Source organism: Jaculus jaculus, chromosome 2 (genome assembly GCF_020740685.1).
Source record: "Jaculus jaculus isolate mJacJac1 chromosome 2, mJacJac1.mat.Y.cur, whole genome shotgun sequence".
NCBI lineage: Eukaryota > Metazoa > Chordata > Mammalia > Rodentia > Dipodidae > Jaculus > Jaculus jaculus.
The window spans coordinates 53,824,326-53,896,414 of record NC_059103.1 but is presented as its reverse complement, the minus strand read 5'-3'; the positions used below and the strand labels follow the sequence as shown (position 1 = coordinate 53,896,414).

Sequence of the window (72,089 nt, the reverse complement as noted above, 5' to 3'; positions counted from 1 at the left end):
GGGAAACTAGATGTCATTTTTAGCTTCATCTATACTATACTAAGTCTAGAAATGCTAGATTCTTAATCAGATTATGCCCTTGAACTGCTTCAGGCTCCTGTTGGCTCCAAGAAACTGGGATGCCCTGGTGGGCCAGGAGGATGGCTTTCTTCTTTTGAACATTCTTTCTGTGATGCCTTTGGGGTAAGAACTTCACTTATCTGATTTAAACAGTTTAACAAAGCTGTGGATGGATCTTAGTCAATAGAGTGCTTGCCCAGAATGCAGAGGCACCCTGGATTTGCTCCCAGGTACTGCACAAGCTGGGTATGATAGCACATTCAGAGGACCAGAATTTCAAGGTCATCCTCAGTTGCATAGGGAGTCCTGAGGCCAGTCTGGTCTACATGTGATCATGTTTAATTGAGTTCAACAATTGGATACCATCAGTCCCAATTTATAGAATAGGTCAGTGGCTCAGCAGACAAAATTAGCTGCTAAGAAAGCAAGGCTTTGAAGAACCATGATTCCAGTCCAGACCTGCCTGAATCCAGTGACAGGACTTGCTATGTTCGTGGTATTCCTTTGATATCATTTTTTTTTTTTTCCTGAGTTGAACACACTATGGACCCTTAATAAGAAGTGAGGGCATTTAAAAAAAACCAAGGAGACTGTGGTGGTTTGATTCAGGTGTCCCCCATAAACTTATGTGTTCTGAATGCTAAGTCCCCAGCTGGTGGCAATTTATGAATTGGAGCCTCCTGGAGGTCATGTATTATTGGGATGGGCTTATGGCTGCTATATCCAGCTTCCCCTTGCCAGTGTGTGGCATACTCTTCTGTTGCTGTTGTCCACATGATGTTGGCCAGGAGGTGATATCCACCCTCTACTGATACCATTATTTTCATTGTCAGCCTGGAGTTTCCCCTCCAGTCTATAAATTAAAATAAACGCTTTCCTTTCACAAGCTGCTCTTGGTCAGGTGATTTCTGCCAGCAATATGAAGCTGACTGCAACAGAGACTAAGAAAGACAAATCAGATGAGAGCGACAAATGTACAATTAGCTTATGAATCATCTTCAATAAGACATTGACATTCTGGTGAATTTATAAGTGCAAAAAAGACTTTCAGGTCAAACTTTCTTCATCTCCTGATTGGGTCTGAGTATTTTTAAGTTAAAATACTCAATATAAAATACTCCATATGTAAAAAGGCTTGTTTCTACAGGCCAAATAAGACTCTGAGACATGAAAGTCTAGCATTCAACACCTGAAAGGTGCCACTGCACTTATGTTAATCTGTTTTCCAGTACTATTACAAAATACCTGAGGCCAAATCCTTCCAAAGAAAATATTTTGCACTCAGGTTTTTATCATGTTTATTTTTTAGTAAAGAATATGTTTTGTATGGACACATCATGTGTTGATACCATTATTTCCCTCTTCTCTGTCCCCAATCCACTGTTAGCTCACAGTTTTGAAGGCTGAAAGGCCATAGTGCTGGTTCTGGTGAGGCCTCCCTAACCTTATACACATCATGGCAGGAGTATAATGTGCGTGTGTGTGTGTGTGTGAGAGAGAGAGAGAGAGAAAAAGAGAGAGAGAGAGAGAGAGAGAGAGAGAACATAACAATACAGGAACTCAGTAAGCTTAGTGCCATTTCCTGCTTTTAGTCAAGGGATAAAAAAGCATTCACGGGCTGGAGAGATGGCTTAGCGGTTAAGCATTTGCCTGTGAAGCCTAAGGGCCCCGGTTCGAGGCTCGATTCCCCAGGACCCACATTATCCAGATGCACAAGGGGGTGTAGGCGTCTGGAGTTCGTTTGCAGTGGCTGGAGGCCCTGGAGTGCCCATTCTCTCTCTCTCTCTATCTGCTTTTCTCTCTCTCTCTCTGTCACTCTCAAATAAAAAAAGCACTCACTTTAGGGGTTCTGACTGCCTAGCTGATTTCTGTCTCTTATCAGTAGGCTCCTGTCCTCAAGGTGCTCTTATTCTAGTAACAGAAGACAGACCACAGGCCAACAATAAAGATCACATATGGCAGGCAGCAAGAAGAAAAAACCCACCAGAGGCAGGAGACCAAAAGAGCTGCTTAGAAGGGAGGATTCAAGAGAACATCCCTGCAGTTGACGTTCTGGAAAGATTTATGGTGAAACCACATGTACATTGTCCAGTGAGAACCAGAACTGTGTTCAGCCCTAGGACCTAGACTAGTGTGGTACCTGGGAGGCCTGAGGAAATTCTCACATAGAAGAGCTGAAGGTCTGCTGAGGTTCATTAACCTGGGAAGTAGAGGGACCACAGCTATGAACATATTCCACAGCATCCATCTCTGAGGTTGGTCTCAGCCCAGACCAGCCCTGTGGATTATTGCTGAGCCCCGTGGGATGAGTTTCATGATGAGGAACAAGCTGGCAGCTCTGCTCAACATCACAGGGCACAGCCCTGTGGGAGGGAGGACAACCTTGTCTCCTAGAGTCCCAGCTGTAGGCCACACATGGCCAGAGTCACATAAATACAGGTGTCATGCAGACTTGGCAGCCTTCCTGGAGCTTGGTGACCTCCACTGCAGTGTCCACCAAGGAGTACAGCGTCAGTGATGGCAGCTGGCACCTGGAAAGGCCACTCCTTAAGCACCTATCAGATAGCTCCTGGGGCATCATGGACTGACTGGGGCTTGTAGATCTATGTGTGGGTAGAGCCAGAGAAATAGGGTAGTATTCTTTATAGCCCAAGCTGGAGAGTTCTAAGGAAGTACAGAATGTCTTCGTTGGCCATCAAGATGAGAACCAAAGTGGGTAATAGCAAGTTGTCATCCCAGAGTCCAGGTGGTGTTTAGGGAGTCTGGGACCATGCTGGAATGAGGCCAGGCTTTGCTTTTGGACAAAGGACTTCCCTCCAGCAGTGAGTGTGGCTGATGAAAGTGCCTATCCTGCCAACAATGAGTAATAAGCAGAAAGATTAGGACCTGGGAATTTGCATTTAATAGGTAATAAAATGATTATGAGGAATGTAGTAAAAATAGTATTAACTGTACAGAGGGAAGGCTAGTATCACATGACCAGGGGGTCCTCATTTCTACTCACAGAAGCCTGACATGGAGCTACCAGCCTTAGCATTGAACAATCATCTTTAAACTAGACTGGGACCCACATGCATCTATGTACCCGTGATGTGTGTGATAGCTAACCCATCATGTAATTCTACAGGGTCAGAAGGCAATTTTCAAAGAGGGCTTGTACTTCACCCTCAGAGGAGGGAGGCTCTTTCAGACCTACTGGACCACCTATACCTTATTTCTTATGCACCATCCCTTTCCACTTGAATCAGGTCAAGCCAACAGAGAATTTTTAAGGCTGGCGCAGTCAGTGGGGGGGGGGGGGCGGCATTTGGTGAAAGGTAAAACTAAACCGTCACTACTCATCCTTTCCAGCCAATGAGCCTTTCTTTGGAGGCCAGGAAGATCTCAATATGAAGGCTGGAAGGAGCCCTACAAGAGCCCAGCTACCTGGTGACACAGATCCACTCAGCTCTACCTGACACATGCCTGGTGTCTTCCCAGCACTTACTCTTTCCATGAGAAACTGAGCAGTCAGAAAGCCAATTTTTATTAAGATAAAACTTCTCCTAAGTTGTAAACACTGGCAATTTTTAAAGTAAAAAGCACAATATGAATCAGACAGGATACATATGTTTACAGATTGCATTATTACTTTCCACATTGTTATGACAGAATACCTGGCAAAAGCAACTTAAGGAAGAAAAGGTTTGTTTTGGCTCACAGCTCAAGGGTATAGTCCATCATGGTAGGGAAGTGTTCAGCTAGCTATATCATTTTATTCAGCAAGAGAACCCCACCCATAGAATTGTGCTGCCCACACTTAGGGTTAGTCTCTCTACCTCAAGCAATCAAATCTAGAAGCACTCTCACAGGCATGTCCAGAGGTGTGTCTCCTGGGTGATTTTAGATCCTGTCAAGTTGACATTAATATTAGCCATCATATAGGCTGATGATTTTACTGTGGGCCCAGCAGTATGAGGCATCTGGAAAAATGGTTAAGGCATTTTTATAGAACACTGTGTATTCTACAGAACTTTCCTTGGTGTTCCCAGAATTTGCATGAATATTTCCATGGTAGAGTTAGAACCCCTCTAAGCCAGGTATTGCCTTGGGCCAGTGATGACACTTGATTTCCATCTTGAACCCAAAGAACAGTGCACAGAGCAGGCTGAACACAGGGAGATGGACTTACATGTACTTACGTACCTAACCTTGGAGAGTTCTCTGTTGGCCATGAGGTAGAGCTTCTTCCAGATTATTATTGGTTATAGAGTAGACATCGTCAGTCCTTGTAGGTGCAAGGGCCCTGTCACCTCACCTTTGGTTACTACCAAAGATGTCCATTATCATCTCAAAGGGGTTCTCCCCAAATAGTTCTTCTGCATCCATGTGACCCCATTTGGCCTGGGCCCACTTACCTCCTCGTCTAGCTGCATGGCTTTTTCTATGTCTTTGCTATGGATTGAATGTGTCCCAAGATTTCATGTATTGGGAATGTAATCATCCTCTCCAGATGTTGATTGCATTTAAAATGAGCCTTTGGCAAGTGGTAATTAAGATTAGATGAAATCATGAGGGTGGGGCCCCTTTAACAGCATTAGTGGCTTTATAAGAGGGGAAGAGACACTGAGTTTACCTTCAGTGATGGTTTTCAGACTACGCTGGGAATTGTACTCTTCCATGAAATTAGCCTGTTTCTCTCTCTCTCTCTTTCTCTTCCCCTCTCATGTGTACATGTACACATGGTGTAGATGTGTACAGGCACATGTGTTCCCAGGCATGTGGAAGGCAGAGGACAACCTCTAGTATCATCCTCAGGAATGCTATCCACTCTTTTGGAGATGGGGTCTCTCACTGGTCTGGAACTCTCCAAGTAGGCTAGACTAGCTGCCCACTGAGCCTGAGAGATCCACCTATTTACCCCTCCTGAGCACTGGGATTACAAGTGTGCACCACCATATCTGGCACTTTTACATGGGTTCTGAGGATTCAACTTCTAATGACTGAAAGACAAATACTTTACCAAGGGAACCATTTTCCCAGGCCATTGTTGTCTCTTTTTTTAAACAAGGAATAATTTTAATATGAAATTACAACTCAATCCAGAATACTTTTTTGTTTTTTGAAATAGAGTCCAGACTGTCCTATTCCAGAGTGGCCTTGAATTTGTGGCAATCTACCTGTCTCAGCCTACTGAATGCTGGGATTATAGGCTCCCATAGAAAGGGAGAAAAACAAGGATGCATGTTTGATAAGTAGCTAGACTGTCCTAAAAATTAACCTATGTTAATATTAATTTTTTATGATAATATTAAATTAGTGAAAATAAAAATTTGAAGAATGAAGTACATAAATTACAAGTAGGTAAAGTATAGATACACCATAATAAACATTTTAGAACCTGATTCCACTTAGAACTGTAAATGCTTAGAACCCAAGGGAGCATGTGTTAAAGACTCAGTTCCCAGCTGGGTGCTATTGGAAGGTTGTGGAAACTCAAAAAGTTATGGTCTAGTGGAAGGTTTTAGGTTTAAGGTATTAGAACCTGGTCTCTCCTTCCTTTCTCCCCCTTCTCCCAATACAACTATTCAGGATGTGCACTTTTACCCCAAGTTTCTCCATGACATGCTGCTAGGCACAAGCCCAAATTAATGGTACCAACTCAATTGACTGTGAATGGAAACTTTCAAATTGTAAGCTCAGATACTATTTCTCTTCTTTTTTTTTTTAATTTAATTTATTAGTTTTCTTTTCAGTGAATACAGGCAGTTTGGTACCATTATTTAGGCTCATCTGTGATCTACCCCCTCCCATTAGACCCTCCTTGTTAATGAAAATGGGTTGTGCATTGTGGAGTTAGCCCCCAGTTATTAGTATGATAAATGTCTCTGCAAATCATGACCCAACATGTAACTCTGACATTCTTTCCGCCCCCTCTTCAGTAAGATTTCTCTGAGCCATGTTGGGTTCATTTTTGGTCTGCTTCAGTGCTGAGGTGTTGGGGGCCTCTGAGGCTTTGGCTCTCTGATTTGGTAGGAGTTGATTTTTCTCTGCGTTGATCTCCTTCCCCTTTGTGCTGGTATCCGGTTCACAGGAAAACATCACCCTTGCTTATTTCGCCAGTTGTCCTTAGCTTCAGTTGGGCCCCTTTTGAGGTATGTTGGGGCAGCTCTCTTCTTAGGATCTGTATCTATCTGGAAAAGAGAAGCAGATTCTCCAACGGAGAGTAAGTTAGCACCTGGAAAATTGAGATAACACTTACTTTTTTGATAGACAGTTTGATAGGTGGAGGCCCTCTTATACCCCGTGATTGATGGTAGCTTGATATTGTAGAGTGGGCTTGTGTTTGGGTATGGTTCTGACTTGTTTCCCAGCTCCAGCTATGGGTCTAGTACCACTGAGTGGATCAGTTAGCCAAATCAAGAGCAATTGATTCCTCACCATGGCTGTGTACCACTATTGCACTTGTGTGGGCATCACATCCGGTTATTTGTTGCTAATTAGGTTAAACAATGTGTTGCTTGGACAGATCTTGGTCATTTCCCCCAGTCGCCTATGTAGCACCTTCTGGCACTAGACACGCTGACTGTCTGGGGACTGACTCTCTCCTGGCTTCCAGCCATGTCATTCCATTTTACGCGTCAGCTGTGTATGGAGTCTTCAGCAATAGGGTCTTATCACTGGCCTTTGGTGGGTCATCAAGTACTCTGACAGAAGTCTGTCATTGTTTTGGGAAACCTTGTAGGTTTCTCTGATCAAAAGCTCATTGTGGATGGTAGGCCCAAGCTGGAAGTGGGGATTACAGGTCAGTGTCCACTAAGAAATTGAGGAAAAAGATAACTAATATACAAGAGTTAGAGAGGAGAGAGATAGAGGGGAGAGGGGGAAAGGGAGGGAGGGAAGATGTAGGAGATTTAGGTCAGTCTTGATCCTACCCTCTCCAGTGTCTTGTGGTTCAGGTGTTTCCTGTAAGGGTCTAGTGAAGGTTCATCCATTTGGTCTGTCTTTTTTTTTTTTTTAAGGCTATTTACTCAGGAATTTTGTTACAGTAATGAAAAACTAGCTAACATAGAATCTTATTCTTGGTCACTAAAGAGTCACTTAAACATGGTAGTATTCTACATAGTGAGAAAGAATACTATTTTTTTTCAGTCAGATTATTCTCCCCTAGTAGCCCTTTGGAGTATCAGTATGAATCATCCATGCATAGGGCCTCCTCTAACCCATCCGCTTTTCACATGAACCAACCCCTAGTACATCACACACCCTCAACCTTCTGATGAAGCACTGTAGACATGGGCCTGTGACAGTTTATGTTGTCAGCTTGACAGGACCTAGAATCACCCGTGTGGGATATAGAATTAGTTGGCCTCTGTGCTAATCTGTGATTAGGTTAACTAAGATGAACTGTGGACAGCACCATTCCATTGGCTGGAGTCCTGGACTATAGACCAAGTGGTCATCATTCTCTCCTTCCTCACTGAGCTGACTGTGACCAGCTCGGTTTCAAGCTCCTGTCCTATGGTGGACCCCATGATGATCTGAAACCTAGAATTGTGACCTTAAACAAACCCTTCCTCCCTTAAATTCATTTTTGGCAAATATTTTGACCCAGCAATGGGAAAGGTAACTAATACAGGGCCCTGACTCTACCACCCTGAGATGAGGAGGTCCTTACCCACAATGCCCCAATCCAGCAATGAAAGAATGAGAGATAGGAGTGTATTGCCACAAGCCCCCACCTTATCCCCTTTCCTATGAAGTTCTCTCTCTGTTCTTATGTACGTAAACAAAAAGGCTGGAAATGTTAGATTTCAAAAGAAATGCCTTCTTCTCTCCTCTCTCCTCCTTTTCCTTTCTTCTCCCCTCCCTCCTCTCTTTTCCCACTCTCTTCTCTCCCACTTCTCTTCTCCACCCCCTCCTCACTATTTTACTGTCTGGGATTTGGGAATTGCCTGCTGCCATGGTAATTGAGTAAGCCCTACTGCACCTTGGCTCAGAGGGGAGAATGCCAGTCACCACCTTAGTCACATCCCATGCAAGGTCCCTCCCAGGCAATGGGGCATCCCACCTTCCCTCCTCAAAACCTATCCCCTCCTCTTACCCAGAGTTCCAGAGCCTCTTTCTCTTTTGCTTTGGAAGCTGCTGTTCTCTCTTGGTGTTAAAGTAAACTCTTAGGCCCAAGAAACAGTCTTCAGTCCTCTACACCCTGAAACAGACATGTATGATTACATAAAACCTGGATAAGGTAGTTTTGAAGCTTAAGAATTTTAAAGCAGTGGTTGCCTAACATACATGGGGCCTTGGGTTCAATCCCAACAATTGCATAAATGGGTGAACTGGGTGTGGTGGTGCATGCCTGGAATCCTAAAATTCAGGAAGTGAAGGCAGGAGGACCAGAAATTCAAGGGTATGTTTAGCTACATATGAGTTCAAGGCCAGCCTGGGCTACATGACACCTACTTCTGTTGTATCAATACTGGATGGCTCAAATACATGTCTCATAGACTAGGTAACAAGCTTTTAGTTTCTTTCAAAGGAGACTCAAACAATTAAGAGATAATCCAGCAGAGGGGTAGAACACCATAGGCCCATTTAAAATGAATTAGCTGTATGATGCAAGTATTATGGGAGTGTTTCATTATGGGAGTGTTTCCATACCAATCCTGATGTTTATGATAACTTTGTGAGAGCATCAGTATCCAGAAGTTCATGTTGTCCTCCTGCAAATCAGTCCCACAGTTGCTATTGTTACTGAATGGGATGTGGAAAGTATGTCTCCCCCTGCCTCCTCATTTGTCAGGGCCTTGCAGACAAGGCTAGCACTTCACAGAAGGTCCCAGAATACAAATAGCAGCCACACTGATGTGTAACTATCTGGGAACTATTGTACTTGCTGCTAATATTGGCCATTTGTGGAAACTGAAATAACAATGAAATGCATGGGAGGAGAAGGTAGGATAACATTCTTTATGTAAAACTGAGCTGTGAATATGCAGCTTGCAAAGACAAAGTGTTTTCTCCAAATGTTTCCAATTATAAGAGAAAGATGAAGTTGTTTTTATAGTTTTTGGGCCTCTTTTATTTCAAGTTCATTGTTTTTGTGAAAATATGGGAGACAGAGATGCAAATAATTGTTTTCTTTACAATTATCTGCTATGAAACTCTGAGTTTCTTTTCTGTTTTTGTTGGGTATAATTTATCATTTCTTAAGCTGTGTCAGAAATGATTGCAGCGAGACCTGTGGTGGAAAATTTCCTACGGTAAATGAAATAGTAATTGAACTGGTCGTTGCTTGGGTCATGGCATACTGTAAGAGACCACTTTTTCTGGATCACCAGCAACATAAACAAAGGGTTTATCATAAAATAAATAAATCTAATGTACAGTTTTCCATTTAACTGCATCAGAAGACATTTGGCATACATGGCCACATGTTCATTCAGTTTAGACTCAATAATGCTGCATTGGCATGACAAGGTCAATTGGTATTGCTAAAGTCAATATTGTTGGCCAGAAGAAACTAGGCAGTTTTCACAAGTTTTACATATCATGAGCTCTAGCCTCCAAACAGTCATAGTCCTGGTTCAAGACCTCCCATATAAATTATTTGATAGGACTCTGGGAACAATGGGGGACAGGAAAGTTTGGGGGAATGTGGTAGTCTGAATGGATGCCATTGAATTGATTCAAGAATTTTATCCTAGCTTGTAAGTTGGTGTCACTGGGTGGATCCTAGAGTCCATCTCTAAGGTGTGGGGGTATATTTGGAATTTCATTCTAAAGATAATGCAAAGTGTTTGAGGTTTGCCTGGAGTTACTGAATCGTCCTTGCATGTGGTACTGATGATGGCTGGTGGCTTTTGTCTGTGTGAACTTGTGAAGGTGGGCCAGCTTCTTCTGTTGTTATGGAACTTCCCTTGGATCTGTAAGCTTCAAATAAATTACTTTCTTCCATAACTGTGCCTGGTTTCATAACTGTGCCCCAGCAATACAAAGTTGAATGCTATAGGGAACTTAGGAGAGAAGGAATGACTCAGAGGGCCGGTTAAGTTAATGGTGACTTGAGAATACATGGATGAAAATATGGGTTTGAAAAGGTCAAAGAAACATGAGTATAATGTAATTCCAGATTGGATTCCCATCTACATACATTTTTCTATATTTCTTAGACTTCCATGATTATGACACAAAATTAAAAGTTTAAAAATGTGCATGCAATGAAACTTAAGTCTCCCTTTTCCCCCATTATTCATCACATCTTCCTTTCCTCCAGGGTACTGTGGTTACCAGTTTATGCCAGTTATCAATTATATTGGGTAAGTGTCTTCTGTGTGTGCCCATGTACACACAGTAGCAAACTGCTTTCACTTAACTATATAATCATCTATCTTTTGCATCATAATACATTTAGCCTACCTCATTCTTTTTATTTATTTATTTATTTTTATTTTTGAGGTAGGGTCTCACTTTAGCCCAGGCTGACCTGGAATTCACTATGGAGTCTCAGGGTGGCCTCGAACTCATGGAGATCCTCCTACCTCTGCCTCCCAAGGGCTGGGATTAAAGGCGTGTGCCATCACACCTGGCTTCTACCTCATTCTTTTTGATGACTGGAGTATACTGCATTATCGAATCAATCCTCTACCATTGAATATTTAGATCGTCTCGGTAGTTTCCTATTATATATGATACAGTTGCAGAGGTCTCTGAACACAGTTTATTCCAGGAGTACACAAACATATACCAAGTAGTTATAGGGTCAAAGGTTTGTTAGTTTGTAACCTTTAAATTTTTTTTTGCCAAATTGTCCTCCCAAGTGGTTTACCAATTCCCGCAGGGATGTATCAGAATGACTCCCCACAACTCCCTAGCACAGAACATTGTCAAACATTTGAATGGTCTCTTTTATTCAGATATTAATGGTAAGTCAGAGTCACACGATTTTAACAGCTTCTTTTGCTTTTAGGGACTAGGACAGACCAAACAACCATCTATTCATCCACATAACAAACAGGCATTGAGTCCTTATTAATTCATTCAGGAACACCTTCTATGTACCAGGCACGGTGCCAGGTCTGGGGATACAGTGGGGTACAATGGTCCCAGATTTTATTGACAAAGAGACAGAGAGAAAGAGAATAAACAAGGACATACACGGACTCCACAGGAAAAGCACAGGGTCTGTGTCAACCAGAGAAACAGAAAGCTGCTCTGGCCTAGATGGCCACAGACACTTCCCTGAGAAATTCTGCCTGGTCTGAAGAATGGAAAGGAGTCATGGAGCGTAAGTGTGTGTGTGTTTGCACTGAGAATGTTCAAGAAAATGAATAAAGAACATATCACCTCCGAGTGTGTAGAAGAGAGTCAGGCTGTGGAAGAAAAGAGGGACAGAGAATGCAAGCAAACTGGACACAAGGCATTATGGGAGATGTCTCCCACCCTCAGGGGATTTACTGTGAAAAGGAGTGGAGAATGCCCATTCATAAGTGGGCTGAGTGAAGAATTGGCTGATAAATGAACAGCTAACATACAAGAGAAATTGACGAGCGAACGTTCATGTCTTTGGCCATGTTGTATAACTGTGTGTTTGATTTTTTTATTTCCTGTGTTTTTGATAAAAATAAGTGTTGTCATACTTCACTCTTGACTCTAACATGTCAATTGCTGTTACCTCGGCCCTTCTTTCTACCATTTCATTGAAAAGAAGACCTGAGGCTGGGGAAATGGCTTAGCGGTTAAGTCATTTGCCTGTGAAGCCTAAGGATCTCGGTTTGATTCCCCAGGACCCACATAAGCCAGATGCACAAGGGGGCGTATGTGACTGGAGTTTGTTTGCAGTAGCTAGAGGTCCTGGTGTGCCCATTCTTTCTCTCTATCTGCCTCTTCCCCCCTCTCTCTCTCTCTGTGTCTTTCTCTCTCAAATAAAGAAATAAATTATGTATATATGTAAATATATTACATATTATTCTCTCTCAAATAAATATAATATAATATAATATAGGATAATATATTATATATATAATACTATATATTCTCATGTGTATAATGAGTGCAGGTCAAGAAAGTGAGGGGGCTACCATATCCCAGGTGGCTTGCTAACCTGCTTGGGTATGTGAGGTAGAGTTGGTGGTGAGAGGTCCAAATGGTTTAGAGTATGTAGGCACAGACTGATTTGAAACAGTCACCAGCACCATACAGCAAGAATGAACAAACTCATTAGCACATTCCAAAAAGTTAAAGGGGCTTCACAAGCGTGATACCCAAGTTTGGGTCCCCAGTGCCTATGTAAAACACCAGGCATGTGCCTATAGTCCTGAGCTAGGGAGGCAGAGGCAGTGGGATCCCTGGTGATTGCTTACTAACATCACTAGCCAAATAGGTGAGTTCTGGGTTAAGTGAGAGATTCTGTTTCAAAAATAATGTGGAGAAGGGAGAGAAGAAATCTGACATTGACCTCTGGTCTCCAAAGGCATGTACACATGCATGCTCACACACAAACAAGCAGGCACATACACTACACACATATGTAAAAACAGTACAAACATGACTCTTACACAAACACACAATTATGTACTGCCCACACAATATGCAACCCACTAATGGATGACGGAACAAGTAAGATGGTAGAACTGATTCAAAAGAGAATTTGAAGAACAGTTGGTCTCCCAAACCAAGGAATGCTACAATAAAAACTTGTTAGCAGGTATAAAACTGTTCTATATTCTCCAGTATACTATAATATTTAGAAATATTTAGGGATATCTTCATTTACTTGATGTTAAATTGACTTTCTATGAGATGAAATGCATTTGCAGTCAGTTGAAGGATTACTATCTGATTGCCTGCAAACAAAAATGACTTTGAAAAAAGATAATAATAATAAAAAAATGACTTTGTCTCCCTATTGGTGTTCTCCAAGCTAGCCTAAACTGCCTTTACAAAGTTTGCCTAGAATCACTGCTCAGAGAAAACATCCCATAATTCCTCCTCCTTTTAAAAAGACTGTGTGCTGTGTATTCTTTCTAGAGGCCAGAGCACTCATTTTCTGCCAGGAACTTTCTGACTGTGTGATCATCCCAAGGATGGTGTTTAGAGGCCAGCATTCAGTCACTGCATGGAGATTGAAGAGCAGGATTGAAGATCCTGGCCGCCTATGTCATTACCAGCTAGAAATTAGCACCTAAAGCAAGTTAAACTGCAACCTGTAATTAGATGTTCCCACAGCCCCAATTAGAAAGATCACTGCTCTTTGAACCACATTTTATTATCTTTATTTCCTCTACAAACCCCCTGACTTTAATAAGTTTCCATCCACTGAAAGTAAAGCCTTCTTCATATAGCCTTGAAAGTCTGTAGTAGTGTAATGTAGCATTCAGTTAACCTGCTTTCTTAAAAAAAAAAAAAAATAACAACACAACAACCAAAACTGTGTGTGTGCGTGTGTGCCCATGGTGCTTGTGTGGCGGTCAGAGGATAGACTCCAGTGTCAGTCCTTCTTTGAGGCAGGGTCTCTTGTTGTTCATTGCTGTGTATGTCATGCTGACTGGCCCATGAGCTTCTGGGGATTCTCCTGTCTCCACCTCCCATCTTGCTGCAGGCACACTAGGATTACTGACACTTGTACAACTGCATCCAGCTTTATGTGTGTTCTGACCATCTGGACTCAGGTGTCACACTTGAGCAACAATGACTTTTATCCACTGAGATATCTCCCCAGCACCCCATACTTTTGGCTATTGACTTTTGTCATACACTGTAAGAGTGAAACCTAGAGTGAGTCTGGAACTATGAAAGAAAGCAGTATTTAAAGATGCTGTTTGCAGAATAGGAGGTTCAAAGCCAAGGTGAAGGGTGGGGAAGAATTCCATTCCAACAGGACATCTAAATCTGAGCAGAACCCAAGAACCAGAGTCCATGAGTTCATCCATCAAGAAGCAAAAATGTAGAACCATTGTGAATATTTTGGAATTAAGACTTTAGTGCTTTATATAATTGTGGGCAGAGCTAGGAACATGAAGCCTGAACATGAAAAGTCAAGGGTTGAAGGAGGAAATTCACCCAGCAGTTTGGGTACCCAGTGAATAAGTCAGAGTTTGCTGGAGGTCCTGCCTCGAGGCTCTGGAGCTCCTGCCATGAGAGTGGGTGGTGAGTGGGTAGCATTTTCAGACACTCACAGAATACTCCCGTTCTGGAATGTAGTATTTGAATCCCTGCAGCAGTATATGCAAACACCTTACCCTCCAGTTTAAACCTCATCAACTTTTCTAACACAAGATGGCCACTAGGGTTCTCATCTGCCAGGTGCTTGGAACCATGGAGAACTCAACTGACTGAAGGTTAGGGAGTGTTGATTCAGGATTGTGATCAAACTTCCATTATCCTGCTATATAGTTCTTTTTTAACCTTTTGGGTTTACCACTAGGGGTCACTAGAGAGAGGAGACTGGCTGTCTATTCTACATGATTGCAGAAGCTTTGGGCTTGGGATAACACCCTAAACCAGAGCTTCTAACTCCTACAGGCACGTGGTCTACCTAGACTCTGACCTTGTAGGGTGCGTGTACTGGACAGTCTACATTACTAATAAGCTCCCAGGAGGCATTCACACTGCTGGGACAGAGGGTAGGTGACGCACTGGGAATTGTTCTATTTGGAAGAGTTTAAGGTCTCAAGATAGACTGTCTCAGCTCAGCTCTCCTGCAGCAGTTCAGCCTGCTACCTCTATTTCTACCTATGCTTCACGTCTCCCCTTCTCTTTTCACTCCCCCCCTGCTCCCTTTCCTCTCCTCTGCTCACTTCCCTTCCCTCTTCCCTTTCCTCCTTCTCTTTACTCTCTCTGCTTTCCTTCATCTTGTTCCTCCTTCTGTCGGCTCCATGTTGAGCCTTCTCTAAGGCTCCTTTGGCTGCCTTGCTCTTGGAGCTTTTCCTCATGAATCCTGGCTGGTGGCATTGGTACATACTGATGGGATAAACATGGAAGAATCAGAATCATAGCAAGTGTCTTCCTCTCTCTTTGCAAAGATTACATTTTTAGTTTTTTGTTTATTTAATTAATTAATTAATTTATTTATTTGAGAGAGAGAAAGAGGCAGATAGAAAGGGAGAGAGAATGAGTGCACTATGGCCTCCAGCCACTGCAAATGAACTCCAGAGGCAAATGCCACCTTGTGCATCTGTCTTACATGGATCTTGGAGAATGGAGCCTTGAACTGGGGTCCTTAGGCCTCACAGGCAAGCACATAACCACTAAGCCATCTCTCCATCCCCAAAGATTACGTTTTACATGAGCACATGAAGCTGGCTCTGCATAACTGATTCCAGCTAGGCTTGCTCAATGGATGGACTGATGGTCTGGTGTTGGCGGCTGTTTGACTTTCTCAAACGCAGCCAGAAAGCCACTTCAGCCAGTAGGAAATTGATTTCTTTCTTTTTTATTTTTTCAAAGTTGAGGGAAAAAGACAACTGCCCACATAGAATTCAGAGATGTTCATTTTCCACACTGATGCAGAAATAAAAGTGAGCCATTAGCAAGTCCTTTTTGTGTGAGAGGCTGGAGAATAAAACTCCATGTAGATAACACACATGAAGAGTTCCACCTAGTTCTCCTAATTGTAATTCAGAAAAATTGTAAAACATAGAACTTTCTTTTAAAAAATCACAAATACTGTCACATGGTGTTATGGTGGTGATATGGCAAAATGATCTACCAGGGTTTTGAGTGTGTGTGTGTGTGTGTGTGTGTGTGCATGCGTTCTATAAGTACATATTATTTCCCTATGACTATAAAATACTGCTGTAAAACCTAGTGCTTGTGCTGGGGAGATGGCTCTGGATAAAGCACATACCACGCAAGTGTGAGCACCTGAGTGTAGATTCCCAGAGCCCACATGAAGCCAGCTATGGTATTCTGTAATCCCAGTGCAAATGGCCAGAAGGGAGGTGACAGGAAGTTTGCTGGCCAGATAGTCTGGGGAACATAGCACTGAATGGCAAGAAAGCCTGCCTCAACCAAAGGCGGAAGGCAAGGACCAACACTCAAAGCTGTTCTCTGAACACCACGTGTGTGCCATGGCATACATGTACCCATATTCACATACATAAGTGTGCATGTATGTATACACACACACGTGCGCGCGTGCGTGGACAAAATCTGCTGTTTTCACCTAGCTCTATACACTAAACAGTGTCTCATTTGAGTATTTTCTTTTCTTTTTCAAGGTAGGGTCTCACTGTAGCCCAGGCTGACCCAGAATTCACTATGTAGTCTCAGGGTGGCCTCAAAATCATAGTAATCCTCCTACCTTTGCCTCCCGAGTGCTGGGATTAAAGGCATGCGCCACCACGCCTGGCTTCATTTGAGTATTTTTTATGCCATAACTTAGTGGTGTCTTGCTAGTCTGTCATATATATTCCACAAAACACTAAATTAATCCCCTATTGTAGGCTATTTAGGTCACTCCTAGTTTTCCACATTAATTTTAAAAAAAAGTTGGGGCTGCAGAGATGGCTTAGTGGTTAAAGCACTTGCCTGTAAAGCCAAAGGATCTAGCTTCAATTCTCTAGGACCCAGGCCAGACAGATGCACATGGTGGCACATGCATCTGGAGTTTGTTTGCAGTGGCTGTAGGCCCTAATGGGCCCATTCTTTCCCTCCCTCTCTCTCTCTCTGTGTCTATCTCAAATAAATAAATAAAAATTAAAAAGTTTTTAAAAGCTTGTATGATAAAGCTTAGACAGATGAATTTACCCACACTTTTCACTGTTTGGCTTGGGAAAGCTCCAACGAGTAGAATTGCTAGGCCACAGGTTTTGGAAACACCCAGTAGGGGACGTTAGGGGGAAAGCCGTGTGATTATTTGAAGGCAAGAAAAGCACGTGAGTGATTGTTAAGACAGTTGCAGCTTGGATGGGTGAGAATGGGGTCGCGGTCACAGTGCGCCAGTCCAAGGCCCTCAGGAAGACTGTGTAATCTCTGAGCCTATGTGAACACCAGTTCCTATGCCAAGAAGTTGTTTTTCTGCACGAGGGACAGAATACATGGAAAGCTTGACCCAGTCAACATTTAATAAACATCATGATCAAGTTTTTCATTTTCTGATATGCTCAGCAGTGAGCCCAGGGCCCTTGCAAAAAAAACAAAAACAAAAACAAAAAAACCTGGCTTCCGTATTTCCCTCAGAGCCACCTGCTGAAGTGGAGGGGGGACACAGGGTTGGGGGGACTGCTGCTTCTTTTCAGTCACCAGTGGAAGCTTTAAGCATCATTAGGATTGTGGGGCTGAATACTTCCTCAGGGTCATAAGGTTCCTATTTCAGGTGTGTGTGAAAGGGAGAAAACATTTGTTGCTCATTTGCACCGGCCTGTCGGGTGGGCGGGCTGGGGAGGAAATGAAGTTCGGTGGTGTGGAGGTGATGAGGCCTGACTGCAGAAACCCGAGGAGAGGAGCAGTTACGGGGATGGAGCTCCTCCTGCCCTCCCTGAATGGCGACTGTGCAAGAGGCGTGAGGCGGACGCAGACGGAGCGCCCGGCGCGGTGGACCAGGGCTCCCAGAACTCACACCGTGGCGTGCCGTAGAAAGGGAACAGCGGGATTTTCCACGTCAGTCAGCGCCAGCGCTTCCATGCAGGGGGACCAGGCTAAGAGCCCGCAGCTGGCAGGGACACCATCCCATGCAGCTTGTTTCTTCAGTGAAGAACCGTTTCCACATCGGTGGGACCAGTATGGACTGAGACTAGAGAAGAGTAAAACAGGCCTCAGAACAGGTAGCTAAGGGACACGTGTGTGGAGCCAGGCTGGAAAGAGGAAAGCTCTCCCCTCCAGTGTTTCTCTTTCTTTTTTTTTTTTTTTTAATTTTTTATTTATTTATTTGAGAGTGACAGACACAGAGAGAAAGACAGATAGAGGGACAGAGAGAGAATGGGCGCGCCAGGGCTTCCAGCCGCTGCTAACGAACTCCAGACGCGTGCGCCCCCTTGTGCATCTGGCTAACGTGGGTCCTGGGGAACCGAGCCTCGAACCAGGGTCCTTAAGCTTCACAGGCAAGTGCTTAACCGCTAAGCCATCTCTCCAGGCCCAGTGTTTCTCTTTCTTGGCAGAGGACAGGTTGGGAGGCCAAAGGCAGCAAGTGCAGGAGGGTCCACACAGGTCAGAGTCCAAAGCGGCAGAGCCCGTGGCTGGGTGCTTAGGAAGGACCACAGCTGGAGGAAGCTCATGTGGGAGAGCAAAGGGCTGTTGGAGAACATTCTATTCTCTCGTAAGTCAGACAGTGGCAAAAATAGCTGAGAAAGATGTGTCCCTGTCACATAAACCTAACATTTTTTACCAAGTGTTCTCGAGTTCAAAATTTTCAACTTGCCAGGCTTTGTTTCTCTGCCGCTGCTTCTCCAGTTACAGTCCCAAATGAGCTGCAGTTAGTTTAGAACTGAGTACCTGAGGCTGTATTCCAATAAAGCTTTATTTGTCAAACAAATACAGGAAGCCTGATGGATTTGGTCAAGGGTCAGAGCTCACTTCTGATGTAAACTCTAGTCCTACTTTTGTTGGGACTGGAAATTAAGTCTTTGCATGAGCATGTGGAGCAGCATACAAGTGCGGAGGCTCCAGGTTGACATCGGGGGTTCTTCCTCAATCTCCATCTTTTTCCCTGAGAAAAGTTTTTTTTTGGGGGGGTGGGGGGTTCAAGGCAGGGTTTCACTGCAGCTCAGGCTGACCTGGAATTCACTATGTAGTCTCAGGGTGGCCTCAAACTCCTGGTGATCCTCCTACCTCTGTCTCCCGAGTGCTGGGATTAAAGGGGTACACCACCATGCCTGGCTGAGACAAGTTTTCTCACTGAACCTGGTGCTCACCAATTAGGATAGACCAGCTAGTCAGTGAGCACCAGGGATCTGCTGTCTCTGCCCCCCAGAGCTGGAATTATCAGCATGTGTCCCCATGGCTGGCATTTGATGTGGCTCCTGGGAATCAGACTCCAGACCTTCATGCTTTAGCAGTAATCCCTTGACCAACTGAACTATCCGTACAGCCTAAATTTTAATTTTTTTCCTAAATTTTTCTTCTAGAGTCTCGTGTTCACTTTAGACGGACTGTAAACATTCCTTATCTGTCCAACATGCACTTTGCCTTGGACAACCACATCACACCTCTGCACATGGCTTTCTTCTCCTGGGCTCTCACTATGGTCACATACAGTCTACATAAGGTGTTGCCAACAAATTCACCAGTACACATCACGAAAACGTTTAGAGTATCTCTATATGGGACGGTTTATGAGAGATACAATTGATGAATTCTGAAAAGTTGACTCAATCCATTTCATGGCTTTATTTACAAGCAGGGTATAGCAAGACACAGAGAGAAATTATTTGTGGGAGGCTGTCAACAGACACTGGGCTATACAAGTAATTACACTGAAGACCTAGAGGTTTGCCTAAGAGAAGACAAGACATACCATGTGCGCAGTCATCCACATTCCTTGAAGATGGAAATTCACTCATTGATTCTGTAAATATATCCATTCAACACAGCAATACCACCAGTGATAGTACTAGTAGAATGGAAATAGCTCTCTCACACAAAGAGAAGACTGCAGTTTGACAATCCAAGGCAGGTACAGGAGTTATTTGGCCCCTGGGGGCTCAGACTCCTTTCTTTCTCTGATAGCATTCTAAGCCAGAGGCCTTTACATGCCCCCACCCACATGTGCACCACACACACATACTCAGGCCAAAAAAAAAAAAAATTCGGTACTCTCACTAAAGTATAGAAGACGGTAGATACTGGGAAGATTCATGAGGGGAGACATATTGATCTAATAACACCAAAATGTGTAAGTTGAGTCTATGGCTACACCACTCTGAAAATGCTTCATCTCATAAGATCTCAGAAGCTAAGCAGGATTGGACCTGGTTAGTACTTGGATGGGAGAAATGTACAAGTTGACTACTATCCTTTATCCAAAAAGCCTGTGGCCACGAGTTTTAGATTTCAGATTTTTTTCACATGTATGTACATAATGAGATATCTTGGGGGTAGGACCCAAATCTACACATGCAATTCATGGTTCATGTATACCTTATAGATACAGACTAAAGGTAATTTTCTACAATTATTTTTTAGTGAAACTATAACTTGATCGTGACTATCGCTTGAAGTTGAGTGTGGAATTTTCCACTCGTTGGGGTGGGGTCAGGATGGGACAAAGTGTCTTTAAGAAATGCTGTCCTGGCCTGGGGAGATGGCTTAGCAATTAAGGCATTAGCCTGCAAAGCCAATAGACCCAGGTTTGATTCCCTAGGACCCACATAAACCAGATGCACAAGGTGGCGCATGCATCTGGAGTTTATTTGCAGTGGCTGGAAGCCCTGGCATACCCATTCTCTCTCTCTTGCTCTCTCTCTTGCACTCTCAACTAAATAAAGATTTTTTTAAAGAAATTCTATCCTTAGGAATGGCTGTCATTGAGCTCTTGATGGATGAGTAGGGGCTCCAAAGAAATAGGGGAGAATATTGTTAGCAGAAGGCAAAGCATGAGCTTGGGAAGATGGGGTTCTGCTGTGGTCCAACACTGTTGTCTGGATAAGCACAAGGGCCAGGGGTGGGGAAGGTGGGAAGGGACCAAATCGTCAGTTTAGGACTCATGTTAAAATTATGAATTTTGGGGCTGGAGAGATGGTTCAGCAAGAAAGATCACATGTTGCAAGCAAGCCTCAGGGCCCGAGAAGGCCCCAAACTGCCCCAGATTGGTTCCCCAGGAACCATGTAAACAGCTGGGCATGGTCATGCATATCCAGTGGGAAGCAGAGACTAGAGAATCACAGAGGTTCATGAAAACTGCAGCTCTGGTTTCAGAGGTGACATTCCATCTCGGGAAACACAGATGAGTAGTAGAGGAAGGACACCTTAAGTTCTCCTCTGGCATCCACACTCCAGCCAGCACATCAGCACACACACACACCACACACACACACACACACACACACACACACACACACACACACAATGAGAACATTATTTTAATAAACATTTGGTAAAGGACATGGAGGAGGAAGGGATCAAGGTAGAGGAATGCACCTTAGGTAAGATAGTCAACACTAAGCGTACCACTAGCTGGGAAAGGCTACTCTCAGGAAACAGGTCATCCTTGGACTCCTCTTCCTTCTATGAGAGATAAGGGCTTTGATGGCTGTGAGATTTTCACCCTGGTCATGTGAAAGCTGCAGTCACCAGGAGATAAGAAGGTGGGTTTCTCACACCACATTTTCCTAGTGTTATTATTTCATCAAATCCTCAAGGATATCATCCGTCAGTTGACAACCACTTCAGTTGCCCAAGACAATAAGGGCAAATCTTGCACTGAGTGGAGTAAAGGCCCTGACCATGTCCACCTACGTGGTATATGACTTTGGGACTCACCCTGTTGGGTTTATTTAAGATTCCCTTTAGAATGTAATGAGCCACTGAGCTTGGGAACTCCCAGCATGAAAAAAGGTTAAACTCATCAAAGCTTCCTGAGTTCTTCCTTGGCCTGTTTCTCTGAATCGCCCATCCACCCAACCCTGATCCCTACAAGTTGGCTTGTGCCTTTGAGATTACTGTTAGACTCAGTGAAAATTACAAGCTAAAGACAGAAACAAACTGTCACTTCCTTGTAAATCAAACAACACTGACTGTGCAGAGCACAAGTTCAAAGGTCAGCACTGACATTACAGAAATGTTTTCCTTGCTATATATTTTAATTATGCAAGTAGAACTGGAAATGAATAACAAACACACTGTCCTTAAGAGTTTTGTTTTCAGAATGTTCTAGATGGATGAAATGAGCAGCGCCATCATCTTTACTGCAAGCCTTGCCAAAAAATTGCTATTGGGGGCACATGCGCTGCTGAGCATGAAGAGCAGCAAAATGTGCAGACAGAACAACTGCACAGTCCAGGTCTGACATTCATGTCCCTTCGTCACCTCTGCTCAGCCTGCCGAGCTAGCTTTTACTTCTGAGCATACCCAGGTGAAACATCACATTCTTCTGCCGCCATGGAAATGTTACAGTGGCAATGACAGAATTCCTGGGGCCTGGTTATCAGTGGTTCCGTAGGGGTGCAGACACCATGATAACCCAAGCTACTTTGTTCTCTGAAAGGCTGTCCTCTGTAGCATTTTCTGGATGCCTTTTCTTCCATGAAAGCATTTAAGTCCGGATAAGTGCCTTAGAAGTCACCAGGGCTCCACAAATTAAAGGGAATGACTTTAAAACCCACAGCTCTTTTACCTACTTCTTAAAAATGAAAAATAAAAGCTGACATCTGGGAAGTAAGAAACTTCCTGTGGAACCCAAGTAACTGACTTTTATTTTTCTCATCATGAAAGGGACGGATCTCCATTGGTGGCCTTTCTTATTTACACCACACACATGGCGATGGCTCCGCCATCCAGTTCCGTAGTATAAACAGAGAGGATGGTCTTTTTCTGGGGAAGTTAATGAAATGAAAAACAAAGCTGGTCTGTATACCCACTCATTCCAAATGAATAAAAGAACTACAGTGTTCAGAGACTTGAGTAAAATAGTTGCATTCAAATTAATTTTGCCCCCTTCCCCACTCCTCTTCTCTACTGTCCAACACTCTCTCCCCCCACTCTTTTTTTCAAAAGGAAAAAAAGAGCCATTTAATCACCTTATAAGGACAGAGAGCATTCAGGGACCAGAGCAAGAATCATGAGGCCCAGATCTTATTCTTGGCTGGGACCAGGGCACGCTGGGCCATCTCAGAGCTGCCCTTGAGCTGTGTGTTTCTGTTGGTACAGCTGTGTCAAGAGGACACAGATGTATGTGTGTGGTGCCATGTGCGTGAATAGGGGACCAACTTTGCCATTGGTGGCTTATATCCATTTGAAATTGCTGTTTGTAGTATGGGAATATGGAGGTGACCTATGGTCTTAGATCCATAACTAGCAAATAGACATATGTACATACAAACCATCCTAGGGAGGTCCCTGATGTCTTCAATTCACTGTGCCATGGTAGCTACAACACCCAACATCTAACTTTATAAACACCAAAGCTCATTACAATGCTGGACATTTCATTACGAGTGAATGTGTGATTTTCCTTTGAAAAATTCATATGATGTTGTTTCCTGTAGAATATTTGAAAAATAAAGAAAAAAAAAGGAGGGCTTGGGCAGTGGCTCAGTGAGTAAAGTGTTTGCTATGAAAGCATGAGGATCGAGTTCAGGTCTTCAGTACCCATGTAGAATGCCAGGTGTATTGGTGTGCACCTGTAATCACAGCGCCGGGAAAGTAGAGATTGCCGATTGCGGTAGTGCGTGCAGGTGGGAAATTGCTGAAGATGCGGAGGCAGGAGGATCAGGAGTTTGAGGAAAGTAGAGACAGGAAGTCTCTCAAACCAGCTGGCTAGATGTCTATCTGAATTAGTGAGCTCTGGGTTCAGTGAGAGACCCTACCTCAAAGTATTGATAGTATTGATGGGGATTAGGAGCAAGGTAGTCATCTTTTATAGGTAGTTACCTATAGACACAGGCTTAAAAGACCATCAGTGTCAGCCTACCCTGGCAAGTTTAGATTTCCAATCTGGACCTAGACATGATTCATCAAGATGGCCACAAGGATAGCTTCTTGGTTCTTCCTCCTTCCAGGAACTTTTTTGGGGTTCTTTACCTCCTCCAGCAGACCCATTCTGGATTTGTGTTCTTCTCCCTGATCCACGAAACAAGTACAGTCCTCCATATTTACAGTTAAATAATATATATAATAAATAATATGATAATTTACTTCAACCTGCAGAAGGCCCTCTCTCTTTTATTATCTGAAAACTCTTACTGCTAAGCCGGTTCACTTTTCTGAATTCTAACTTAAAAAATGTAACTTTTCCCTTTATTCCCTTTCTTTCTCTTCTTTGTATGCTGGCTAAAAACTTAATACACATGCTTGTCCTGACTCTGTGGGGTTTTTCCACCTCTTCAGAAAAATCTCCTTTGGGCTGGAGAAATGGCTTAGTGGTTAAGGTGCTTGCCTACGAAGCCTAAGGGTCCAAGTTCGATTCCCCAGCCTGAAGTAAGCCAGATGCACATGATGGCACATATGTCTGGAGTTCATTTGTGGTGTGCCCATTCTTTCTCTCTCTCTCTCTCTCTCTCTCTCTTTTAAATAAATAAATAAATAAAAAGAAATCTCTAAAAAAAATTCTCCTTTGCCTTACTCATCATTCATGTGCTTAATTTTTCCTGATTAGAACTCAATAGTGTGAAATTCTACAACAGTGTGACAAGCAAAATTAACTCTGGCCTTCATGGGCACTGCACACACACACACACAGACACACACACACACACACACACACACACACACACACACCCCACACGGTTTCACATGTGGCTGGCTCCCAAAGAATCCCTTGAAAATCAATTTGGCTTATTACTTCGCCACACAGGCATTTCTGGTGTGTGGAGACTCTTCTGCACAGTCTATCTTTTATTTATTATTTTTCTGCTTACCTTCTCCTGCTTCTATCATGCCTCCTCCATTGTCCTACCAGAGTAAACAGCACTGTCCACCTTCTCTTTCCACACTCCTCTGCTTGCCTCAGGGTGAGGCCCAAGGCCCTGTGTGCTCTGTGGGGACCATTTCTAATCTGGCTCCACTCATCTTTCCAGCCTCAAATTTATCTTCCTCACTCCTCAGCACTTATCTCTTCCTACCTTTCTCACAGCAGCACCAGGTCTGTGCACACACTACTCTTTCCCCTTGAACATACTTCCTTCCCCCCTCCTTTCTTTTCTTCCGTGAAAACACCTATACAATGGCTAAGCTTGACTGTGGAGAACTTTAAGTTCTCCTTTAAGACATAATTGAAACACTATACTATATAGCTAGGCTGTTCCCACTCTTCCTGGAGGCAGAGTAAATCATACCTTCTCAAAGCTACCCTTTCCCTTTTGTAAGTCTTTCTTTCAGGAAATTATCTGCTCCTATGCCCAGCTCTTTCCCTCAAGTACAAACTCTTCATGGGCAGGAATAAAGTATTAGTCATCTTTATGAGACAAGTTCATAGACGAGATTAAGGCCAGTAGGCCCTCAATGAGAATAGAAATCTATGTATTGTATGGATTCAGCCTTGGCAAATACCCAGGTTGAGCATCCTGAATCCCAAATTGAAGATGCTCTTAAATCTGAGATGTTTGAAGGCTGACATGAAGCCAACAAACAGAAAATCCCACATCACGAAACTGTTTACGCATATAGGATTTTTGAAGTTATTGGTTAAAATTAACTTCAGGTATATATGAAGTATAAGCGAATACAGTGTTAAGACTTAAGTCCCGGACTGGGGAGAGGGCTCAGAGGGTAATAATGCTTGCTCTGCAAACATGAAGACATTAGTTAAATCCATACACACCTATGGCCATAACCCAAGCATTGAAGGGGCGAGGTGGCATTGGGAAGAGTAACAAATTAAGGATTTAGTGAACTCAAGGTCACCTGCAGGGTAGAGGAAAGAGGGTAGAGAGGTGGCTCAGTAGATAAGAGGGCTGAGCCAGCATGAGAACCCGAGTCTGACCCCAGCACCTTTATAAAGAGCTGTGACTGTGCAGGCCAGCGCTGAGGGACCACAGACAGGAGGGTTACTGGGGTTCACTGGTCAGCTAGTCTAACCAAAAAGATGGCTGCTCCAGGTTCAGTGAGAAACTCTGTCTCCAGGAAATAAGGTGGAAAAGCAATAAAGGACACCTGACATCTGGCCTCTATATGTATGTGTACAAGAAACACACATCTACACACACATGTGCATAAATATACATATATACCACACCTACAATAGACACACACCAAGAAAACAAAACAGAACAAAAAAAGACTTGGGTCCCATCCCCAATAAATCTGATTATCTGTATGTGCAGATGTTCTGAAATTTAAAAAAAAAAAATACAAAACACTTCTGGTCTCAAACATTTTGACCTATGTGTTTTCTTTTTAGATTCAGGAGACATCTAGTAATTGAAATCACCTATAACATATGGTCTCTCTGCATTTTGGGGTGGATATTAATGTGAACTAACCTTTAGAACTGTTGCAAGGACAAAGGCTCCATGGATATGAGGCAGTCCTCTTAGAATTGATTGCTCTTTTGAGTCCTCTTTTAGGCTAGATGAAGAAGGTCTGCCCACAATGGCACATAGTCCATTACACTGCATCTTTGCTCACAGTTTACTTACCCTGCCCATTGGATTCCTCTGACAACTCTGCAAGTTGGCTATTATTAATTTCATTTTGCAAGTTTGGAAACTGAAAATGGGCTAGCTTGTAAATCCACACACCTGGCAAAAAGCTTAGGCAAAGGTGACCTCAAGTGGTCTGGTGTGATGCCTCCAGGTCCCCCTCCCCACTGCCTTTGAATGGGCAGAGAGAGCTATCAAGCAATCTGGTTTACCAAGCAATCAATTCTAAGAAATATCCGGTGTCAGTCACTGTTCTGTGTACTAATTCATTTAATCCCCACAAGGACCCTGTGAGGGAGATGCAATTATCACCCTCATTTTACAGATGAGAAAACAGAGCTGGTGAGGGTAGGAGTTTGCCCAGAGGCCACATAGCTAAGAAGTAGCAAACCTGGAATGGAGGCCCAGACAGTCTGGCTCCAAAGACCACGCTCCTAACGACCCTGCTCGGCAGCCTCCCAGGAATCCAGGGATGGGGATTGCTGTTCAGACAGGACCTGGAGCTGCGGGAGCATAAGGAATGTGGGGTTCTCAGGGGCCACTCCCAGGACCAACTGAAATGCCCATCTGATTCTTGAGGGACACTGTAAGCAGATAGCATCTCTAAGTCAGGGCAGTGCTACCATCGATGAGAAAAGCCACCTTGCCTTTCCCAGGCACCTAGTTGGATCTCCCTGTACTTAAGGTTCCGGCTCCCCTCTTAGAAGTCATTCTATTGCCCATGCCACACGGCTCTCTTCTACCTTGAAGCTTCTGCTGATCCTGGCTCCTACTTTCTTCATGACCTCAAATTGCCCCAGGCCTGTGGCCTCCCGTGCATAGAGACAGAAAACTCTTGACCCACTCCACTTCAGCCTCAGCTACTACTTGTTTTATTCTTTTTCATTTTTCTGATTGTGTCTTTGAAAGGAAGGTGTGAGACAAACTGTTTCTTGGGTCCAAGATCTTATTTAATGCTAGGTAAGAGGATGGTGGATTCCAGGCACCAGGGAAGAGGTTCCAGGACAGTTGGGGGAGGAGAGGGGCCTTAGTGGGGTGTGTGGGATGTGACTTGAGGGGGTTGCTGGGAGGAGACAGCATTCCCTTCTATAGCCCTAGGGCTGTGACTTGGTCAATGGCCATCACAGTAAGGGTTCCAAAATCCTAGATATGGTCACTAGGGGTTCTGCACGTCCCATGTCTCAGCTGTGGAGAAGGGAAAGAGAGGAACAGCTTTCTTGCAATCTTAATAGCCCACAGGCTTGGTTCATCTTTTTTTAGTGAGTCACTGCATAAGTGCTTGGCCACCCTGTGAGCTTATTATGATGGGTGACAAAAGGGTTGGATGGAAGCCAGGTATTGTGGCACATACTTTTAATCCCAGCACTTGGGAGGCAGAGGTAGGTGGATCGCAATGAGTTCAAGACCACCCTGAAACTACCTAGTGAATTCCAGGTCAGCCTGGGTTAGAGTGAGACCCCACCTTGAAAAACATAACAAACAAACAAAAAAGGGTTGGATGGAGCAAAAACACATGGAAAGGAAATAGACACTTAGGTGGTCCTGTTTGAAAGAGATGTGAAAACAACAGTGACCAGGAGCAGTGAGGGAACGTGACCACAGGATAGAAAACTGTCTCTTCTTTCCCCCACAACCTGCTCTCTATACTCAAGAAAGTCACTTTATGACCAGTTGCAGAAGGACCCTCATAGCTGTGCATCGCCAGACTATAGCGGATTTAATCAGGTCCCCGCAGAAAGCCGAAGGCATGCACAAGCAGGGGAGCAGCAAGAACTAAGTGAGGGAGCTATTTGCACAGCTGCAGGCAGGATGGAGGGAAGCTGGCGAGGGGTGATGATACACCTTGAGGCCAACAACACCAGAGAGCCAAGACTGTCCTCAGGCCTAAAGGGCAGCGTTGGAGAGTGGCCCCCCGGAGCATAGGAAGTGGTAGCCGTCATTAAAGGGGAGTCTTACGAGACTGTCCCAGCAGCATGTGGCTTCCTGGAAAGGAGCAGAGCCTCCCCACCTGTGACTTGAAAGGATGGAGCCAGCCAGAAAGATGAGCATCCATCTCCCTTTTCCCTAGCCTCCGATCTCCTCCCAGTGCCTCGCTGTCTCACTGAAACTGGAGCCAGAGGCCAGGACACCTCAAGGGAAGCATCCTGAAGAGTGGTCATGGCATGGATGGTTGGGGGACCCAGAAGCGTAAGCTGAAGATGTTCAGCAGCCTAATTTATCTCCTCCACAAGGCACTTCTGCCTAAGGTGTCCACACTCATCATGTATACCCAAGAACCAGGCTAGCGACCAGGGAAGTGGGGAAGTGGGCAGGAGTACTTGCTGTGCAAGCATGAGAACTTGAAGTTGCTGCCCAGCACCCACATACAAAGCCAGATGGGATCATGCAAAGGCATATATCACTAGCACTGAGTGGAGACAGGAAGATCATGATCATGGGACACACCAAAAACAAACAAACAAACAAAAACAAAAACAAAACACCACCACAAGCTATGGGCTCCAGGCACAGTGAGAAAACCCATCTCCAGGAAACAAGGGTGGAGAGCAATGGAGGAGGACACTTGACCTCCTCCTCTGGCCTCCATACACATCTGCACATCTACATGCATACACCATGCACATCATATACACACTAAATTGAAAGTATAATAAACATATTTCTTTTCTTTTTTTGTTTTTGCAATAGAGTGAGAATAGGTGCGCCAGGGCCTCCAGCCATTGCAAACAAAGCCAGATGCATCTGGCTTACATGGGAACTGGAGAATTGAACCTGAGTCCTTAGGCTTCACAGACATACACCTTAACCACTAAGCAATCGCTCCAGCCCAAACATTTCTTTTAAGAACTAGGGTATTGGCTGTATTTAAATTCTTTAATTGTTACATAGTAATGTACATATTTGTGGAGTATATTTCAATAAATATATACAGCATGCATGCATCAAATCATGGTATGCATTTTAAAGGTAGAAGGAAATTAGGCTGTTGCCATCCTGGAGTCTCATGAGAATTTCCTCTTCCTGGCACAGTATTGGAATATTTCCACAGCACCAAGAAGATATGGACGCTGGGTGAATGACCTATCAAGGATTCACTGTTCTGCTGAGGGGACACAGCAGAGGAGGGAAGAGAATGTCCCTACCTCAAGGGATGACAAAAGACAGTTGCTACCAGCAGAGGCCTCTGGAGTAAACCTGCAACCCAAAGAGAAATGGGATGGGGAAATGCTGAAATCAATTTATCCTGAGTTGATGAAAGTTAACTCTGACATACAGTGGGATGTGTTCTTCAGAAAGAAAGTCTTACATGACAAAAAAGCACAAACATTTTCTTGTGGTTGTTACTCCACACTCATGCCTTTGAGAGTGGCACATTCTGTAGCCACAGCAAGCATTAGTGCAATTATTTTGAGTAGATAACAGCATTTAAATTCAGAATTGTGGTACACCTTTGGCCCTTCTCATATCTGTATTTCCTTTAGGATAGGAATATTCCCAAAGGAGGATTTTTGTCATGAGTTAAAAGGTGTTAATTGATGTAGTGCTCAAGACTATAAAAAGTTGATGATAGAATAAGATATGGCACTCCGGGAAAGTTGCTTCATTATTTCATCTTTGAAGGCCCAAATGAAGGCATGTTTAGATAAAAAATACCTCCCAGGGAGTTAAAAATGTACTGGCCTCAAGTATATCTCTTTCCCATCGCTCATGCATGCACACACAAAGAGGAAACCACTAAGGGATGCTTGATGTTTGGTTGTTCTAGAAGTTGGTGGGAGGCGGGGAGGTTGAAGGTCCTGGCATGTGCCTCTAATTTATTTCCTTCTACTTTCCCAAGAGTGGGAGAAAAAATATTTGTGAACTTGTGTTATGAAAATGTTCATGCTGTCTGCTTAGCTCTCACCTATGATCCCATCAGTTCTCCAGACCAAGAGCAAGCTTCCCTCTCAGACTCACTCAGTGAGGCCAACAAATTCGCTTCTGCGTAGTTTCTCCAAAGCTGTGAGTGAGAGATTCCTCTTTCCAAAAGTCTTGTTACTTGCTGGGTCTTTTAGAACCCCTGCCCACCTCCATATATCAGCCACTTCACTATGAGAGACCCAGAGCAGGGGCAGAGAAGTTTGAAAGGGCCTGTCCTCTTCCTTCATGTGTGTGCGTGCACGCACATGGACCCACACACAAACATGCACATGTACACATGTACACAAATACACACACACACATGCACACAACTGGCTGGCTCACTCACTCTCCCCCTCACACACAAAGAGCACTTAGCAGGTATGATTGCTGTTTACCTAACCAACGAGAACACGAAGCCTTCCTCACCTACTGATGATGGCCTTGGGGACCATGACACCCATCCTGGCTAACCTCACCTGCCAGCCAAGCACTCCTTTCCTGATGGATTGCCTCAGTTACCCTCAGCTGGTGATGCTTCACCACAGGCTGTGGCATCCATGCAGGGTCAAGACCAGCATTTAAAAAGCAAGGGAAGAGGGCTGGCTTAGCAGTTAAGGCATTTGCTTGCAAAGCCAAAGGATTTCGGTTTGAGTCCCCAGGACCCATGTAAGCCAGATGCACAAGGGGGCGCATGCGTCTGGAGTTTGTTTGCAGTGGCTGGATGCCCTGGCAAGCCCATTTTTTTTTCTCTCTCTCCAACTGGCTCTTTCTCTCTCTGCCTGTCACTCTCAAATAAATAAATAAAAATAAACAAGAATAACAAAAAAGCCACCCATTGGATTCTGCTGGCCTGGACACGAGACCAGGTATGGGGCTGACCTCACAGGAAGACATTTGTCCTTTGCTTTTCCTTCTGGGACACTGTCTTGTCTCTTCAGGCCCAGATCTGAACCAAGGCTAGGACCATGTTTACAATTATAATGCAAGGACTCAATTTGTACCCCATTCATAGCAGCATTAGTCCCAAGAGTTAAAATGTCAAAAGCAATTATATAGCATGTGATGGAGAATTATTAAGTTTAAAAGGGGAAGTAAATTCCAACAAATGCTAAAATATAATGAACCTTGAAGACATTATGCTAAGGAAAATGAACTAGTTATAAGAAGATAATAGTGTAAGGTTCCATCTATAGGAGCTCATTAGTGTTGTCAAATTTCAGAGAATGTAGAAGAGCAGTTGCCAGAGGCTGGGAAGGCATGCTCAGTGGGTACAGTTTTAGTTTTGCAAGATGGAAAGAGTTCTGGAGGTGGCTGCTGCTGGCATATGAGTGTATTTAATGCCACTGAACTGTACACTTAAAATGATTAAGATGATCACTTTTTTGTCATATATGCATGGTCATAATAAAAACAGTTAGAGAAAGAAAAGAAAGCTTGCAATGCCCTGACAGTACCCATAGAAAGACTATTGCTGAGGCTGTCAGCGAGGGAACTTTCCACAGGAGCCCCATGACCTTGTCTGTTCTGTTCACTCTTGGACAATAGTCTACTCACTTTTCAAAGGGTCCATGAAATCTCATCATGTTAAGCCCAAGACAGAATTTAAATTTAAGTTAAAAGGTCAGTGATGCAATCAAATTCCACTCCATTATTCAATTCCATTATTTAATCATGCAGTCTGTCAAAAATCATTTCTTGAGCAACTATTTTTCTGGGTCAGAAACTGTATTAGGTGCCAAGTACTAGGCTGAGTACATGACAGGAGATAGAACATGTTTGCTTGGCTCTTGGCTTACTTGACATGATGAAATGCAGATACAATGCTTTCCTTTCTCAAAGACAGGGAATGCCATTGGATAGTATAAAAGGTATTGCAAGGGAGCAGATACTTGAGCTGAGTCTAGAGGGGTTGTGGGGTGTAAAGCTGTCTGGGAAGGATTCCTTAACATAGGTAGGGCAGGATGATGTTTCCCTGTGGCTAAAAATGATTGATATGAGTAAATGTGTAAACCAAAATTGTCAATCTAGTTTTCTTTGTAACAGCCAATAATAATAATAATAATATGATAATAATGATAGTGATGATGGTGATGATGATGAGGAAGCTATCCATAATTAGAGGACATGCTTAAAAAATTTTTGGATATCTACACAATAAGAATAGCATGACTAATGAAAAATGATGATGCATTTGATGCTTATTGACTTAGAAAGAATGATTGTTGGGATTCTATTAAAATACCTTTTTCTATATTTATTACTGTAATTCTTTCTTTCAAAATGATAACTTTAAAAAATTATTTATTTATTTATTTCAGAGAGAGAGAGGAAAAGGCAGATAGAGAGAAAGAGAGAATGGGCATGTCAGGGCCTCTAGCTGCTGCAAAAAAATCTGGACACATGTGCCCCTTGTGCATCTGCCTTAGGTAGGTCCTGGGGAATCAAACGAGGGACCTTTGGCTTTGCAGACAAACGCCTTAACTGCTAAGCCATTTCCCTACCCTCAAAATTATAACTGTAAGTATATTAAAAGATTGCCTAAGGAAGTCTTCTGCAAAAAACAAAACAACACAAAACAAAAAACAAAACAAAACAACAACAACAAAAAAAACAAAGAGTCTACAATAAAAAAGAAAAACAGGTAACTTTAGATCACAAAAGTCATCAAGTCTTCCAGCACCATGAGTCCTTAGGACAGTTCGTTGCTATTGTCAGTTTGGTTGGATCAGGAATCATGTAAGAGAAACACCTCTGGCGCAGCCCTGCCAGTGGCAGCCCACGTGTAAAGAGGTTCCAGAGGACAGTAGTGCTGCCTAGGCTGCCCTTGCTTCTTCTGGTGAGTGCACTTACCCTGCTGCCATCATCCTTCACTGACACCAGAACCCAGCTCTTCTGCCTTCCAGAGTAGACTGAGAACCCACAGCTCTTCTGAAATCATCTGGACCTTCAACACCAGATTGGGAGCGCTGAAGCATCCAGCTTTGTGGACCAAGCAGCTATCAGATTCTCAGCATCTCCAGCACATAGACAGCCGTAGTTGGACTGCCCAGCCCATTTCATGGAGGTCAATCTAATAAATTCCCTATATAATAAATATTCATTCTTAGTTGTGTTCCTTCAGAGAGCTCTGACTAATACAGGGTCATTCCTTTTCTAGCGTTTCCCTGAGACCTTTCATCTGTGTGGCCTCAGCTGTCCAGCTGCAGCAGTCTTTTGTCTTCCGTCCTCTGTTTCATCCCACCCCAGTCAGATGTGCCCACTGTGAGGCCTGGCTGGCACAGATTCTGTTACTGGTGTCTACTGTGTTTTATTCAGACCAAAGAAAGCACTCTCTGCTCTTATCAGCAAATAGTTATCCATTTCTACCTGAGTTTCTCATTCAACACTTTGCTGGCATTAGATTCCACTGAGATGGCTTGGGAATGTCCCTGAAGGACAATGTGTTACTGTCCCCAGTTCATGGCACTATTGAGAAGTGACAGAGGTTTTAGGAAGTAGAGTCTAATGGGAGAAAGTTTGATCATTGGTGTGGGCACTTAAAGGAATACTGGGAACTGGGTCCCTTCCTCTCTCTTTTACTTCCTGGCCACCAGGAAGTGAGCACCCTTCTCAGCCACACATTTCTTTTATGATGTACTCCACAGCCTCAGGCCCAAGGCAACAAGGTCAAGTGTCCATGAAGTAAAACCTCTAAAACTGTGAGTCAAAATAAACTCTTTCCTGCATGAAGTTTATCTCAGGTATGTGATGGATTACTGTGGAGTTCTAGGCATGCCTCTCCGAAGATATCAAAAAGGTGCATCAGAAGCTGGCACTAAAGTGCCACCAGAAAAAAGTTCCTAAGATTAAAGAAGAAGCAGAGAGAGGTCACACAAGTAGCTGAGGCATGTGAGGTGCTATTGGATGCTAAAAAATGAGATGTCTATGACAAATGCAGCAGAAGTATGGAAGGGTGGAGGAAGAGAAGGTAGTAGAAGTCATTTTGACAGCATTTGGTGTCACATTCTGGAACCCTGATGATGTCTTTGGGGAATTTTCTGGTGGAAGGGACCCATTTCCACTCAACTTCTTTTTTTTATTTTTTTTAAAATTTTTATTAACATTTTCCATGATTATAAAAAAATATCCCATGGTAATTCCCTCCCCCCCCACACTTTCCCCTTTGAAATTCCATTCTCCATCATATTGCCTCCCCATCTCAATCATTGTACTTACATATATATAATATCAGCCTATTAAGTACCCTCCTCCCTTCCTTTCTTTTCCCTTTATGTCTCCTTTTTAACTTACTGGCCTCTGCTACTAAGTATTTTCTGTCTCACACAGAAGCCCAATATTCTATAGCTAGGATCCACATATGAGAGAGAACATGTGGCACTTGGCTTTCTGGGCCTGGGTTACCTCACTTCGTATAATCCTTTCCAGGTCCATCCGTTTTTCTGCAAATTTCATAACTTCATTTTTCTTTACCACTGAGTAGAACTGCATTGTATAAATGTGTCACATCTTCATTATCCACTCATCAGTTGAGTGACATCTAGGCTGGTTCCATTTCCCAGTTATTATAAATTGAGCAGCAGTAAACATGGTTGAGCACGTACTTCTAAGGAAATGAGATGAGTCCTTAGGATATATGCCTAGGAGTGCTATAGCTGGGTCATATGGTAGATCAATCTTTAGCTGTTTTAGGAACCTCCACACTGTTTTCCACAATGGCTGGACCAGATTGCATTCCCACCAGCAGTGTAGGAGGGTTCCTCTTTTTCCACATCCCTGCCAACATTTATGATTATTTGTTTTCATGATGGTGGCCAATCTGACAGGAGTGAGATGGAATCTCAATGTAGTTTTAATCTGCATTTCCCTTATGGCTATGACGTAGAACATTTTTTTAGATGCTTATATGCCATTCGTATTTCTTCCTTTGAGAATGCTCTATTTAGCTCCATAGCCCATTTTTTGATTGGCTTGTTTGATTCCTTATTATTTCACTTTATGAGTTCTTTGTATATCCTAGATATTAATCCTCTATCAGATATATAGCTGGCGAAGATTTTTTCCCATTCTGTAGGTTGCCTTTTTGTTTTTTTCACTGTGTCCTTTGCAGTGCAAAATCTTTGTAATTTCATGAGGTCCCAGTGATTAATCTGTGGTTTTATTGCCTGAGCAATTGGGGTTGCATTCAGAAAGTCTTTCCCAAGACCAATATGTTGAAGGGTTTCCCCTACTTTTTCCTCTAGCAGTTTCAGAGCTTCAGGTCTGATGTTAAGGTCTTTAATCCATTTGGACTTAATTCTTGTGCATGGCAAGAGAGAAGAATCTATTTTCATCCTTCTGCAGATATATATCCAATTTTCCCAATACCATTTGCTGAAGAGGCTGTCTTTTCTTCAATGAGTATTTTTGGCATTTTTATTGAATATCAGGTGGCTATAGCTACCTGGACTTACATCTGGGTCCTCTATTCTGTTCCACTCATCTACATGTCTGCTTTTGTGCCAACACCATGCTGTTTTTGTTACTATGGCTCTGTAGTATAGGTTAAAATCAGGTATGGTGATACCACCAGCCTTATTTTTGTTGCTCAGTATTACTTTAGATATTTGAGGTTTTTTGTGATTCCAAATGAATTTTTGGATTATTTTTTCTATTTCCATGAAGAATGCCTTTGGAATTTTGATAGGGATTGCATTAAATGTATAGATTGCTTTAGGTAAGATTGCCATTTTCACGATATTGATTCTTCCAAGCCAGGAACAAGGGATGTTTCTCCACTTTCTAGTGTCTTCTGCAATTTCTCGCTTGAGTGTTTTAAAGTTTTCATTGTAGAGATTCTTTACTTCCTTGGTTAGGTTTATTCCAAGGTACTTTATTATTATTTTTTTTTTGATGCAACTGTGAATGGGAGTGATTCTCTGATTTCATCCTCTGTGTGTTTGTTGTTAGCATATATGAAGGCTACTGATTTCAGTGTATTTATTTTGTATCTTGCTACATGGCTGTAGGTTTTTATCAGCTCTAACAGTTTGCTAGTAAAGTCTTTAGGGTCCTTTATGTATAGAATCATGTCATCTACAAATAATGATAACTTGATCTCTTCCTTTCCAATTTGTATTCCTTTTATGTGTGTCTCTTGCCTTATTGTTATGGGTAAGACTTCCAAAACTATATTAAATAAAAGTGGAGACAATGGACACCCTTGTCTTGTTCCTGATTTTAGTGGAAAAGCTTCCAGTTTTTCCCCATTTAGTAATATGTTGGCTGTAGGCTTGTCATAAATAGCTTTTATTATATTGAGATATGTTACTTCTATTCCCAGTCTCTATAGGACTTTTATCATGAAGGGATGTTGGATTTTGTCAAATGCTTTCTCTGCGTCCAATGAGATGATCATGTGATTTTTGTCCTTCAACCCGTTTATATAATGTATTACATTTACAGATTTGCATATATTGAACCATCCCTGCATCTCTGGGATAAAGCCTACTTGGTCAGGGTGAATAATTTTTTTGATATACTCTTGTATTCTGTTTGCCAATATTTTGTTGAGAATTTTTGCATCTATGTTCATGAGGGAGATTGGTCTGTAATTTTCTTTTTTTGTTCTATCTTTGCCTGGTTTTGGTATCAGGGTGATGCTGGCCTCATAGAAGGAGTTTGGTAGAATTCCTTCTTTTTCTATTTCCTGGAAAAACTTAAGAAGCAATGGTGTTAGCTCTTCCTTAAAGGTCTGGTAAAATTCAGCAGTGAATCCATCTGGGCCTGGGCTTTTTTTAGTTGGGAGATTATTGATAACTGTTTGGATCTCCATGTTTGTTATAGGTCTATTTAAGTGACTAATCTCATTTTGATTTAATTTAGATAGGTCATATAAATCAAGGAAATTGTTTCTTTCAGATTTTCATACTTTGTGGAGTATATGCTTTTATAGTATGTCCCTATGATTTTTTGAATTTCTCTGGAATCTGTTGTGATGTTACTTTTTTCATCTCTGATTTTATTAATTTGTGTCTAGTTCTCTCGCTGCTCCACGTGTTCTTCTACCTCACGGTCTGCTCCTCCGTTGCTTACTGCCGCTCTCCCTTCACATTTCCTGAGTTGCAGAGAGCGCGGTGTGAGGGAAGCTCCCTCACCTGGCTTTTCCTGCGGCTGGAGCCGAGTCTGGCGGCTTTCTGGTGCGCCGCTGGCCGCCACGGTTGGCGGACCTGCTGGGGCCGCTTCTGCCGGCCTGCGCGGGCTCTGGATGCTCTGGATCTCTTCTACTTCTTCCCTGCCACTTCAATTTCCTATACACCTCACTTTTTAGTAAAAGTGTGTATTTTCCTGAGTTTTTTTGATCTTTTTCCCCCCTAGGCTGCTTTGGCGTGGTACCTATGCCACCATCTTAACCAGAAGTCCCTCACTCAACTTCTTTGAAGAGACTACTCTTTGGGGAACTGAAGGTGTCTCTGGGGAAGCAGAGTTCCCATGATTTGAAACTGGGTTTTCCTCATTTGATACAGAATTGACTTTGTTCAAGTCTCTGAGTCACCACGGCCTCACTCCATTCTCTTCACCCTCATCTGGCAGGCAGCAGGGGGATGACAACTTCAAGCTCGATATGCACTGCTATCAAAATAGTTAATGGCAGAAAAATCACTGCCCAGAGGACTGTGGAGAATGGTCAAGAAAGAGTAGAGACTGAAGAAGATGGTGGATTAAGGTCCATGACAATAAATGGTGAGGGACAGCTTCTACATATACTTGGATAACAAATAATTCAATGCATGAATTTAACAGAAATGTTAAACTATAATAATGAGTGCCATTGGAGAAATAATAGGAACATTTTTTATAGATTTAAAATGAACTTGACGTTCAGTATAACGACCTAAAGTATTTATAAACCACCCATCTGAGCCCCCGTTTGTCACACACTTTGGCATCTGTTGTTAGGACCACAGGATAGGACATTTTTATGATTATGGTATATTGTCTATATTTTTATATATGATACTAAATATAGTGGATCTAAAGCCAAGTAGCCACTTATTATCAAGAATCACATCCTGTTCACACTCTATATGCTGTACATGTTTGGCAGTGTGTGTTTGCTTATGCCAACCTCACCACACACACACACACGAGCAATGCATTGCATGATGACAAGACAATTGCTACAACCTCATTAAGCAATGGGAACTTTCCAGCTCTCTTTGTCTTACGGGGCCTTGGTTGTGCAGGTGGATTCAAGGATTGAGATGTCATTATGAGTGGCATGTGACTGTATTTCATGTGCTAGGTTTTGAAGAATGATCGAAAATTTACTGTGGATTTTCTTAAAGAAATTCCTTAGAAAACTCCCCAAATTTTTTTCTTTTGAAATGTTTCATCATCCAGTAGTTCAGTATTTGCAGCTGCCAGATGTCTCTGCTTTCCTCACCCATGCAGTTTCCTCAGCTTCTCCAGTGATGATCTTCAAAGGCTCTGCTCCCTTCTCTGTATTACTAAGTAGCCCTGAGGATCCTGTTTTCCCTTGCTCTTTTGCTACACCTCTCAGGAAGCTCAAAGCACCTAGAATTTTCCATACCTCCTGCTCACCCTTGGCTCCTTATAGGCAAAAGCACCACAGAGCCCTTTGGGTAGAAAGCTTTTTTTTTTTTTTTTTTTCTGAGGTAGGGTCTTACTCTAAGTCAGGCTGACCTGGAATTCACTATGTAGTCTCAGGTCGGCCTTGAACTCTCTGCCATCCTCCTACCTCTGCTTCTTGAGTGCTGGGATTAAAAATGTGCATCACCATGCCTGGCCTTGTTTTTTTAATTTTTTTTCAAAAAGAAAGAGAAAAAGAAATGGAGCATATGGGGAATAAAATTCTTCACCTTGTTAACAAATCAGGAAGGGAGGGTTTTCCATAACTAGTGGCTGACACTGCTACTGGTTAACTATTTTGGGAAAAAAAAAATGTTACATTTCCTACCTCACACCAAAATCCATTCCAGATGGCTTAAAGAGTATAAAATAAAAATCTACATGAACTAGAAAAACACAGGTGGATATTTATCTAGTCACATAAAAGTCAAGAATCATAAAAGACATTGGCAATTATTTCATAAAATATGCAACTCTGTACATCATAAAGTGCTACAGACATTTTTAGAAATGAAAACTGAAGGATATTTTGCAAGGTTTATGACTGATAAATATTTGTTCTCAACGACTTACAATCAAAGCTCTAATAAGCCAATAAAAAACAAGTGCCTCAGAGGAAAATGGGTAGCATTGTAGATAACATTGTAGATATATGAAAAGCCAGTGTCTGTTACTTTCTTATTGCTGTAATCAAATACCCGACAAGAAGCAAATTAATTGAAATTCATTTCAGCTTCTGGCTCAAAGTTACAGTCTATCCTGGTGGAGAAGGCATGGCAGCTTGAGGTGGCTGGTCATGTTCTGTCCAGTGGAAAGGAAGCAAAGCGTGAAGAGCGCTGGGACTCAGACACTTTCTCCTTTTCAGTCAGTCCAGGAGCCCGGCCAGCAGAATGGTGCCACCACTGTTAGGGTGGATCCTTCCGCCTCAGTTAACCTAATCAAGATACTTCATCCCAGAATGACCAGGGGCTTGTTTCCTAGGATGATTATAGATCCTATCAAGTTGACAGACAATATAAACCATCACAGCCTATGAATATGAAGAGAAAGCACCCAACCTTCATGAAGGCACTTGTTCTTGGTAGTGGTGGCCAGAAAAGTAGATTGTGGCCTACTGGAGGGAGGAGAATCAAATCTGTCAGGCCTGGCTGCACTCCCTGCTGACTTGACCACTGGAAGATCCTAGAACAGGTTTCTGCAGGTGGGGTGCACAGGCTCTTTTTGAGGGGCATGAACTTTACAAGGTGAGGATGCTGAGGAGCATTGACCTTGCCTATAATAGTTGCTGAGAGACAGCTCTGCTCCAACACTCTGAACATCCCAGCCTCCTCCCAAGGTTTTTTGGACAATGCATTCAGTATCTGTCTCACCAGCATAGGCTTCTCCTCATTTGCATAGACTTCATGGGCATTGGACTCTCGTCATAGTAATGGGATTCTCCTCATAGTCATTGAAATCTCCTCACAAGTATGGTCCTCTCTACTAAGGCATGGGATTCTCCTCACAGTCATGAGCCTCTCCTCACAGGCATGGGCCTCTCCTCATAGGCATGGGATTCTCCTCAAAGGCATGGGATTCCCCTCAAAGGCATGGGTTTCTCCTCACAGTCATGGATTCTCTTCACAGTCATGGGATTTTCCTCACAGGCATAGGATTCTCTTTGTAGGCATGGGGTTCTCCTCATAGGCATGGGCATCTCCTCACAGTCACGGGATTCTCCTAACACTTATGGGATTCTCCTCATAGTCATAGAATTCTCTTCACCAGCATGGGATTCTCCTCACAGGCACGAGCCTCTCCTCACAGCTATGGTATTCTTCTCATTAGCTTGGAATTCTCCTCACAGGCATAGGCCTCTCCTCCCTCTTATGTCTTACACCTTTATCTGAGCAAAGCCTACACTGTCTGTCATCTCCTATGGTCCTCCCAATGGAGATAAGACTACCCAGAAGCCCCATGTCCAGCATCTTCCCACTTCTTCCTTGGTAATGAGAGCCTGCTCCCAAATAAGTGCCTGCTGGAAGCAAAGCAAGGGCTATAATCTACCCTAGGCTGCCATTTTCCCTTCATGTGCAAAGTCTCTCACATACCACCTGGCACCCAGAACAGTAGCTCCCATAGCACTTTCCAGCATCATTACAGTTTTTCAGGAGAGGATTGGCTTTCCTCGTTTCCATTTCCACATGGTCTCTCCATATCCTGAGATAACAGCCTGTAGTATCATTAGCAATAGGGTCTTACCTTTTTAGCTCTATTGAGTAATCAACCAAGTGCTTGGCAATGGTCTCCATTGTTTTGGGGATATCTTGGATCTTCCAGTCCAACTACTCACTGTGGGGGGTAACCCAGTTCTGGTCCTGAGATTCACAAGCCAGAGCCAGTGATTTTAGGATTAAGCCTTCTCCACCTTCTACTGGGTGTATCAATCTGGTCTGTCCACCTCCCTTGGTTAGGGATTAAATCTTGTATACTGCTATCCAGGAGGAAGTTACCTATGAGCAAACTACTTTAGTCTTTAGTTTTCTGTAATGCCCCTCCCCACTCTCCTTTGCCTTGGCCCTTCCACCCTCCCACACGCCATGTTCTTTGCCTTAACAAGATTTTCTGGTAACCCCTCTTCTCCCCCCTCTCTGTTTTCACCTTTTCCTGGTCTCATTCTAGTTATACACCCATAGTCTTAATGGTTACTTCCTTTTCCCTCCTCTTCAGCTGGTCCATTTTAGGAGCCACATATGAGAGAAAACATGTGGCATTTGTCTGCCTTAGACTGAATGACTTCACTTAGTATGGTATTTTTCAAGTCCCTCTATTTTACTTAAAATTTAGTTATTTCATTTTTCCTTACTGCTGAGTAGAATTCCATTGTGTATTTGTACCATGTCTTCATTAGCCATTGTCTGCTGATGGGCAGCTGGATTGCTTCTAATTCTTAGCCATTGTGAAGAGAGCAGCCGTAAACATGTTTGAGCTAGTACTTCTGAAGTAAAGAGTGGAGTCTTTGGGGTAAGTGCCGGGTAGAGAAATATCTGAGTCAGATGGTAGATCTAATTTCATTGTTTTCAGGAGTTTCCATACTGATTTCCATAAAGGTTGTATAAATTTGCACTTCTACTAGCAGTTAATGAGGGTTCCTCTTTCCCCACATCCTCACCAATATTTATTGTTGTTTCATTTTTTAATGATTGCTGTCCTGACTGGAGTAAGGTAGAATCCCACAATTGTTTTAATTTGCATTTCTCTGACAACTAAGGATGTTGAACATTTCTTTAAAAGAGTACTGGCCATTTGTATTTCTTCCTTTGAGAATTCTTTATTCAGTTGTCTGCCCCATTTTTTGAGTGGATTGTTTGATTTTTTTTTTTATTGCTTAGTTTTTTAGTTCTTTGTAGATACTAGATATTAGGCTCTGTTAGTGTTGTAGCTGGTGAAAAATTTGTGGGTAGTCTGATGGCTCTGTTTATAGTATGTCTGTCTGTACACTAGCTTTTTAGTTTCATGAGATCCCATTGGTTGAGTGGTTATTTAATTTCCTGGGCTACTGGGGTCTTTTTCAGAAAGTCTTCCTCTATGCCTATATTGTGAAAAGTTCCCCCTATTTTTTTCTAGTTATTTAAGAGTTTCAGGCTTATACTGAGGTCTTTAATCCATCTGGAGTTGACTTTTTGTGCATGGTGAGAAAAGTGGGTCTGGTTTTATTTTTATACATGTGGTTATCCAATTGTCCAGTACCGTTTGTTGAAGATGCTGTCTTTTCTCCAGTGTGTGTTGTTGGCACCTTTGTCAATGATCAAGTAGCTGTAGTTGCCTGAACTAAATGCTAGGCTTCTCTTCTGTTCCACTGATTTATATGCTGTTTTTATGCCAGCACCATACTGTTTTTATTACTATGGCTTGGAAGTATAACTTGAAATCAAGTATGGTGATACCTCCAGAGGTGTTTCTTTTGCTGAGGATATTGTTGGATATCCAAGGCCTTCTGCAGTCTCATATTAATTTTGAGATTATTTTTTCTATCTCTGTGAAAAATGATGCTAGAACTATTATTACTATTATTAAATATTTTTATTGTTTTTATTTATTTATTTATTTATTAGAGACAGAGAGAGCAATAGAGAGAATAGGAGTACCAGGGCCTCTAGCCACTGCATACAAAATCCAGATGCACGTGCCACAATGTTCCTCTGGCTAACATGGGACCTGGAGAATTGAGCCTGGGTCCTTAGGCTTCATAGGCAAGGGTCTTAACCTCTAAGTCATCCATCCAGCCCTATTATTATTATTTTTATTAACAACTTCCATAATTATACACAATATCCATGGTGATGCCCTTTCTTCCCCCAGTTTCCTCTTTGAAACTCCATTCTCCATCATATCCCCTCCTCTTCTCTCTTTTATTTTGATGTCATGATCTTTTCCTCCTATTATGATGGTCTTGTATAGGTAGTGTCAGGCACTGTGAGGTCATGAATATCCAGGCCATTTTGTGACTGGGGGGAGCATGTTGTAAGGAGTCCTGCTCTTAAATTCTTTCCACCACCTCTTCTGCAATGGAACCTGAGCCTTGGAAGGTGTGACAGAGATATTGCAGTGCTGAGCCCTCCTGTCACTTCTTCTCAGCACCATGATGACTTCTGAGTCATCCCAAGGTCACTGCCATCTGAAAAGAGAAGGTTTTCTACAAAATGTGAAAGTAGCATTAATATATAGGCATGGACACTAAGAGAAACGCTTAATGGGCAGTTTGTTGAGCATAATATATACATTTATCCAGGCAGCAGCAGATGTTACACCCCTATGGTTCATGAATACCCCTGCTTGAGGTATTCAGTATCAGGGATGTATTCCTCCCATGGAGCGGGCCTCCAGTCCAATTAGAGGGCAGTTGGCTTCCACCATGACAGGCATGCCACTATTGTGCCCGCCCGTTGGTTCATTTGGCCTGGATGGCAAAGATGCTGGAATTTTTATTGGCATTGCATTGAATCTGTGTATTGCTTTTGGCAGAATGGGCATTTTCACAATATTAATTTTACATACTCATGAGCACTAAAGGGCATTTCATCTTCTCATGTCCTCCTCAGGTTTTTCTTGAGTCAGTTTTTATGTTTCCACTGTATAGGTCTTTCACTTCCTTGGTTTGTGATATCCCAAGTTATTTGATTTTCTTTTTTGTGGCTATTGAAAACAGGACAGCCTTACTGATTTCTTTCTTTTTTCTCTTTTCACAAATGTCTGTGGCACATAGGAAGGCTACAGATTTTTGCATGAGGATTTTGTATCCTGTTACTTTGCTGAAGGAACTTATCATCTTTTTATGAGAGACAGACACAGAGAGAGAATTGGTTGCCAGGACCTCCAGCCACTGTAATTGAACTCCAGATGCATGTGCCACCTTGTGTGCATGTGTGACCTTGTGCATGTATCACTGTGCATCTAGCTTACATGGAATCTGGGGAGTCAAACATGGGTCCTTAGGCTTCACAAGAAAGTGCCTTAACTACTAAGTGATCTCTCCAGCCCAGAATTTATCACCTTTACAAGTTTTTTTTTAAAAAATTATTTATTTATTTATTTGAGAGTGACAGACACAGAGAGAAAGACAGGTAGAGGGAGAGGGAGAGAGAATGGGCGCACCAGGGCTTCCAGCCTCTGCAAACGAACTCCAGATGCGTGCGCCCCCTTGTGCATCTGGCTAACGTGGGACCTGGGGAACCGAGCCTCGAACCGGGGTCGTTAGGCTTCACAAGCAAGTGCTTAACTGCTAAGCCATCTCTCCAGCCCCCTTTACAAGTTTTTTAAAAAAGATTTATTTTTATTTATTTATTAGAGATCAACAGAGAGAGAGAGAGAGAGAAAGAAAGAGAGAGAGAGAGATTGGGCACACCAGGGCCTTTAGCCACTGCAAATGAACTCCAGATGCATGTGCCACCATGTGCATTTGGCTTATGTGGGACCTGGAGAATTGAACCTGGGTCCTTAGGCTTTGCAGGCATGTGCCTTAACTGCCAAGCCATCTCTCCAGCCACACCTTTAGAAGTTTTTTGGTAGAGTCTTTCAAGTCACTTATATACAGGATCATGTCAGCTGCAAATGGGGCTAATTTGACTTTTTCTTTTCTAATTTGTATCCCTTTTGTATCTTTTTCCTGCCTAATTGCTTGGGCTAGAATTTCTAGTACTATGTTGAAGAGCAGTGTGAGAGTGGGCACTCTTGTCTTGCTCCCAATCTTAGTTGGAACTCTTTCAGTCTTTCCTATTTAGTATGATTTGGGCCTTAGGTGATTTATAGATAGCCTTTATTCTGCTGAGATATGATCTTTCCATCCCTAGTATCTCCAGCATTTTGATCATGAAGGGATGCTATATTTTAACAAAGGTCTTCCCTGCATCTATTGAAATAATCATGTGGTTCTTATGTTTATTTATGTGGTATATTATGTTATCAATTACTATATGTTGAACCATCCTTGCATCCCTGGGATAAAGCCCACTTAGTTGAGGCAGATAATACTTTTTTCTTTTTTTGTTGTTTGGTTTTTCAAGGTAGGGTCTCACTCTGGCCCAGGCTGACCTGGAATTCACTCTGTAGTCTTAGGATGGCCTTGAACTCACAGTGCTCCTTCTACCTCTGCCTCCCAAGTGCTGGGATTAAAGGCATGTTCTACCACACCTGGCCAGATAATACTTTTGATGAGTTGTTGAATTTGGCTTGTGAGGATTTTGTTCAGAATTTTTACATCTAGGTTCATCAGGAATATTGGTTATAATTTTCTTGCTGGGTCTGTCTGTTTTGGGTATTAGTGTAATGATGACTTCATAGAAGGAGTTGGGGAGCATTCCTTGTTTTCCAATTGTGTGAAATAACTTGAGAAAAAGTGGTTTTAGTTCTTTGGTGAAGATTTGGTAGAATTTGGTTGAGAATCCATCAGGTCCTGGACTTTTTTGGGGAGGTGGAGAAGTTTTTAATTATAGTTCCAATCTTGTTGGATATAATAGGTTTGTTTAGAAAAGTTATCTATTCTGGGTTTAGTTTTGGTAGATGGTGGGTGTCTAGGAATTCTTCCATGTCTTCCAGGTTATCCAGTGTTCTGGAGTAGAGGTTCTAGAAATATGTCCCGATGATTTTTCCAAGTTCATTGGGGTGTGTTGTGACACATCTGTTTTCATTTCTTTCTTTCTTTTTCTTTTTTGAGATAGGGTTTCACTCTAGCCCAGGCTGACCTGGAATTCACTATGTAGTCTCAGGGTGGCCTTGAACTCATGGCCATCCTCCTACCTCTGCCACCCAAGTGCTGTGATTAAAGGCATGTGCCACCATGCCCAGCTCGTTTTCATTTCTAATCTTAATTTGAGACTTTTCCTTTTTTTTCCTTTTGATAAAATTGGCCAGGGGGTTATCAATCTGTTTTTTTAATAACCAGCTCATCCTTTCATCAAATTTTAAAATTGTTTTCTTAGTTTCCAACTCATTAATTTCTGCTCTTATATTGATTATTTCTTTCCATCTGGAACTCTTAGAATTGATTGTTTTTCTAGTGTCTTTAGGTAGATGGTTAAGTTATGAAGGCATTTAGTGTTATAAATTTTCCCCTTAGAACTGCCTTCATTGTGTCCCATAAGTTTTGGTATGTTGTATTTTCATCTTGTCTAGCTACATAAGGAGCTGATATCATTTTTATATATGAGCTATTTTGACTAATTTTTTTAAATGTTTAATATTTAAAATATTTGAGTTATATTATTTAAACTTTTGAATCAAAATTAAGTGTATGAATGTAGTGTGTGTGTGTGTGTGTGTGTGTGTGTAAATGTGTAGATACAAATTATATAGCTAGGGTTCACAGATGGTTCATACACCTAACAACTTTGTACACCTATAGCTACAGAACAAATAGAAATGTATTTGGGAAGTTTCCTTGTAATTATTTGTTAACTTCATAATAGTAACTGGAAGGAATTTAAGCATAAACCATTGAAATTTACTCTTAACATGTTCCTCAATTGTGAGCTTCTCTGTGGACAACTTATTCATGATAACCAACATAGTTTTGTCGAATTGGGAATTCTGCTTTCTGTAAATTACAACTTTTTATGAGAGAGAATGAGAATTGGTGCACAAACTCCAAATGTGTGTGCCACTTTGTGCATATGTGAGACTTTGTGTCACCTTGTGCATCTGGCTTATGTGGGATCTGGAGAGTCAGATATGGGTCCTTAGGCTTCGCAGGCAAGTGCTTTAACTGCTAAGCCATCTCGACAGCCCACTTAACTGGTAGAGATAAGTGGCAGTCTTTAAAAGAGCCAGATGATGTTTAGCAATTTATTGTCACTACTTTGATTTTAGCAATTTATTGGCATTAGGATCATCTGGTTCTGTGTGTGCATGTGTATGAGTGCATGTGTGAAGGTCAGGGGACAACTTCAGGAGTTGGTCCTTGCCTTCCACTGTGTTTGAGGTGGGGTCTCCTTTTGTTCACCAAGCTAGTTGGCGTTGAGCTCCCAGGAAATCCTCCTGTTTCTACATCCCTTCTCACCTTAGGTGCGCTGGGGTTACAGATACCCACTACTGTATCTGGATTTATGTAAGTTCTGGAGATAGAAACTCAGGTGCTCGCATTTGTGAGCAAGCCCTTTATCCATTAAGCCCTCTTCCCTGGACCGTGTCTGTTTCTTGAAATTGACATGAACACAAAGCCTGTGTTTATTTTTGTTTACCCATGTGTGAATAGCGTATTTTTCTCATTTATAACTGTGGGTAGATTGGAATAATTTCTAGAAAGAAATAGAATTGTATATAAGTTAATAGGATTTGTTCCATCTTTCAGATACCTATAAGTTAAAGTCAAAGATCAGCCTTGTTTATCGGTGAATCCTGCATCCATAGCTCCACGTCATTTTTCTCTGCTCAGTTCTCTTCATATGCCTTGACAGCTTGGCTCAATGCATTGTGCTACATTTTAATGTTTTATTGTTGACCAGCACAAGTGGTACTCATCACAACTTGTGGTCATTCTCCAAGAAGACTTTGCCACTGACCACAACAAATGAAGTTTTCTCTTTTTGTAATGAAGAACATACACATTGTTTCTAATAAAATAGATGTTGAAGCTTCATAATTGAAAATGTTTGTAGCAATAGGAAGAACATTGCATAAAGCAGTTTAGCACTGTTAATTAAATGACCTTGAACAGCATCCATGAAGCCAGAAATGTGCAAAATTTCTTGGGTATTTCAAAGCTCTCAGGCTGCAGATCTAAACAGGTGTCTGGAGCAACCAAACTCCCCCACAAGGCTCCAGGGAAATGCAAACTGCAGACTTCTGCCTGAACTTCACCGGAATGGTTGATCAGATATCTATGGTGTCTCATTGGAAACCCGATTCCCTCAACCTCTGCTTCCTCAGCTATACCAAAGGCCACTGTGTGTCTTCCTGAGGGTTTTCTCCAGCTGCAGAAACTGGGGAGGACCTGTGCCAGGCAGTGAATACCCTGTGGCATAAGCCTTAGTCAACAATACAGAGGAGGCAGAGGCTAAGTATCCCAGCTTCCTCCTCTCAGCAGCAGGATAGCTCAGAGGTCTGGAAAAACATATTAGCTATAGCCTCCCCATTTCTCTCTGCCTCACTTTCCCCATCCAGTTCCTAAGACAAATGTCCAAATGAACTGTTTTCCTCCTCCGACCCTGCCCCGTGTGCATGTGTGTGTGCCTGGTCTGGAAGTTCATCTAAGTGACCTGGAGCTGTCTGCTGCAGTCAGTGAGAGGTTGCATAAGTGACTACTGGGGAGACTCAAAACTCATCAGAGTGAGGAGAACAAGTGGCTGCTGTGTGCACAGTACTAAGTGAGGTATCTCCATCACACTCTCCAGCACTCAGAGAACAGTGCAAAAGGAGCAGAAAGAATGGAAGAGCCAGAGGATGGTGAGGAGTGTTTTTTTAATTTTTAAAAATTTTATTATATTGGTTTGAGAGAGAGAGGCAGATAAAGAGAGAGAGAGAATGGGCACATCAGGGCCTTCAGCTGCTGCAAACAAACTCCAGACACAAGTGCCACCATATGCATCTGGCTTACCTGTGTCCTGGGAATTGAACGTGGGTCCTTTGACTTGGAAGGGAAGTTCTTTAACCACTAAGCCATCTCTCCAGCCCATGAGAAGTGTTTGGAAATGCTGACTTTTGAACATGAAGTGGCCATTGCATTTATAACCTCACAGCAGCTGCTGTTGCCTGCACAATAGTGGGTCTATCAATATGTCATCATGAATGATGGAGGATAGCAAAAAAAAAAAAAAAAAAAAAAAAAAAAAAAAAAAAAAACCACTAGACATCAAAAGAGAAGAGGGACTAGTTGGAAAGAAGAAGAGTTTCTGTAGAAGGGAAATGGGGAGGAAGGACAAATGAAGGTAATGAGAGGGATCAAAATACATTATGTATTAAAAACCCACCACATGGTTATGGCTGATCATTTATCTTAGATCCAGGCAGCTGACAGAGCTGGCTTAGGGGAAAAGGAACACCTGCAGGTCACTAATAAAACAGGACTATGACAAGATGACAAGACCTCACTGAGTTTGTGACCCTCCTCCCCCAAATCCTGCTCCTCCTGGAACTTCCTTGTCTGAACTAATGGAACCCCAACATCCAATTGTTCCAGCTGCCTTATTAACCTCATTATTCAGTCCTCTCTTCACTAGGCTTATCTGTGGCTCCTGGAGTTTCACTTCCATTGATATAGATCCAAAATCTAACCACTTCTTTTCATATCCTTGGATGTGATGGTGGCAGAACCAAGCTACCATCATCTCTCACCTGAACAGTTGCTCCCTACTGGGATCCCCATTTTTATCTTCCTTCTATGATATAATATAGAAGCCAGCAGACTTTTTCTACACAGGCCAAGTATTAAATGCAGTCACAATTACTCAGTTTGTTTCTTGCACCACATAAAAAAGCAAGCGGATACTGAAATTTCAATCTCACGTATTTTATTGCACTGCATTCTTTTGAGGCAAGCCCAACAGACTGGCCTCTTTTTGAATGAAAGGGAGAGAGAATTGGCATTCCAGAACCTCCAGCCACTGCCATCAAACTCCAGGCATGTGCACCATCTTGCTTACATGTGCAACCTTGCATGCTTGTGTGACCTTGTGAATCTGGCTTACATGGGATCTGGAGAATCAAACATGGGTCCTTAGGCTTTGGAGGCAAGTGCCTTAACTGCTAAGTTGTCTCTCCAGCCCTCTTTTGACTTTTAAATTACTTTTTATTTATTTATTCTTGTTTTCTGAAACAGTACACAGGCCGGCCTGGAATTCATGGTAATGCCTTAGCGTCCTGAGCGTTGAGATTATAGATATGACACAACATGCCCAGTTGTTTGTTTTTGCCAAGGTATTTCTTTTCTTTGGCTTTTTGAGATAGGGTCTCACTCTAGCCCAGGCTGACCTGGAATTCACTATGTAGTCTCAGGGTGGCCTCAAACTCATGGCTATCCTCCTACCTCTGCCTCCCAAGTGTTGGGATTAAAGGTGTGCACTACCATGCCCTGCATTTTTTTTTTATTACTGACAACTTCCATAATTATAGACAATAAACCATGATAATTCACTCCCCTTTGCTTTCCTCTTCAGAACTCCACTCTCCATCATATCCCCTCCTCCTCTTATCAGTTTCTCTTTTGTTTTTATGTCATCATCTTTTCCCCCTGTGGTAGTTTGAATATATGCCCCCCAATAGATTCAGGAGCTTATTAAAACTTCTTGGATTTCCAGCCAACTGGCTGAAGGAGGTGTCACTGGGTGGATCTTAGGGTCCAGCCTTAAGGAGGTAGGTTCACAATTCTTTCTAAAGATATGTAAAGTGCCTGGAGTTCTTGAAGTGTGTGCTGTGTGGTGTGGCTTTTGGTGTTTTGTTTTTTTTTTTTGCTTAGAGCTTCTCTCCCTCTGCTTGAACCTATAAAAACAGGCCATTTTCTTCTGCCATTATAGAAATTCCCCTGGATCTGCAAACTTCAATAAATCCTTTCCTCCATAACTGTGCCTGGTTTGGAAGTTCATCTCAGCAACTTGGAAGCTGTCTACTAGACCCCTATTATGATGGTGTTGTGTAGGCAGTGCCAGGCACTGAGAGGTCATGGATATCCAGTCCTTTTTCTGTTTGGAAGAGTGCATTATTAGGGGTCCTACCCTTTCTTTGGCTCTTACATTCTTTCCACTATGTCTTCCACAATGAACCCTGAGCCTTGGAAGGTGTAACAGAGATGTTTCAGTGCTGAACACTCCTCTTCCACTTCTTCTCAGTATGGTAATGCCTTTTCATCTCAGAGGTCACAACCATCTGAAAAGAGAAGCTCCTCTAACCAACAGTGAGAGTAGCATTAATAAATGGGCATGAATATTAAGTAAAGTGCTTACTGGGCAGTTTGGTGAGCATAATATATATGCATTTAGCCAGGCACCAGCAGGTGTTGCAACCCTAGGGCTCATGACTGAGCCCCAGTCCTAGGTGCTCTGTGTCAGGATGTATTCCCTTCCATGGAGCAGGCCTCCATTCCAGTTAGAGAGTGGTTTGTTTCCCTCATAACAGATATGCCACTATTGCACACATTGGCTCATTTGGCCTGGCTGGCCACACTTAAATCTTACAGGGTCCACTGTTGTTTTTCTCCAGTGATGACTTCTCTCTCTCTCTCTCATGGAGCTGCATGTAGTATAACTTTTTCCAGCTTTCTGTCAGCTGGTCTACAAGAAGTAGGTTTTCAGCTTGGTCAAGCAAGATTTCTCAGTAACCTTGTAGCCTAAGAATGTGGAATCTTCCATGCTTAGTTTTTGTTGGTTGTTGTTGTTGTTTTTTGAGGTAGGTTCTCACTTTAGCCCAGGCTGACCTGGAATTCACTATGTAATCTCAGGATGGCCTCCACCTCATGGTGATCCTCCTACCTCTGCCTCCTGAGTGCTGGGATTAAAGGTGTGTGCCACCATGCCTGGCTTCCATGCTGAGTTTTTATGGGCTCTGTTTTTAAGACAGAGTCTCATGTAGCCCAGGCTGGCCTCAACTTTCTATGTAGCTGAAAATGATCTTGAACTGCTAATCCTTCTGCCTCCACCTCCCAAGTGCTGACATGATAGGTTTGAGCTACCATGGCTAGTTTACCAATAAACTCTATAAAACTATTTGTATGTCTGTGTCGGGCCAGATATGGCCTGTAGTCTGTAGTTTGTCTAATCCTCCTGATCTGTTCATCCATGAACAGAACTGTACCACTGAGACATGCTGGGTGACATCATGCCTCAGCATCCAACCCGAAAATGGTTTCTTCTCTCCAGCTTGCACGGAAGTGCTTCATGGCTCCTATTCCAGCCCTTTATCCTGATCTCTACTTTGTGACTTTGTAGCATATGCTACCCTATTTGTTTATTACCAAGTGAGAGGTACAGTTCATCAGACATGAGATATGTGTGTGTGTGTTTATGGAATGGCGTGGTGCATTGTGGTATCTCATATACTCACATGCAGATTGGGGTGGGGGTGCTGCTTGCCTACCGTGGCTGGAGCAGAATGTGCTGTGTGTCTCAGTCCATCACTCTTACACCCAGTCTTTGTGTTTAACTGAAGTTTCTTTACTGATTTCAGAGCTTGTGGGGCTCCCATGATTCTCAGGCCTCTGCTTCCAGGGATTACAGGTGCATGTGGCCATGCCTAGCTACTCCTGTGGGATCTTGTAACTCTAGTAGTCTACAACTTCCTCAGGTCCTCATGTGGGAAGCACGCTTACCCACTGAGCCATTTCTCTAACCCAGACATGAGATTTTGTATTTCCACTTTCCAGAACAGGATCTTCCATGTGTTGAATGAATGAACAATATAAATGAACAATATAAATGAAAAAAAAAATGAGAGTAAAGTGTTTCCATTCTTTTACCATTGGTTGGAAATAAGTGAATAAGTTGCTGAGTACAACTGAGGTAACTAAGCCCCCATTAGTGTCCACCTTTTTCTGATACTAGAAGGTAATGGGATTTTTTATTATTATTATTATTTTGTTTTATTTATTTATTTATTTGAGAGAGACAGACACAGACAGAAAGACAGATAGAGGGAGAGAGAGAATGGGCGCGCCAGGGCTTCCAGCCTCTGCAAACGAACTCCAGACGCATGCGCCCCCTTGTGCATCTGGCTAACGTGGGACCTGGGGAACCGAGCCTCGAACCGGGGTCCTTAGGCTTCACAGGCAAGCGCTTAACCGCTAAGCCATCTCTCCAGACCGGGATATTTTTAAATTAAAAGTTTTATTGGAGAAAAATAAAACCACCATATACACAGGAAAAAACACAAGATCCAATTGTTACAGAAACAATTATCCAATGCAGTTTGCAATTACGTTTTTTTTGGTTTTCGAGGTAAGGTCTCACTCTAGCCCAGGCTGACCTGGAATTCACTATGGAGTCTCAGGGTGGCCTCGAACTCACAGTGATCCTCCTATCTCTGCCGAGTGCTGAGATTAAAGGCATGCGCCACCACACCCAGCTATTGCAATTACTTTTCAATTTCTTACAAACAGCTTCCCTTAATAGTCTTGCTAATTTTTCAGCTGAAATAGCATCAAATTTCCAAAGAATTAAGGGAAAGGGACCCACTTTTCAAAACAATGAAGGTGATATCAAGAGCCTCCTAGTAAGAACAACTCTACGTATACATGAAGGACAGGCTGGAGAGATGGCTTAGCAGTTAGGGCATTTGCCTGCAAAGTCAAAGGACCTTGGTTCGATTCCCCAGGACCCACATAAGCCAGATGCACAAGGGCACGCATGTGTCTGGAATTTGTTTGCAGTGGCTAGAGGCCCTGGCATGCCTATTCTCTCTCTCTCTCTTAATAAATAAATAAAAATAAAGTAAAAATAATTCTTAAAAAACAATGAAGAGCAACTCATGAGTGGTGCAAAGTCTGATAGCTCAGAGGTCATCAGGGCTGAGCTAGAACACTGATGTAGAAGGTCCAGTAAACAAAGGAGCCACACTTCCTTGTCAGATGAGCTCCTATAGGGAAACCAGAGAGGAGCTGGGCAAATAGACACACTGGATACTCAAAAAGAATTAGGCCAGATTCTAAATAATACACATAGTTAGACAACAGTGTGCAAGTGAATGCAATTAGAGAGAAACAGGCAACTTTAAAAAAATATAATGGCTGACCACAGGTCTGTGAGAACTCAAGAAAAAACAATCAACAATGGACACCAGAGTCCCAAGTCTCCTGAGCTAAATATTTGAACCCAGGCATTCTCCCTAATGGCTCCAAAGAGGCAAGTAAATATGCAGTTGTAAAAAGCATTAAATTCTAATTAAAAAAAACAACAACAACACCAAAGTGTCTACTTCTTTTCCATGATCAAGTCCATTCATGGGAACAAAAATAAACCTGGAGACAAAACAAAACCCAACTGACAATAAAGAGAAGCCTTTAACTCACATTTGTAAACTGAATAGCAATACTTACGAACAAGTTGGGGACATTTTCCTAAAAAACAGGTGTCCAATGTCTATGAGAACTTTTAAATTCAAGCAGGGTTTCTGGAAGCTAGAATAAGGATGATAGTTCCTTATTTCACAAAAGTTGGGAGGTTCCCAAGAAAAAAAAAAAGTAGTGGAAACTGGAATGTGAATCCTAGGAAGCTTGTAACATTCTGTGATTGGTCCAAGTTAGACAAACTGTCCAAACAATATTTAAAGACTAAAGCATGTTGAAAACTAGTTGGTAATTATTTGCTCATGTAATAATTTATAAAACATAATTTTGGTTTCTCGTATTTTTCATTTTGTATCAATTTTTAACATAAAGAAATAGTTGGCTTTTCCTTCTTCTTATGTTCCTCTAGTATAGCAATTTTTGTTTGTAGCTATTTTTATTATTTTAATTAATTAATTTATTTTAGAGAGAGAGAGAGGCAGAGAGAGAGAGAGGGAGAGAATAGGCACACCAGGGCATCCAGCCACTGCAAACGGACTCCAGATGCATGCACCCCCTTGTGCATCTGGCTTACGTGGATCCTGAAGAATTGAACAAGGGTCCTTTGGCTTTGTAGGCAAATGTTTTAAGTACTAAGCCATCTCTCCAGCCCTCTAGCTATTGTTATAAGTGTCTGTTAATCAGCACAGTAAACTTGGTGCTGATCCATATATGTACATCCCATAGTTACAAGTAGAAATTTTTAGGATGTGAATAGAGCAGGTATTACATAAGTAAATACCTATTTGAAAACTTGTTTCCAAAGTTTTTAAATATCCCTTTCAGAATTTTATAACATAAAATATCAATGCCTATGACAACTTATGTTTCTTTCCAAGGAAAACCATGAAACAGGAGAATAACCAAGTTCAGGTTGGTTTTTCTATAATAAATATATCCAGAACTCTACAGTAAATAAAGTTTTCATGCAATTTAAGCATCTTTGGATGACTTTTAAGCAAATAAGCCTTTTGCTTCATTAATCGTATATAAGAACCTCCCACCCCTATTTAATAGCCATCGGGATCTCTTCCCTAGTTCCAAAAAGGAATCATGAAGACCAAGTACTTTCTTGCAAAGTGTTCTGCACATCATAGTAAATAACATGCAAAGAGCTCAACACCATTCTTCTTAAAGTATGATTCTTTAAGATGGGCATGTTAACCACTGAGAAAAGTCCACTCAATTATTTCTATTACACTGCTTCATTTGGTCATCAGAAGTATAAAAGAAGTCAAACAATAAAGGATCAACAAATGAGTTTATCCACTGGCTACTGCATATGACAACAAATGCTCCAGGGCCAACTTTCTGTGCAACCTAGTTGTACTGGTTTGGATTTTCTTTATCTCTTTCCATGTAGTCCTGGTCAATTAAGGATTCTATTCTGTTCTTAAGGCCCTGCTAAGAAGTTAGTGATCACGAACTTTAAAGCCTAAATTAGCAGAAAAATATACAGATGAAACACAGTAGAAACTAAAAGAAGCAGCGGATGCTATTCAGAATAATATTTTAATTAAATACAATTTGGAAGAACTCTAGCATGCTGTAGAAAATCTCTGTTCCTATAAGACCTCCGCAAACTTATATAAGCAGATGAGACAGATTTGTGAAGATCACATCAAAGCACAGATTCATCAATTGACAGATGCTGGCAAAGTCAGTGTAGGCAAATGATCAGGAGCATTCTTTTGTTTCTGGATAGAACTTACATTCTTCTGAATTCAGCACTACACTCCATTTGGGTCATGGGATTGGAGTTATTTAGGGCTCACAGTATAAGTGACCAGAAAGTCCAAAATAAAACAATCGATTGCATCCTTCTCTTGATTGAAAGGGAACAGAATTGTGAAGCAAATTGATATAAGTTTACAGGAGCATTTTAAGCATGCTGTCTAATTTGCAAGTTTGTCAAGATTCTTTTGCTCACCAATTTTTGGAAGAAACTAACTCGCTTTATGCAGCTGGAGGTCAAAAATTAATGCAAGAATGAGAGCTTTCTGTATCTTCACCATATTCACAAACGCCTAGAAGAAGCAGAGAGACTTATTACTGACTTAGATCCAACCACCCAGAAGTCATTAATTGCTACTGTAGAAAAACAACTTCCAGGTGAACAGCAATTCTTCAGAAAGGGTTAAATAATCTCCTTGATGAGAATCAAATTTAAGATTTGTCTCTCCTGTGTCAGCTCTTCAGCAGACTTGGAGGCAGAGTCCAAGTTCTCTTGCAACAGTAGATTGAATACATCAAGGCTTTTGGGAGCACTATTGTTATTAATCTGGAAAAGATAAAATCATGGTCCAAGGATTGCTGGATTTTAAAGATAAGGTTGACCATATAATTGATACCTGCTTTCTGAAGAATGAAAACTTTATCAATGCCATGAAAGAAGCGTTTGAAGCATTCATTAACAAAAGGCCAAATAGTGCTCGCTTCAGCAGCACATATACTAAAATTGGAATGATGCAGAGAAGATTAGCTTGGCCCCTGCACAAGGGTAACACACAGATTCGTGAAGCGTTCCATATTTTTTCAATCATTGTTAGTGAACTCACCCAATCATAGAAAGATAATCGCTGACTAGTCTCACTCATCTATAGCTCCTATCCTGAATCTACTCGAGATGCTGACATACCTAGCAAGCATCTTGAGGACTGGACAATAGGGAGGGTGGGGAGGAAGGGGAGGACAAGGGTGGGGGTGGGGGATACAAAACTAGACCCAGCAGCAAACAACCTGATGTGATGCTCACACAAGTGAAATATTGGCACACAGCCATGGTGGGAAACCAACTGCTCTTGATTTGGCTAACTGATTTGCCCAGTGTTATGGAACCCATAGCTAGAGCTGGGAAACAAGTCAGAATCATATCCAAAATATAGCCCACTCTCCATTATCAAGCTCTCACCAATCATGGGCTACAAGAGGGCCTCTACCTATTAAATTCTCTCTAAAGAAGCAATGGTTATCCCATTTATCTCGTGCTAACTTTACTCTCCATTGGAGAATTTACTTCTCTTTTTCAAATAGACACAGATCCTAAGGTGAGAACCAGCCCATCACACCTCAAAAGGTTCCCAGGTGAAACTAAGAGTAATTGGTGAAATAAGCAAGAGTGCTGGTACCAGCACAAGGGTGAAGGAGATTGACACAGAGAATAATCAACTCCTACCAAACCAGATATCCAGAGACACATAGGCTCCCAAGATCTCATCACTGAAGCAGACCTAAAATGAACCAAACATGGCTCAGGGAAATTTGCAGAAGAGGGGGTGGAAAGAATGTCAGAGCCACACATTGGGTCATGGTACACAGAGACATTGCCTCCCACCCATAACTGATGGCTAACCCCATAATGCACAACCCATATTCCCCAACTAGGAGGGTCCCTGCAGAAGGGGTAGGATAGGGAGGAAGCTAAAGATGGTACCAACTTGACCGTATACACTGAGTACACAAGTAATAAGAAAAAAAAAAGTCAAATAAACATGTTGGACTAATAGCTAAGTTTGTAGATTCAAAGCTTCATGCAGGCAACAAAGAAGCCACAGGTGAAGAAGTTGAGAAAATGTTACATAAAGTTATGATCATATTTAGATTTATCTATGGAAAAGATAATTTTGAGGTCTTCTGTAAGAAGGGTCTGGCCAAATGCCTGTAAGTTGGGAAGAGTGCATCTGTAGATGCTGAGAAGCCAATGCTACCCAAACTCAAACATGAGTGAGGAGCTGCTTTCACCAGCCAACTTGAAGGAATGTTTAAAGACATGGGGCTTTCTAAAGACATCATGAGGGCTGGAGAGATGGTTTAGCAGTTAAGCGCTTGCCTGTGAAGCCTAAGGACCTCAGTTCGAGGCTCGATTTCCCAGGACCCACATTAGCCAGATGCACAAGGGGGCTCATGTGTCTGGAGTTTGTTTGCAGTGGCTGGAGGCCCTGCCATGCCCATTCTCTCTCTCTCTCTCTGTTGCTCTCAAATAAAAATAAATAAAAATAAGCAAAACAAAAAATAATATTAAATAAAGACATCATGATTCAGTTCAAACAGTATATGTAGAATCAGAATGTACCTGAAGCCAGGCGTGGTGGCGCTCACCTTTAGTCCCAGCACTTGGGAGCAGAGGTAGGAGGATTGCGGAGAGTTTGGGGCCACTCTGAGACTCCATAATGAATTCAAGGTCAGCCTGAGCTAGAGTAAGATCCTACCTCAAAAAACAAAATTAAAAAAAAAAAAAACACCACAAAAACAAACAAACCAGAATGTACCTGGGAATATTGAGTAACTGTGAGTATATACTGGCCAACCTATGTACCTATGCATGTCCATTTGCCACCAGAGATGGTAAAACTTTAGAAATTTTCAAGACATTTTACCTAGGCAAACATAGTGGCAGAAAACTCCAGTGACAGTCAACCCTAGGACACTGTGCACTAAAAGCAGAATTTACAGAGAGTAAAAAAGAACTCTAAATCTCACTTTTTCAAACACTGGTGCTGCTAATGTTTGATGGAGGAGAGGAATTCCATTTAGAGGAGATCAAACAAGCTCCTGGAAATGAGGAGGGAGAATTAAGGAGAATACTGCAACCACCAGCCTGTGGCAAAGCTACAGTTCTCACAAAAAACCCAAAGGGCAAAGATGTCGAAGCTGGTGACAAAGTTATTTGTAATGATGATTTCAAACACAAAATTTTCAGGATAAAGATCAATGAAATCCAGATGAAAGAAATGGTTGAAGAACAGCCCAGCACTACAGAAAGAGTATTTTAAGATAAGCAGTATCAAATTGATGGTGCAATTTTTTGATGAGAAAGACACCTAGCCATAATCTCCTTGCTTCAGAAGTATATAACCAGCTAAAATTTCCAGTAAAGCCTGTTGACCTTTAGAAGAGAATAGAATCCTTAATTGACTGGGACTACATGGAAAGAGATAAAGAAAATCAAACCAGGACAACTATATTACATAGAAAGGTGGTGACATTTTCTATTGTTTGCTCTGTTAGATATGATGAGTCACAGTGTCAGAAATAAACACAATTTATTTCACTGGTGGGGAATGTGACTCCCAGAGCTGGATTGATCAATTTTTTAAAAATATTTTTCGATATTTTTTAAAAAGTATTTATTTATTTGAGAGAGACAGACAGAAAGAGGGAGAGAAGAGCTGGAGAAATGGCTTAGTGGCTAAGGCACTTGCCTGCAAAACCGAAGGACCTAGGTTTGATTCCCCATGACCCACAGAATCCAGATGCACAAGGTAGCACATATTTCTGAAGTTAATTTGCAGCAGCTGAAGGCCCCAGAGCACCCATTCTCTCTCCCTCTGCCTCTTTCTAAAAAAAAAAAAAAAAAGAAAAAGAAAAAAAAAATTGAAAACACAAATTAAAATAAAAAAAGAAAGAGGGAGAATGGGCACACCAGGCTCTCCAGCCCCTACAAACAAACTTCAGACACATGCGCTCCTTATGCATCTAGCTTACATGGGTCCTGGGGATTCAAACCTGGGTCCTTTGGCTTTCTAGGTAAGTGCCCCTTTAAATCATCTCCACAGCCCAAGATCAATTTTTAATACTATCCTCTGTACAATATTATTTTCAGTAATAATTGCTTCTTATCCACCATTTTTTAAAATTTATTCTTTAGTTCTAAATGAACAAAAAAAATATATTGCCTTAACCTCTCAGCCATGTCTCCAGTAAAGGAAAAATATTGAAATGAACTGAAAACAATAATTCACAATCAGGAAAACATTTCATGCATTAGTCTAAGAGGAGTGAGAAGATAGTCCTCACAGTTTGTACTGTGTCTCACCGTAAACACAAAATACCTAAGCGAGGGCTAGGGACAAAGTTCAGTATTAGAGCCCTTGCCTAGCATGAATGAAGCCCTAGGTTCAATGCCCAATAATGAAAACAAAAATAAATGCCCACCTCCAGGCAATCATGGGAAATGTGAGAGTTAAAGACAGTTCAGTTCAACTCTGGTTCTTCATCTTTGTCGTCACTGAGCTGTCACTGTGGGTGTCAAACCTGGTACTTAAATGTAAAGATATGGAGAACCTGAGGGCTGTACCCATGACCTGCTCTTGCTGCAAACTCAAGCAGTGATGGAGCTCTGTGAATCGAGGTTTGACACGGGAGCCCAGAGCTGAGCCCACGTGCACAGGATGTGGGCCGAGGAGTGCTCCAAAATAACCTCACATAGAACACGTTGTTATTAGAAAGATGTACACTGAAAATATGGGTGGATATTGTCTAGGCTTAATAGTAATCACAGCAGCTCCCCAGAGCTTCAGCTGGCAATTCATTTATTTCTTCATTATCTATTATCTCTATTAGTTTTTAGCCCTGTAGGAGTAGTTGATGGCTGGCATTCTTTACAACATCAGCCTAAGGTGACAGTAGAAGGCTCCTTGGGTGGGTTCCATGGCATTTCTATCCCTTCTCCAACAATCCACCCTCTTCTTCTCAGGATGCCCCACCTGCTCCTAGTCCTTGTTTGGGGAAATCTATAATCCCCGGTAGTTACAGGCATCCAAGCACTCAAGCATGTTTCTACATGACAGCCTCAACCTGCAGCCCACCCGTCCTGCCATCAAGCTAGTAGAGCCAAAAGAAAGCTACAAGAGGGTTACTTAAAACCTTTTGTTTTGAAAAGAAAAACTTTTATTTATGTGATTTTTAAAAAACCCTACAAATTCTTTCACTTACATTACTTTATTGGGTTCTCAACCAAGCCTTTCAAGTGGGTAGGCTAGGTGTTATCACCCACTTGGAAAACAGACTTCTGAGACTCCAGAAATTAAGACATGCCCAAAATTGCTAAAAGAGTAGGTTTTAAATGCTCTCACTACGCAGGAATGAAAAATATGTGAGGGGATGGATGGGTTAATTAACTTGATTTGATCAGCCCACAATGTATCTATGAAGTAAAAGATCACACTGGGCCCTCAGATACAAGCAGTTATCATTTGTCAGTTAAAAGTAAGAATTTAGGGCTGGAATATGGCTTTGTAGTAGTGTACTTACAGAGAATGCAAGAGGACCTACATCCAGCACTGCATAAACTAAATAAAAGCAAAATTTATTTATGGCTCAATGGGCAGAGCACTTGTCTAGAATGTAGGAGGCTCCAGGTTCAATCCTTATCATCATGGAAAAAAAATCCTAAAAATAAAGCATTCATTTAAAAAAAATTTATTGTATTGATTATTCTGTACACTTATGAAGGTATTTCGATTAACTTCAGCCCCTTTACCTTCTCTTGCCCCCTCCTTCTCCTGCTGAACCCCTTCCTTTTCCCAACTAGCTGACTTCTACTTTCATGTCTTCTTTTTGTGTGTGATCATGGAGTTTAATTAGGACTGCTTAGGTGAGCGTGAATGGAGGAGTTTTTCACAGGAGCTTGGCAGTTTATCAGTGACTACACCACTGAAGAAAATGTCTCTTCCTCCCCAGCAATCATTAACTACTATTAGCTTCTCAGGGTGCAGTGGGGCCATGTGAGCTCCTCCTCCACCCATGACAAATGTTGATGGGCTCAGTCTTGTGAAGGTCTTGTGTAGATAAGCACAGCTGGGCAGTGGAGGAGTGCTCTATGTGTGCAACCTTTTATTAAAAAAACAATAAATTAAAAAAGAGTGCAATGCCCATGCCATGTCCAGAAGACAGCATTCCACAGCACTCCTCCCCATCCTCTTGCTCTGACATTCTTTCTACCCACTCTCCCACGGTGTTCTTGAGCCTTGGAGGGGGTAATGTACATATCTCATTTAGGGCTGAGTACTCACCAATCTCAGTTTTGCGCTTTGACCAGTATGAGCTGTACATTAACCACACAAAAAGAAGCTTCTCTCGGGGCTAGAGAGATGGCTTAGTGGTTAAGCACTTGCCTGTGAAGCCTAAGGTCCGTGGTTCGAGGGTTGATTTCCTAGTACCTATGTAAGCCAGATACAGAAGGTGGTGCATACATCTGGAGTTCATCTGCAGTGGTTGGAGGACCTGATGCACCCATTCCCTCTCTGTCTCTCTCTGCCTTTTTCTCTCTCTGTCTATTGCTCTCAAATGAATAAATAAAAATAAAACAAAAAAAATTTAATTTAAACCAGTTATTTAAAAAAAAAAAAAGCTTTTCTGACCAAAGCTGAGAGCAGTACTAATATATGGATATAAACATCAATATTTAGAAGGCAGTTTCATGGGTATAACATGTCATTTAGAAAAAAAAAACCAAAAAACAGTAGTAGCTTATTAACTAGGGCCTATGTCCTTCCCAACCATGGGTTTTGACTAAGTTTATCTCAGAAGAACAAAAATGTTCACATTTTCCAGGTTCAGAAACTGTTACTCTAGAGCCAAGCATGATGGTTCACACCTAATCCCAGTGCTGTGGAGGCTGAGGCCAGCTTGAGCTTCATAGTGAGACCTGTCTGAAAAAGGAAGGAGGGTCTGGAGAGACGCTCCATTGGCAAGAGTGCTTGCGCGCAAGTATGAGGACTTGATTTGATCCACATAAATAGCTGGGTATGGGGCTGGAGAGATAGCTTAGTGGTTAAGCACTTGCCTGTGAAGCCTAAGGACCCCGGTTCGAGGCTCGGTTCCCCAGGTCCCACGTTAGCCAGATGCACAAGGGGGCGCACGCGTCTGGAGTTCGTTTGCAGAGGCTGGAAGCCCTGGAGCGCACATTCTCTCTCTCTCTCCCTCTGTCTTTCTCTCTCTGTCTGTCGCTCTCAAATAAATAAATAAATAATTAAAAAAAATAAAGGGTCAGAATCTTTGACATCTTCAGCTATGAGTTTATCATTGTTTTTTTTAAAAAAAAAAAGCTGGGTGTGGTCGCACATCCTTGTAACCATAGTGTTGAGTGGAGGCACAGAAGGAAGATGGCTGGGGTTGTTTGATCAGCCAGTCTAACTGAAAAAGAGGGAGGTCCAGGTTCAGCGAGAGACTATCTCAGGGAACTAAGGTAGAAGGGCGATAGAGGACTATGTCTTCCTTTGGCCTCCACATGCCTGAGCATAGGTCATACTCATTTGCACATACACGTGTATACACTTACACATAGGCGACTTTACACATATGGTATGCATATGTGTTACAGTCAGGTTCGCATTGCTGGTAGAAATCTCCCAACTATGAGCAGCTTCTGGGAAAAAGAGGTTTATTTTGGCTTATAGGCTCAAGAGGAAGCTCCACAATGGCAGGGGAAAATGATGGCATGAGCAGAGGGTGGACGTCACCTCCTGGCCAACATAAGGTGGACAATAGCAACAGGACAGTGTACCAAACACTGGTATGGGGAAACTGGCTATAACACCCATAAGATTGCCCCCAAGAATACACTGCCTCCAGGAGGGATTAGTTCCCAAATCTCCATCAGCTGGGAATATAGCATTAAGACCACCTAAGTTTATGGGGGACAACTGAATCAAACCACCACAATACACCAGAAAGAAGAAAGTATTATTCTCACACATACATCTCTGAAGTTCAGTTTCAATAAGCACTTTCATTTATTTATTTATTTATGTTACAATGAGTGTTAGGATTCAAACCTAAGGTCTTGTGTATGCAAGGCAAGAATTCGACCCTGTGCCTGGAAAAGAGGTGTGTGGACTGGAGCACACCCAGAGGGTGAGTGTGTGTGGCAGTATCTCGGTGTCACGGGCAACTCCACCTTGACAACATCATATGAAGGTGGACAGAAAAGGAAGATGGCATGCATTCTGGAAGTTGCTTTTCCAACTTTCCAAACTGGGTTCTTTAAAAGCCTACTGGTGGGCTGGAGGGATGGCTTAACGGTTAAGGCATTTGCCTGCAAAGCCAAAGGACCCAGGTTTGATCCCCCAGGACCTATGTTAGCCAGATGCACAAGGAAGTGCACATGTCTGGAGTTCATTTGCAGTGGCTGGAGGCCTGGCATGCCCATTGTCTCCCTCCATCCTTCTTTCTCTGTCAAATAAATAATTAAAAAACTAAAAAAAATAAAAGTCTACTGGTGGCCTGTTCTTCCTTCTGGGTGCACTAAATAAATTACAGTTAGTGCTACCTGTGGGTTCAACAATGGATGGGAAATATTTATGCTTACTTGTCCCTCAGGAGGTCCACTCTGATACTAAAATCTATGTACAAGACCACTTATATGAAATGTGCCATGTTCATAAAGGACCTAAACAACCTTCCTTTTGAGCCTATAATACCGAATACATTGTAAACCCTGTCTAGGTCATGATATATCTTGTGTTGGGCATAATGACAAGGAAAAGAGTCTGTAAAGACTCCATTCTTTCTTACAAACGTCTTTGGTCTGAGTCTCATTGAATGGAGTCTGTGGGCACAGGGCTGCTGTGGTCCTGTTCTGAATTGGAAAGTTCACTCTCATGCTGGGGCTTCAGGGAGGCCCATCTGCAGCCCGCCTGTAGGAGATAATGACCAGCAAACAGAGCCTCCCACCAGTGGCTGGGCCGCGCCAGAGGATGTGAGGGATGCAGAGTAGAGGAACCAAGCAGAGGCGTAAAGTCCTGAGCCATCACTGTTCCGCAGAGAGCACCTGTCCAGTCCTGCCAGCTTCTGTAAGATGGGAAGTCAAGATCATAGAGGACCTGCAGATAGAATAGCCAGGCCCCCATGGGCTTCCAGAAATATGTGTGCCACTTACACATCTGCTGCTTCTCTGCCCACAGTGGGAAACGCCAGGCACATCATGGGAACCCCGTGAATATCAGGTCCTATGACTCAGGCCAAAGAATAGCAACTCCTTCCTGCTCTTGACTGCTGAGGCAAGTTTTGAAACAGACAGAAGGGCCAGGAAGGTGGGGGTGAGGGCCGGCAGATGGAGGGGAGGCATTGTCAGCATGGAGCCTAGGCTGCCGTCTTGAGACATTTGGTCTGAAGTTACACTTACCAGGAGTTAGGCCACCAGTCATCTCGGTAGGAGAGGGGCAGTCCTTAGGAGCTGTCATAGGTGAGTGAAGGCAGTGTTTTGTTTTGGTAGCAGAAGAAGCTGGACCAGAAGTGTCTGAAATTAGAGGTAGATGAGCTGAGCTGAGCCCCTGCTCTGTTGTGTGACCTCCTGAAAGGACCTTAACCTCTCAGTTTTCTTGCCTGTGAAAGGAGCGATCATGCACTGTCAGGGCAACTGTGAGGTGGAGTGCTTGTGCTGAGCTTACTGTGGGTCCCGCCCTGCGTCACAAGACTCTGCTGTTTCTATCCCTGTTTTTATTTTGGACTTGGGACTTCTATAATGGACATTGTTTGCATGCTTTTTAACTCTTTTGCCCCTTTATGGATCCTGAGAATGGGTGATGAATTTATAGTCAGAGAACCTTCTGGAGAGTTCTTCGGAAATCATCATGGACTAGGCTGAGATTGTCTATTTGCAAAACTGTGGGGACCGTAGACCTACATCCTGTATGGCTGTAGGACTGAAGAGAAGAGTGGGTATATCAGCACAGTGTCTGCCTCCGCGTCCTCAAAACTGTCAGTAGTTCCCTTCCTTGTTAGAGCTGATTCTATCCTCATTACTGTAGTAGTTTCAAATTTTGGAGCATGAAATCAACTTATTAAAATATTTTTGTTATTTCTCTCTCTCTCTCTCTCTCTCTCTCTGTGTATGTGTGTGTGTGTGTGTGTGTGTGTGTGAGTGTGTGTGTGCGCACACGCGTGTGCATCTCCATGGCATGCATGTGAAGGTCAGCGTCCAACCTCATAGCCTTGGTTCTCTCCTCCCACTTTCTTTTTGAGACAGAGTCTCTCATTGCTTTCCTGCTGTTGCTTGTGAGCTTCTAGATTCGTCTGGTTCCACCTCCTATTGCCATAGGCATGTTAGGATCACAGTCACATGTGCCACTTTGTATCTGGCTTTAAGCAGGTGCTGAAGGGGATTAAACTCAGGTCACCTGGCTCACAAGCAAGTGCCTTTAATCGCTGAGCCATCTCCTCAGGCCCAGTGAAGTTAATTTTTAAAACATTTTATTCAGAGCCGGGTGTGGTGGTCCATGCCTTTAATTTAATTCCGGCACTCGGGAGAGGTAGGAGGATCGCTGTGAGTTCAAGGCCACTCTGAGACTACATAGTGAATTCCAGCCTGGCTAGAGTGAGACCCTACCTTGAAATACCAAAAAAAAAAAAAAAAAAAAAAAAATTTCTATTTTTATGATAAGCAATCACCTAGTTTTTGTTTTCCTCATTAGTTACTATTACTTTATTTATAACTATTATTTTTTTTCTTTTTCCTTCCTCCTTCCCTTCCTCCCTTTCCTGCTTCTTTTCATCCTCCTCTTCCTTCTTCTTCCATAGCACAGGCAGGTCTGGAGCTCACTATGTAACTCATACTGGTTTTAAACTTGTGATAATTCTCCTGCTTCAGCCCCCTAGGGCTGATAATATAGGCATGTGTCACCATGGCTGGCTCACATTGAATTTCATAAGAGACAACTTAATCAGAATGCTATAGGTTAATTAAGGAATATGTAAATGCTTACTGAAGGTCTGCTCTACCCTGCTTTGGAACACTGCTGTAGGGTGAGAAGCTTTCTAATATATATTTTATAGAGTTTTAACAGGGTTCTTAACTCGGCATGGCTTTACCCTAACTGTATCAGAGGCATCACTTTGTTACGACTGAAGAAGAGGTGGCCCTTGGTATCCAGGGTGAAGGGTCAGGATGGTGATTAACCGACTCAAGTGCACGGCACAGCCCCTGCAGTGCCCATAGTGTGAGGCCAGGTTCCAACACCCTGGCCTAACCTCTCTTTGGAAATGTCAAGGATTCTGAGACTGAGTCTGTGGTTTGTCACAGCAGGAACTGTTTCTGAGAAAAGCAAGTTGTGGGGGCCTGGCAAAGCTTATTTTAGCAAAGAGCCAACACCCAGAGGATTATAGAGAACCACCACACTGCAGATAGCTGCTCCTTCTGACTGTTGTGTACCCTTGGGCTTTTCCATGCCCCATGGGGTTGTCTAGAGCCTCCATTAGAGCTACATTTTCAGTTCTACTCAAAACTCTTCAGAAACCCACAAAGCTGACCATTGCACTCATGAACTCACAACAGCTGTCCACACCTGCATCAGATCGGGCCTATCCACATTCCCTCATGGACGGTGGAGGGGCTCATGTGGCTTACCTCTCCCTGAGAAGCTCATGCTAGTTAATGGTTGCTGGAGGAAGAGGAGACAAATTTTAGCGGTGTAGCCACTGGTAAACTACCCATGTCCCTGGAAAGAACCCCTCCCCTGTGCTCAGGCAAGCAACCCTCCTTAAACTCAGTGGGTCACAATAGGAGAAAAGACTTGAAAGTAGGAGTGGACTAGTTGGGAAGAAGGGGTTCAGTGGGAGGGGAGGAGGAAAAGAAAGTACTGGGGACGAATATGATCAAAATACAGTCTATCCATGTACAAAATGTCAGTAATAAGGATATATGAAGCAAGAGCATGGAGGGCTGTTTGCCTAAGAGCGGGAGAAGGTATTGTGTTTTGGAGGGGGAGGGGGAGGGTGGCTGAGTATGCTGAACTTTCAACCCTTCTTGGCAATGTTTGCTGGCCAGAAAGCAAAGCCAGCTGTAACTTGGACCGTACTTTACACAAACAGACAACAGACTGCTATCTCCTAAATTGGAGGCTTTCGACAATGTCTTCTCATGTGGGCACTGAACTCAGGCAGGAAGACCACCCACAGACAAGCACACAGCAGCTCACAGGGAGGCCTCTAATCACCCACCCTTCTGGCCACCTGTTCTGGGGCCGGTTATCAGATGTGAAGGAGCCAGTTAATAACCATTTATAAATGCTTGAAGTGGCCATGGCAGGGAGCTGATAAACATTTGGGGGCAAATTATTTGTGTAGCTGCCTGTCATTTGCACCCCCTCCCCAGACTGCTTGAAAGTATGTGTTTCAGATTACAAGACTCCAAATGGCTGTTTGAGGCAGGCGGCATCTATTGAAGTTCTGGGGCTGTGCTCTGGATCCGGGCTACAGATAGTGATGACTGCCCTGGACATTTGCAGCCCTCCTGGGCATCAGCTCTTCTCCTTTCACTCTGAGGATGAAAGGAGAACTCGAAAGCTGAAAATCCCTACCGGTATCCACGCACTTTCAGAGCTCAGCTCTCAGGGTGAGGCATTGAGCCGATGAGAAAGTGAGCTTTTTATACATACTTGGTTTCTTAGTTCAGGCTTTTGGATTTTGTTCTTTCTGTTAAAAGGTGAGGATGGAGAGGTATATGGCATCTAAACTGACCACTGACAGACTGAGGGAACTGCAGACCCAAAACTGGCAAGGAAGGCTGGGAGTAGCCCAGAAAGGTGCCTTTCAGTAAAGTAGTGTAGAGGCCAATCATGGGGCTTGGCTGTGGTTTGGATATAAGTCCCCCAAAAGCCCATGTGTTAAAGGCCTAGTCTCCAGCCTACTTATTGGGAGGTATGGGACCTTTAAGAGGTGGGGGCCTGTCAAAGGAAGTCAGACCTCTTCCTATTTATTGGGAGGTTTGGATCCAGTTCTTCCTCTTCCTCTCTCTTTCCTGAGAGGATGTGAGCAGTGTTTCTTTAATTTTATTTATTTGTTTGAGAGTGACAGACACAGAGAGAAAGACAGATAGAGGGAGAGAGGGAGAATGGGCGCGCCAGGGCTTCCAGCCTCTGCAAACAAACTCCAGACGCGTGCGCCCCCTTGTGCATCTGGCTAACGTGAGACCTGGGGAACCGAGCCTCGAACCGGGGTCCTTAGGCGTCACAGGCAAGAGCTTAACCGCTAAGCCATCTCTCCAGCCCAGTGTTTCTTGACCACATACTCCCTCTGTGATGTTCTGTTGCACAGGGGAAGCAACAGGACCAACCTACCATGGACTTGAACCAAAGCAAACCTTTCCTCTTTCAAAGCTGATCACTCAGGTATCATATTGGTTCTAGTAACAGAAAGCTGATGACCACAAGCTTTCTTACCTAATGTCCACTTTACCAGTTTCCTTCCCAATGCTGGGACAAAAGACCATACCAGAAGTAGCTTAAGGAAGGAAGGGGTTTATTTTGTTTTACAATTTTGAGGGGAAGCCCATCATATCAGAGAAGTGGCTGGAGAATCATATCAGCAGGGAGGAAGTAGCGAGAACAGGAAGTGGGCCTGGTCTGCAACACTTCAAGGTTGGCCCCAAGCAACACGTTACCTCTAGGAAGGTGTCGCAGGCAGTAGCTTTAGTTGCTGCTGGGATGAACTTCCAAACGATAGGAGAAATGGAATTTATTTGAAGTTTACAGATGCAGTGGAAGTTCCAGAACGGCAGAAGAAGCTGGCCTCCTTTCACAGGTCTTCGCCCAGAGAGAAAAGCAACCACCAACAGCACAAGCAAAGACACTCCCAGGAACCCCAGGCAGGGCTCAAGCCCTTTGCTTATGTTTATGCTGCAATTCAGATCCACCCACACGCCGTAGGGCTGGACCCTAGCATCCACCCACTATGACACCAAAGTAACAAGCTTGAACAAAACTCCTGAATCTATTGGGGGACAACCATCCAAACTACCACAGAAGGCTATACCACCTAAAGGTTCCACAACCCTACTGAACAGCATCACCAACTGGGAATTGAAACACATGAGTCTAAGGAGGACATTTTACATTCAAACCACTACAGCAACTATGAGATTTAAAAGCTAGAGGAGAGACTAGGGATGTATTCAGTGAGTAGAATGCTTAACATGCACACAGCCCTGAGTTCCACCCCTATAACCAAATAAACTGAATGTGGTGATGTATGGCCTAAACTCTAAGCACTCAGGAGGTAGAGGCAGAAGGATTAAAAATTCAAGCTCATGGTGCTTGCCTGCGAAGCCTAAGGATCAGAGCTTGATTCCCCAGTACTCACATAAAGCCAGATACACAAGGTGGCACATGTGTCTGGAGTTCATTTGCAGTGGCAGGAGGCCTTGGCACACCTCTTCTCTCTCTCTCTCTCTCTCTCAAATAAATAAAAATATCTTTTAAAAAAATCAAAGTCGAGCCGGGCGTGGTGGCGCATGCCTTTAATCCCAGCACTTGGGAGGCAGAGGTAGGAGGATCTCCGAGAGTTCGAGGCCATCCTGAGACTACATAGTGAATTCCAGGTCAGCCTGAGCCAGAGTGAGACCCTACCTCGAAAAACCAAAAAAAAAAAAAAAAAAAAATCAAAGTCATCCTTAGCTGCACAGTGGGTTTGAGGGCAGCCTGGGCTACATAAGACCCTATCTCTAAATAGATACATAAATTAAGCTAGCAGACAAGTTGGAGCCTGATAGCGGGGTGGTAAGGCATACAGAAGAAGGACCTGGGGAGTTTGAATAATAAAATGAGCACCTAGGAAGTTGGGATTGGTCAGAGCCAAGTGTTCCAGCCTCAGGTCACACTGCAAAGATGTCTGTCTTTAGCTTCAGAGGGAAGCAGAAGCCCCGGACTGCAATTGGTTAGAGTTTCTTGAGATGCCAAGCTGTGGGCATCAAGCTGTGGTGTACTGATTTAGGCAGCATTGAGGTGTGGGAAAGGCACTTTGTAGATGCCTGGGAAAGTTCAGTTCCAGATCCATGGCTCTCTTCCTGGGCTGTGTGGCCTTCAGCAAGTCCTTTAGTTTCTTTGTTACCTGCATCCTTTTTTTTTTTTTTTTTTCTTTTTTAACCATTTGGAGTGCTACCACAGGGAAGTGTGGGAATCTGTGATGATTTCTTATGAGAGGAAGGGATAATTTAGCTAATCAAGGCTATAGGAGAAAGGCCAGTGGTTCCAGAGAAACAAAGACTGCCAGGGTCTGGTCCAGAAAGCGACAGACTTCACAGAGATTCTACTTGAGAGGAGCCTCCACGGCGGCTTGGTCAGGGAAGGGGTAGATGCTTAGCAGGGTGTGTCTGTGGTGGTGTTTAAAAGACAGTCAGGGGCTGAAGGGATTGCTTAGTGGTTAAGGTGCTTGCCTGCAAAGTCAAAGGACCCAGGTTTGATTCCCCAGGTCCCACATAAGCCAGATGCACAAGGTGGCACATAAGTCTGGAGTTAGTTTGCAGTGGCTGGAGGCCCTAGCATGCCCATTCTCTGTCTATTTCTCTCTCTCAACAGTCAGCTTATCCATCCCAAAGGACCTCCGAAAGGAACTGTGCAGTTAGTCTGAGGGAGGCTTGTGGTGTTACTTGAGTTATGGTCTCAGTCTTAGGAACCATTGTTTCAATAGTTTACTAACCAAAGGGAAGGGTGCAAGTGTCTCTTTAGTACTTCTTCCCCACTAGGATGGTTACTGTCAGGGTCAGGTTGTGAAGGGTCTTTGGTGAAGATGAACACCTTTCTTGTAGATCAGACAGGGCAAGACTGGAAAACAGGTAGAAGCAATGGGACAGGCATATACCTTGAAAAGATGAGATATCCAAGATGGAGACTTATTCCTGAGTGCCTCATGTGTTTGTGATTAAGCCTTATAGTACTTACCTTCTCATTTCTGAGACAAAACACTTGGCCAGAAGCAGTTTATGAGGCATGTGGAGTTATTTCAGGCTTACAGTTTTGAGAGGAAGTTTCATCATGGTGGAGAACGAAAGCACCTCAGCCAGCTCACATCTTCCCTTCCTACATCAACCTGAAGGGGGGGCGGCGGGCAGAGAGAAGCAAGTACCAGCTAGCTCTGAACACCCAGTGGTCTAGACTAATAAACCTCAAGGCCTACCCCCAGGCACTCAGCTCCTTCAGCAAGGCTCCACCTCCTAAAAGCTCCACCAGCTGGAGACTAAGTGGAAAACGCTTAGGCTATGGGAGATGTTTTCCATTCAAGCCACGATG

At 42.8% G+C, this 72,089-nt stretch overlaps 1 non-coding gene and 1 pseudogene across 1 annotated transcript; both read left to right on the top strand.

The window, feature by feature from the left end:
- Nucleotides 1-17,497: 17,497 nt before the first annotated feature.
- On the top strand, nucleotides 17,498-59,341 carry LOC101598276 (annotated as a pseudogene).
- LOC123458985 lies at nucleotides 56,735-56,841 on the top strand. Its single transcript, XR_006635918.1, has one exon. It is a non-coding gene; the product is annotated as a U6 spliceosomal RNA (small nuclear RNA).
- Nucleotides 59,342-72,089: the final 12,748 nt, after the last annotated feature.